The sequence below is a fragment of the Pecten maximus genome, chromosome 19, assembly GCF_902652985.1.
Source record: "Pecten maximus chromosome 19, xPecMax1.1, whole genome shotgun sequence".
NCBI classification, from domain to species: Eukaryota; Metazoa; Mollusca; class Bivalvia; order Pectinida; family Pectinidae; genus Pecten; species Pecten maximus.
In genome coordinates, this window is record NC_047033.1 from 22846445 (window position 1) to 22918533 (window position 72089).

The 72089-nt window shown below is 34.5% G+C and overlaps 1 protein-coding gene across 2 annotated transcripts; it reads right to left on the reverse strand.

Annotated features, from left to right (window-relative positions):
• Positions 1–13639: 13639 nt before the first annotated feature.
• Positions 13640–46546, reverse strand: LOC117317273 (innexin unc-9-like). Of its 2 annotated transcripts, none has more exons than XM_033872020.1 (2): positions 45896–46546; positions 13640–21592 (listed from the first exon to the last, which is right to left on the reverse strand). In XM_033872020.1, exon 2 carries the CDS (start codon positions 21589–21591, stop codon positions 20374–20376), a length of 1218 nt encoding a protein of 405 aa, XP_033727911.1. In that variant the 5' UTR covers position 21592; positions 45896–46546; the 3' UTR covers positions 13640–20373. The 2 variants fall into 2 exon arrangements, with proteins under 2 accessions (XP_033727911.1, XP_033727910.1); XM_033872019.1 differs by having other exon boundaries at positions 45247–46546.
• Positions 46547–72089: the final 25543 nt, after the last annotated feature.

Genomic DNA, 72089 nt, shown 5'->3' on the forward strand with positions numbered 1-72089 from the left:
AACAAACACTTACAAATGAAACTCTCTTTATAGAAATATATCTTAATACCAACAAATGACACTCTCTTTATAGAAATATATCTAAACACCAACAAATGACACTGTCTTTATATAAATATATCTAACAAACACCAACAAATGACACTCTATTGATAGGAATGTATCTTAATACCAACAAATGACACTCTCTTTATAGAAATATATCTAACAAACACCAACAAATGACACTCTCTTTATAGAAATATATCTAACAAATACCAACAAATAACACTCTCTTTATAGAAATATATCTAAACTCCAACAAATGACACTCTCTTTATAGAAATATATCTAACAAACACCAACAAATGACACTCTTTTTATAGAAATATATCTAACAAATACCAACAAATGACACTCTCTTTACAGAAATATATCTAACAAACACCAACAAATGACACGCTCGTTATAGAAATGTATCTTAATACCAACAAATGACACTCTCGTTATAGAAATATATCTAAACACCAACAAATTACACTCTCTCTATAGAAATATATCTAAACACCAACAAATGACACTCTCTTTATAGAACTATATCTAACAAATACCAACAAATGACATTCTCTTTACAGAAATATATCTTAACAAACACCAACAAATGACACTCTCGTTATAGAAATGTATCTTAATACCAACAAATGACACCCTCGTTATAGAAATGTGTCTAACATACACTAACAAATGACACTCTCGTTATAGAAATATATCTAACAAACACCAACAAATGACACTCTCTTTATAGAAATATATCTAACAAATACCAACAAATAACACTCTCTTTATAGAAATATATCTAAACACCAACAAATGACACTCTCTTTATTGAAATATATCTAACAAACACCAACAAATGACACTCTCTTTATAGAAATATATCTAACAAATGCCAATAAATGACACTCTCTTTACAGAAATATATCTAACAAACACCAACAAATGACACGCTCGTTATAGAAATGTATCTTAATACCAACAAATGACACTCTCGTTATAGAAATATATCTAAACACCAACAAATTACACTCTCTCTATAGAAATATATCTAAACACCAACAAATGACACTCTCTTTATAGAACTATATCTAACAAATACCAACAAATGACATTCTCTTTACAGAAATATATCTTAACAAACACCAACAAATGACACTCTCTTTATAGAAATATATCTAACAAATACCAACAAATGACACTCTCTTTATAGAAATATATCTAACAAATACCAACAAATGACACTCTCTTTATAGAAATATATCTTAATACCAACAAAATGACACTCTCTTTATAGAAATATATCTTAATACCAACAAATGACACTCTCTTTATAGAAATATATCTAACAAACACTTACAAATGAAACTGCTGAATAATCGAAACCAAAGTGTGTAGGAGAGATCATTTCCGTCCTGGTCAGGGAGTTAGATATGGGAGAGTTTACATAGTACAATTGAAAGGGAAATACTTGTTAAACTGTCAAATAAAAGGATTATTTCTGGCTGAAATATTGCTGAATTTAATAGACAAATAAAAGGTTAAAAGACAAACAACTCTTCTTCTTTTCTTTAGTTTTCATTTTTTTACAGCTTAATGAATACCTTGGGGGAAGCTTATGGTTGACATCTCATTTGTAAATCTTCTGTTTCCTTGAGAGATGTGAAGTCACATTTGATGTTTGTTGATATATCTGGTGGTTTCTTTGATACTAATTCTCATTAGGAAGATATGGCTGGTGTCCAAGATTTGTTTGGCGGTAACATCAATGAAGCAGAAGACGTTTACTCCCCCAAAACGCTCGGTCTTATTCATACAAATCTATATTCTGTTCGTATTTTGCCATTGTTTTGTCGATTTCAAGCTGGAGTCATGATACCTTTTGTATATTGATCTGTACTGACCATACTGATCTATAAAGTAGTTATATGATAACCTAAACAAATCTGGTACAAAACTATATACATGTATGTATAGTTATTCGAAGAAAACCTGCACTAATTTAACAGATACAACTTTACAAGAATATCACAATAGTTCTGTAGTAACTGATCGATATAGTGTTATATATGATAACAAATATGAAAAATATCCATTACAATATATGTTTAGCTAAGTAAGAGAGAATATAAATAGAAATCATCACTGCTAGATAGTAAATACACCTGAAATAGATATAACTTTTAAAGAACATTACAACAATTCTACAATAACTTAATTATGTATACAAACCGTACAAAGTTAATGAATATGAAAAATAATATAAAGCATAACTAATATAAAATTGTTTTACAGTGAAAAAGTACGAATTTAAGATTCGGTTATTATGCCAATCTAAATACTTATTTAAATGTTGGTAACCAGACATATATTTACACTATCAATAAAAAAAAATGATACAAGACTCAATTTGAAGAAATATCTTAAACGAATGTCAATTAAACAATCGTATTAAAGTTTGTTTTAACGATTTACACTAAATCTGAAAGCAAGCACAATTAAATCAATATGATACAAAATTTAACAAAATGTGTTTCAATTTTATATACTATTTTTTGAGTTGTCTCCCCTAACATGCCTTTATCGGAACAATGTTTGATATCTGTATATTAGAAAATGCAGGGTACATCATTTATACCGTGTTACAAATGCTTCATAGAATGTCATTTGATCAATAATTATCAATGAATCATATCGGACTCCAACCCGTCAAAATTGTCCAAACCTAACCCTCTATCAACTAGCCAAATATATATGAACCGTGTATCATCGGCATAGAAAAGTAACATTGTAATTTGGTCCTTAAATAAATCCATAATATGATACTCGATACAGAAATATTTCTCATTAATCCAACAAATGACACTCTCTTTATAGAAATATATCTAAATACCAACAAATGACACTCTCTTTATAGAAATATATCTAAACACCAACAAATGACACTCTCTATATAGAAATATATCTAAATACCAACAAATGACACTCTCTTTATAGAAATATATCTAACAAATATCAACAAATGACACTCTCTTTATAGAAATATATCTAAACACAAACAAATGACACTCTCTTTATAGAAATATATCTTAATACCAACAAATGACACTCTCTTTATAGAACTATATCTAACAAATACCAACAAATGACACTCTCTTTATAGAAATATATCTTAATACCAACAAATGACACTCTCTTTATAGAAATATATCTTAATACCAACAAATGACACTTTCGTTATAGAATATATCTAACCACCAACAAATGACACTCTCTTCATAGAAATATATCTAAACACCAACAAATGACACTCTCTTTATAGAAATATATCTAACAAACACCAACAAAAGACACTCTCTTTATAGAAATATATCTAACAAATACCAACAACTGACACTCTCTTTATAGAAATATATCTAACAAATACCAACAAATGACACTCTCTTTATAGAAATATATCTTAACACCAACAAATGACACTCTCTTTATAGAAATATATCTTACAAATACCAACAAATGACACTCTCTTTATAGAAATATATCTTAATACCAACAAATGACACTCTCGTTATAGAAATATATCTAACAAACACTTACAAATGAAACTCTCTTTATAGAAATATATCTTAATACCAACAAATGGCACTCTCTTTATAGAAATATATCTAAACACCAACAAATGACACTCTCTTTATATAAATATATCTAACAAATACCAACAAATGACACTCTCTTTATAGAAATATATCTTAATACCAACAAATGACACTCTCGTTATAGAAATATATCTAACAAACACTTGCAAATGAAACTCTCTTTATAGAAATATATCTTAATACCAACAAATGACACTCTCTTTATAGAAATATATCTAAACACCAACAAATGACACTCTCTTTATATAAATATATCTAACAAACACCAACAAATGACACTCTATTGATAGGAATGTATCTTAATACCAACAAATGACACTCTCTTTATAGAAATATATCTAACAAACACCAACAAATGACACTCTCTTTATAAAATATATCTAACAAATACCAACAAATAACACTCTCTTTATAGAAATATATCTAAACACCAACAAATGACACTCTCTTTATAGAAATATATCTAACAAACACCAACAAATGACACTCTCTTTATAGAAATATATCTAACAAATACCAACAAATGACACTCTCTTTACAGAAATATATCTAACAAACACCAACAAATGACACGCTCGTTATAGAAATGTATCTTAATACCAACAAATGACACTCTCGTTATAGAAATATATCTAAACACCAACAAATTACACTCTCTCTATAGAAATATATCTAAACACCAACAAATGACACTCTCTTTATATAAATATATCTAACAAACACCAACAAATGACACTCTATTGATAGGAATGTATCTTAATACCAACAAATGACACTCTCTTTATAGAAATATATCTAACAAACACCAACAAATGACACTCTCTTTATAGAAATATATCTTAATACCAACAAATGACACTCTCTTTATAGAAATATATCTAAACACCAACAAATGACACTCTCTTTATAGAAATATATCTAACAAACACCAACAAATGACACTCTATTGATAGGAATGTATCTTAATACCAACAAATGACACTCTCTTTATAGAAATATATCTAACAAACACCAACAAATGACACTCTCTTTATAGAAATACATCTAACAAATACCAACAAATAACACTCTCTTTATAGAAATATATCTAAACACCAACAAATGACACTCTCTTTATAGAAATATATCTAACAAACACCAACAAATGACACTCTCTTTATAGAAATATATCTAACAAATACCAACAAATGACACTCTCTTTACAGAAATATATCTAACAAACACCAACAAATGACACGCTCGTTATAGAAATGTATCTTAATACCAACAAATGACACTCTCGTTATAGAAATATATCTAAACACCAACAAATTACACTCTCTCTATAGAAATATATCTAAACACCAACAAATGACACTCTCTTTATAGAACTATATCTAACAAATACCAACAAATGACATTCTCTTTACAGAAATATATCTTAACAAACACCAACAAATGACACTCTCGTTATAGAAATGTATCTTAATACCAACAAATGACACCCTCGTTATAGAAATGTGTCTAACATACACTAACAAATGACACTCTCTTTATAGAAATATATCTAACAAATACCAACAAATAACACTCTCTTTATAGAAATATATCTAAACACCAACAAATGACACTCTCTTTATAGAAATATATCTAACAAACACCAACAAATGACACTCTCTTTATAGAAATATATCTAACAAATACCAATAAATGACACTCTCTTTACAGAAATATATCAAACAAACACCAACAAATGACACGCTCGTTATAGAAATGTATCTTAATACCAACAAATGACACTCTCGTTATAGAAATATATCTAAACACCAACAAATTACACTCTCTCTATAGAAATATATCTAAACACCAACAAATGACACTCTCTTTATAGAACTATATCTAACAAATACCAACAAATGACATTCTCTTTACAGAAATATATCTTAACAAACACCAACAAATGACACTCTCTTTATAGAAATATATCTAACAAATACCAACAAATGACACTCTCTTGATAGAAATATATCTTAATACCAACAAATGACACTCTCGTTATAGAAATATATCTAACAAACACTTACAAATGAAACTGCTGAATAATCGAAACCAAAGTGTGTAGGAGAGATCATTTCCGTCCTGGTCAGGGAGTTAGATATGGGAGAGTTTACATAGTACAATTGAAAGGGAAATACTTGTTAAACTGTCAAATAAAAGGATTATTTCAGGCTGAAATATTGCTGAATTTAATAGACAAATAAAAGGTTAAAAGACAAACAACTCTTCTTCTTTTCTTTAGTTTTCATTTTTTTACAGCTTAATGAATACCTTGAGGGAAGCTTATGGTTGACATCTCATTTGTAAATCTTCTGTTTCCTTGAGAGATGTGAAGTCACATTTGATGTTTGTTGATATATCTGGTGGTTTCTTTGATACTAATTCTCATTAGGAAGATATGGCTGGTGTCCAAGATTTGTTTGGCGGTAACATCAATGAAGCAGAAGACGTTTACTCCCCCAAAACGCTCGGTCTTATTCATACAAATCTATATTCTGTTCGTATTTTGCCATTGTTTTGTCGATTTCAAGCTGGAGTCTTGATACCTTTTGTATATTGATCTGTACTGACCATACTGATCTATAAAGTAATTATATGATAACCTAAACAAATCTGGTACAAAACTATATACATGTATGTATTCGAAGAAAACCTGCACTAATTTAACAGATACAACTTTACAAGAATATTACAATAGTTCTGTAGTAACTGATCGATATAGTGTTATATATGATAACAAATATGAAAAATATCCAATACAATATATGTTTAGCTAAGTAAGAGAGAATATAAATAGAAATCATCACTGCTAGATAGTAAATACACCTGAAATAGATATAACTTTTAAAGAACATTACAACAATTCTACAATAACTTAATTATGTATACAAACCGTACAAAGTTAATGAATATGAAAAAAATATAAGGCATAACTAATATAAAATTGTTTTACAGTGAAAAAGTACGAATTTAAGATTCGGTTATTATGCCAATCTAAATGCTTATTTAAATGTTGGTAACCAGACATATATTTACACTATCAATGAAAAATGATACAAGACTCGTATTAAAGTTTGTTTTAACGATTTACACTAAATCTGAAAGCAAGCGCAATTAAATCAATATGATACAAAATTTAACAAAATGTGCTTCAATTTTATATACTATTTTTTGAGTTGTCTCCCCTAATATCTATATATTAGAAAATGCAGGGTACATCATTTATACCGCGTTACAAATGCTTCATAGAATGTCATTTGATCAATAATTATCAATGAATCATATCGGACTCCAACCCGTCAAAATTGTCCAAACCTAACCCTCTATAAACTAGCCAAATATATATGAACCGTGTATCATCGGCATAGAAAAGTAACATTGTAATTTGGTCCTTAAATAAATCCATAATATGATACTCGATACAGAAATATTTCTCATTAATCCAACAAATGACACTCTCTTTATAGAAATATATCTAACAAACACCAACAGATAACACTCTCTTTATAGAAATATATCTAAACACCAACAAATGACATTCTCTATATAGAAATATATCTAAACACCAACAAATGACACTCTCTTTATAGCAATATATCTAACAAATACCAACAAATGACACCCTCTTTATAGAAATATATCTAAATACTAACAAATGACACTCTCGTTATAGAAATATATCTTAATACCAACAAATGACACTCTCTTTATAGGAATATATCTAACAAATACCAACAAATGACACCCTCTTTATAGAAATATATCTTAATATCAACAAATGACACTCTTTATAGAACTATATCTAAACACCACCAAATGACACTCTCTTTATAGAAATATATCTAACAAATACCAACAAATGACACTCTCGTTATAGAAATATATCTTAATACCAACAAATGACACTCTCGTTATAGAATATATCTTAATACCAACAAATGACACTCTCTTTATAGAAATATCACTTAATACCAACAATTGACACTCTCTTTATAGAAATATATCTAAACACCAACAAATGACACTCTCTTTATAGAAATATATCTAACAAATACCAACAAATGACACTCTCTTTATAGAAATATCACTTAATACCAACAATTGACACTCTCTTTATAGAAATATATCTTAACACCAACAAATGACACTCTCTTTATAGCAATATATCTAAACACCAACAAATGACACTCTCTTTATATAAATATATCTAACAAACACCAAAAAATGACACTCTCTTTATAGGAATGTATCTTAATACCAACAAATGACACTCTCTTTATAGAAATATATCTAAACACCATCAAATGACACTCTCTTTATAGAAATATATCTAACAAACACCAACAAGTGACAGTCTCGTTATATAAATGTATCTTAATACCAACAAATGACACTCTCATAATAGAAATGTATCTTAATACCAACAAATGACACTCTCTTTATAGAAATATATCTAACAAACATCAACAAATGACACTCTCTTTATAGAAATATATCTTAACAAATACCAACAAACGACACTCTCGTTATAGAAATATATCTAACAAATACCAACAAATGAAACTCTCGTTATAGAACTAAATCTAACAAACACCAACAAATGACACTCTCTTTATAGAAATATAGCTAACAAACACATCAACAAATGACACTCTCTTTATAGAAATATATCTAACACACACATCAACAAATGACACTCTCTTTATAGAAATATATCTATAAAATACCAACAAATGACACTCTCTTTATAGAAATATATCTATCAAATACCAACAAATGACACTGTCTTTATAGAAATATATCTAACAAATACCAACAAATAACACTCTCTTTATAGAAATATATCTTAACACCAACAAATGACATTCTCTTTACAGAAATATATCTTAACAAACACCAACAAATGACACTCTCTTTGTAGAAATATATCTAACAAACACCAACAAATGACACTCTCTTTATAGAAATATATCTAAACACCAACAAATGACACTCTCTTTATAGAAATATATCTAACAAATACCAACAAATGACACTCTCTTTATAGAAATATATCTAACAAATACCAACAAATGACACTCTCTTTATAGAAATATATATCAACACCAACAAATGACACTCTCTTTATAGAAATATATCTAACAAACACCAACAAATGACACTCTCTTTATAGAAATATATCTAACAAACACCAACAAATGACACTCTCTTTATAGAAATATATCTAACAAACATCAACAAATGACACTCTCTTTATAGAAATATATCTAACAAATACCAACAAATGACACTCTCTTCATAGAAATATATCTAAACACCAACAAATGACACTCTCTTTATAGAAATATATCTAACAAACACCAACAAATGAAACTCTCTTTATAGAAATATATCTAACAAATACCAATAAATGGCCCTCTCTTTATAGAAATATATCTCACAAACACCAACAAATGACACTCTCGTTATAGAAATATATCTAACAAATACCAATAAATGGCACTCTCTTTATAGAAATATATCTAACAAACACCAACAAATGACACTCTCTTTATAGAAATATATCTAACAAACACCAACAAATGAAACTCTCGTTATAGAAATATATCTAAACACCAACAAATGACACTCTCGTTATAGAAATATATCTAACAAATACCAACAAATGACGCTCTCGTTACAGAAATATATCTAACAAATACCAACAAATGACACTCTCTTTATAGAAATATATCTAACAAGTACCAACAAATGACACTCTCTTTATAGAAATATATCTAAACACAAACAAATGACACTCTCTTTATAGAAATATATCTAACAAATACCAACAAATGACACTCTCTTTATAGAAATATATCTAACACACACTTCAACAAATGACACTCTCTTTATATAAATATTTCTAAACACCAACAAATGACACTCTCTTCATAGAAATATATCTAACAAACACCAACAAATGACACTCTCTTTATAGAAATATATCTAAATACCAACAAATGACACCCTGTTTATAGAAATATATCTAACAAACACCAACATATGACACTCTCGTTATATAATATATCTAACAAATACCAACAAATGGCACTCTCTTTATAGAAATATATCTAACAAACACCAACATATGACACTCTCGTTATATAAATATATCTAACAAACACCAACAAATGACACACTCTTTATAGAAATATATCTAACAAACACCAACAAATGACACTCTCTTTATAGAAATATATCTAACAAACACCAAAAAATGACACTCTCTTTATATAAATATATCTAAACACCAACAAATCACACACTCTTTATATAAATATATCTAAACACCAACAAATCACACACTCTTTATATAAATATATCTAACAAACACCAACAAATGACACTCTATTTATAGAAATATATCTAACAAACACCAACATATGACACTCTCGTTATATAAATATATCTAACAAACACCAACAAATGACACTCTCTTTATAGAAATATATCTAACAAACACCAACAAATGACACTCTCTTTATAGAAATATATCTAACAAACACCAACAAATCACACACTCTTTATATCAATATATCTAACAAATACCAACAAATGACACTCTCTTTATATAAATATATCTAACAAACACCAACAAATGACACTCTCTTTATAGAAATATATCTAACAAACACCAACAAATGACACTCTCTTTATAGAAATATATCTTAACAAACACCAACAAATGACACTCTCTTTATAGAAATATATCTAAACACCAACAAATGACACTCTCTTTATATAAATATATCTAAACACCAACAAATCACACCCTCTTTATAGAAATATATCTAACAAACACCAACAAATGACACTCTCTTTATAGAAATATATCTAAACACCAACAAATAGCACTCTCTTTATAGAAATATATCTAAACACCAACAGATGACACTGTCTTTATAGAAATATATCTAACAAATACCAACAAATGACACTCTCTTTATAGAAATATATCTAACAAATACCAACAAATGACACTCTCTTTATAGAAATATATCTAACAAACATCAACAAATGACACTCTCTTTATAGAAATATATCTAACAAATACCAACAAATGACACTCTCGTTATAGAAATATATCTTAATACCAACAAATGACACCCTCTTTATATAAATATATCTAACAAACACCAACAAATGGCACTCTCTTTATAGAAATATATCTCAACACCAACATATGACACTGTCTTTATAGAAATATATCTAACAAATACCAACAAATGACACTCTCTTTATAGAAATATATCTAACAAATACCAACAAATGACACTCTCTTTATAGAAATATATCTAACAAACATCAACAAATGACACTCTCTTTATAGAAATATATCTAACAAATACCAACAAATGACACTCTCGTTATAGAAATATATCTTAATACCAACAAATGACACCCTCTTTATATAAATATATCTAACAAACACCAACAAATGGCACTCTCTTTATAGAAATATATCTCAACAAATACCAACATATGACACTCTCTTAATAGAAATATATCTTATTACCAACAATTAGACCCATGGTATATAAATATGTTTAAATAACACGAACAAATGAGAAACTCAGTGTGGACATCAATCTATTTAACGCCAAAAAATTACACTCTCAGTATAGAAATGAATCAAATTAACACCAACAAATGATATCCACCATAAAGAAACACATATAATTAAAAAAAAAAAAGAATAAATACAAAAACAAACTAAAAATATGAATAAAAATTATAATAACTGTGTCCCAAGACTTTTTGTTTCTAAGACCAAAGGTTACGTACAAGTTAATAGAGTGAGAGTGAGCGCCAATTTATCCATTCACTTCAATTTTGTAAAGACAACATAGCATACCGAAACAAATATCTCAATATTTGTTGATATCATCAGACGTGACTTTCATGGACGTTGGAGTTTACAGAAGTGTGAAATAGAGTGTTCGTTGAGTACCTATTTTGCTTTAAATGTATTGTATTTGTAGTGGTATAAGAGCGACAACTGTACTTCTAGTAGTAGTGCATGACCACATTCTCTTCCGCCGTGTCATCACCTCATGGTTACGAGGTAAAACCACACACAACCACAGCTATCTTTCACTGATTCATAGATGCGCGGATATTACCTTATATGGAGTAGTTCGACCAAATAATTTGAAATGTCATGTTTAGATATATCATATATATATATTAATAATGATCAATGTCCAGAATCTGTCATTTTGTATGTAAGTGTAGTACGCGATTTGTGTCTGTCACCGGAACTCGTTGCAATGTTTAGTTATACAGAGTAAAATTGATGTTACGCTGAACACGTTTCTCCCTTACAGCCAACACAAAGAAAAACTGCATTGTTTTTTTAACAGTGTTCCTCATCATATACACGTACAATTAAACTATAGTATTTGATCATGCGCAGATTTCTAATACTGTAGATTCAACACGTTAGTGCGTACAAAACGTGATAATCGTTAGCGTCCCATGTTTCATTGTGCTTCCATAAAATAGCTATCTATGTTCACCTCTGATAGCGAAGAATTGTAAAGAACATGTTCCTGTAAGGGCTGAGTTTTACACTAAGATGAATTATGTTAAACTCGTAATAAGAATAACCATGTAACCATGTTTTTGTTTCACAGAACTTAGCGATTAAATACCCACGCCCTCAACATGAAAGACCCCGAAGTTATAGAATAACTAAGAGAAAGATAGAAAGAGAAAGCGATTTTAGGAAAGAAGAATACAAATTTGATGTTAAAACTGCTTGGAAAATGTCGCACATGGAAAATAGATAAATAGAAGTATTTATTATTACATTACCAAATGAAAGAAATATATAGATGTAGATAACTGTGACTATTCTCACAATGTATATCTGATAGTTATCAATTCAATACGCTCCTAAATATGATGACTTAAGGCCAAAGAAAGATCGTGTTTCGCTTCCATTTTGGTAATTAGTAAGTAGTGTGGCTACTTTGTTGTGTAATACTCACCCAAAGGCTGTAGATACAGTTTTATTTTATTTTTCGTGTAGTCACGAAAGACAAATAACGTTATTGTTTTCCTTAGGTTAGTGCCTACATGTACTTGGTGTAGACCCGATATTTTGTATGTGATGGGAACAAATCAATCTCCGTTCGCTGTCCGGTTTACCCAGTCCAAAGAGATGCCCAGAGAGTGTTGTACTATGTATATACAATATTATACAAGCAAGTTATCCCACGATCCACTATATTCACGACACACTTTAGTCATTGAATTAGTATTAAACTTCCAGTTGCCGATATTTGTGAAATCATCATCACAATGGGATTTTATATGAAGCGTTCGGATCGATGTATTGAACGTGCTTAAATGAATTCGCCCATGTAATGTTTTGTCTCTAGTATGGTATACCATGGATTTTGCTTCCATTGCCTGTATCAGTCTGGACTTCCATTGCCTGTATCAGTCTGGACTTCCATTGCCTGTATCTGTCTGGACTTCCATTGCCTGTATCAGTCTGGACTTCCATTGCCTGTATCAGTCTGGACTTCCATTGCCTGTATCAGTCTGGACTTCCATTGCCTGTATCAGTCTGGACTTCCATTGCCTGTATCAGTCTGGACTTCCATTGCCTGTATCAGTCTGGACTTCCATTGCCTGTATCAGTCTGGACGACGTCATGGACAATAACTGTGAGGAGTTATGAACACATAGACTGTCTTCGTGTGATGGTCCATCCATATGTTTAACAGTAAAGTCTATCTTACGAGATTTCATGATTCTTGTCTCGATGTAATGCTATATTCATTCTGATACATAGCTGTTTTTAACCCAGAATTATTGCCGTATTGACTTAAGTATCTACCAAATAAAAACAAACATGATAATAAATATAAATAAATAATTTAAAACTTTATTACCCATTCAACTCCAAAATGCATCATATATACAAACAATAAATGAACAATATTTGATACACTGTAGAAAGAGATGAGAAAGGATATACGAAATCTCATACAACCACTAGGTACTCACAAACATACAAAAACCAGGATACGTACTGTACAAACCTGGACTTCCGCCTTATTCAACAACTACACACGTACATGTATGGGCACACATGTAAACACACGAGCGTGATTCACGCATACATTCTCGCCAATCGCATGCAGTGTTTTCTCCTAGTAAAACAAGAGAATGAATCGGCATCGGGTAAACTTGGAAGTATCATACAAAATCATTAGTGTTTTAATATGTGAAGGTGATTTATATTTGAGTGGAGTTTGATTAGGGATATGATATTGATGTATTTACAAGGAATTCATATGTACTACAGTGATGATGCAAAATAACATCAGCGACCTATATACATATAATTATCAATCACTAATTACACATATGATATATAAGTCGAAAATGATACATTAGACTGATTTAGAAAAAGAATACTCTGTTAAATTATACATAATAATGCGAACTTAATAACAGTCTATAGCCGACGTATTTTTAAGTAATGCAATTGTCTAACCAGTTAACAATAAAACAATAGAATATTAATAACCGAGACGATATTCTCCAACACTGGCATGTGATCTATACTGTATCATTATGTTTTGGCATCTTCAAGACATTTCCCATAATACACATGTTGTTAAAATGATAAAGATATTAGCATCATGAAGACCGATATACACTGCAGTGATACAGTTATCTCCATATTTAATTTGTTATATCGTGCAGTTAAGTTACATGTACATGGAAGTGAATTAATAAGAAATCAGTCTTGTGTAATTAAAAAATGCAAAATTGTGCTTAAATACATGGCGAGATCTTTTCAGAATCAGCATGCAATGATTCATTCAAAGTCAAGACAAGGTGGGATTTCATTAAAATGTCTCAGATGATATGTCGACATCATGAATAGTTTCAAAACATGCCAATATTTTTCGTATGTGTAACTTAAAACATCGCCGTGGCAGCCAAACACAAAACATGATTCCTTGTAAAATACTATCTTGTATGAACAATGCGCTGTCACACTTGTACTTATCAGTCTATATCTTTATTGTTTTGTCTATAACATAATTAAAAAAATACTGTATCGCTCGTACACTCACATTGCATTGTCTAACTGGGTATACGTCTTGATGCTGAATACCTGTGATTGGTGTTAGACAATATCAATGAAATTTTCGCATAATGATATGTGCCAAAATTAGTGTTCACAATGTTAATAATCTTGCGATATTTTGTGTTAATTATTCTGAAATATTGAATAAATGTATCAATCGGTAAGGACATGACACTGTCAAAAATCACCTTTTTATCATACAGCATCAAGTTTCTGTAATAAACATATATTTAGAACATATTAAATAGTAAATTTGCACTATATATAGTTAAAAAGCAGGGGGAAATATATCACAAATGTTTTTTTCCCAAACAAAACATTTATCAAGAAATCTAACTCACAACACTTTAACTGTAACATTAACGTTTTCATTTCGAGAAAAGCTAAATTTTTATCATATAGACTAAAAAGGGTCAAAGGTTATTCTGAATCTTATCATCAGTGACTGTAGCTATTGGTTGGATGTTAAACAATACAAAACCAAACCGTATCCTCAAGTTCAATTATTTATCTTGGTATACAGCTAACGACCATTTTTGAATGCCGAAAACATTTTTTTTTTATATACATATCGCTTATCTTTTTTTCATAATTTGCTCTATGTAATACAATATTTAATCTGATAACCTAGCCGGTAATCTCGAAATTTCAAGAAAATAATCTGCCATACATTGTCGTTATCATTTTGCTTCTTTCATGCAAAATACCAAAAAAGGTAAGTTTTGATTTAGTGCCAACATTGACCCTACTGTCATTTTTACATACTTATAATCAGGTTTTATTCTGTTGGGCCATGGCCATACTGGACAACCTCGTTATAGATTGTGTAACTTTCTTTTTAAAATCACAGTGGCAAAACAAATGGCGTCTATATAAGGGAAACACTCGATTACAGCAAATTTCGGTGAATGGTCTCCTTGCTACAGCTACATTCGTCGCGACGAAGTTGTCCTTTTACGTTTTGAGCCACACATTATTACTTATTGAAGCGTGAGAACAAGCCACTGTGTTTCGCATGCAATGAACCCTTTACGGTGATCTACAACCTGCAAGATAAAATTTCTACAACAGCATAACAAGTCAAAAACTTTTAATACATACACAAATCTAAAAGCTGTCTGTTTGCACGACAAGATATGAGCAACCATTGTCACATTTGTCGTTAAAATAATATATGTGAAGTTCCCAACATATATGACATATTTTGTTAGTTTGATGCTGTTTTCTGCCCAATTTTGCACGCTATCTTTTGGCCCCAATGATCTTACACTGTTGATGGGCCGTAAAGTGTAAATAGGAACTTACTTGTGTAACGAATTGGCATGAATGAAGTAATTTTCAATTAAAAAGACGGTCAAGAAAAAGAAATTAACAAAAGCTGATAAAGCTGTTTTATATTAACTATATAGAAATAATCTGTCATGCAATGAACATTTTCAACTGAGACTAATATATACATTATAACATTATAATAAACGTCAAATAAATACGTAAAACAAACCCATTGTAAAACAATGTACAAATCACATTACTCTTACCAATTACATGAAATATATCATCGGCTTTAACATTGAAACAAAAACATAAAGACGATATTGTGATTAGTTTATCGTATCACTCTGAATCACAACACTAACAATCAGAATTGATAAATAAATCCATCTGTGTTTTCAAGTAAATACTTATGTAACAATGCCTGATATACATCGTACCACCAGTTATAGAATTATTCTAACATAAAACTAACAGATAACTTAATAACTATCACAAACAACAGAAGACGTAATATAATAGAAAGCAATGTAACAAACAACATCAAACAACACCGCCTACAGAAAAGTATCCATATATAGTGTCCAGTTTTCATTGCAATACTTTAAAATCGGTGATTTTTATATGAATTTATAATGCAGTTTATCATGAAGAAGGACTGTTAATTCCGCTACATGCCATGTCGTGTACTTAACTGTTTTAGCATGCTAGCTATGTATTATAAATTCGGAACATTTCAATTTAAACCAGCTTTATGATGCACATTTACATTCAGCATACAGAATATACTAAATTAAAACCCCATCATGCCATCCTATATCAAATTTTCGTTTGCATGACCTATGACAGATCTACTTTGAAATCCGTAAGTTCCGGGGTTTACCTTGCCTTCTCTGATTAAGTCCATACTGTACACAAAAACATTTGATTGTTTCTTAACATCAGACATCTTGCATAAAAAATCTAATTTCCATTTTGAAGTTAAAATACAGAACAACATTAACGCACTTATACAAGTTTGCAAATTTTCTTGATTTCTGTATTTTGAACTGGGTATATTGTACTTCCGATTCTACAAGTACACTACGAAGAACACAAAAATATTGGCTGCTCGCTCATTATACCAGGCTACATAATCAGGAGTTGCATCCCTTTAAATGTATTTCAGTTGGCAAATGAGAAATGATAAATTTATCTGCAGCATATAAAATGATTAATGAAAAACACGTGATTCGATTAATAATGTAATTTGCATGCAGCTATATACATCTTAGAACGATTGGATCTTTATCAAAGTTGCATATTTGATATGTGAAGTTGTGAATAATTCGTAATACTAAACACCCGACTAAGGTCTCATATACTAACATTCATACTGACGTACATCGTACCATTCACAACATGGAATGATCACGGAATTGTCTACAACAACTTTGGCATACAGTTGTGTAAAATAATCCCATACAACAGTTATCTCGATTTCCATATCATTATCTAGGCCACTGGGATCTGTTGCACATGACTTAATATTTTTCAAACCATTAAATTTGATAATTATATACATATAAAGTCGAAACATTATATTTCTTTTTTTTAAAATACAAACATTACAATTTTCTTTATTTAAACTTTTGCAGAAAACAAAATACTATTTTGAATTCCATTGATCAAAATTTGTATTTACATTTAATGCTAATTGCTGAAATACACTACATATTCTCTGTGTATCTAACCAAAATAAGTTTGATGGTTTTCTTTTGATGTCAATGATAGTTGTACTCTATAATTTTATAGAACGTTCAGCTGCATGACCAATATCAAAGTGCACGTTTTTGAAATTAAATAGTTACATAGATCAGTTTTAAACACCATGGAGTTACTAAAAATGTACTGTTTGATATGCAGACACTGGCAACCCCAATCACATAATTATTAAAAGTATAAGAAAAAATTTTTTCTTCTCAAAACAAAATTGTGTTGGAGATCTTTCCAAAACATACTCTTAATTAATTTTTACATGTACAAATGTATCAAACTGCATCAGTGTCTACTATGCATTTATTGAACTTAAGGTAAAGGATCAAATAACAGCCCAAGTTTAAGCATAGAATATGTATGAATGAAAAAGTTATACAAGTGAATAAGTAAACAAAATTGGGTTGGATTGATCGAGTTACCAAAAGTTACCGATTATTCATTTTGATCATGTTCATGTGATGATAGAAATCGATTAAACATGTCAAACAGTTATCACAGAAGGTCGTAATACGAAACAGTGAAGGTTTTATAGATGTTTAACTGTTTCTTTTTTTCTTATTTTAAAGTACTTTTATTCTATTACTAAAATCATATATTGAAGTTTTACAAAAAAATAAATTTTAAAAATGAAGCAAAACGTCAATGTTATTACTTGATACATTTGAAATCAATAAAAAGGTACAGCATGCTTGTTTCAAAAACATTCTTTGGTCAAGCTGATAAGACAAATGACATGGACCAAGTCCATCGCACTTCTCAGGCATCTAATAGGACATTGTAAGTCTACTCCCGAAAAGGAAATTGTAATTCCAATTGTCTTCATATTATTTTATTAACACACGAAGACGCAAGTTCTGCTCTTCGTTGCCGTATTTTGGCTATATACGACCAAGATTTTGTATTTTTGGTCCAGCGTTTCGTCATTCTTCCTCCATTATATCACCAAACAAACACATGAAATGGTATCATTTTCACAAATACATAATGGTTCATAGGCCATTGGTATGATGTTGGTGATCGTACATCGGAATAAACCACATAATATGCCGATATATACCGGATCACGACGGAATATACCGGATCACAACGAAATAAACCGAACACTTACGGGAAGTATCCCAGGCTTATGTCAAAGGGATTATACTAAATGAAAAGCGTACTACTCTCGCGAGCTTCTGAGTTTATATACAAAATGTAAAAGGTGTATCTAGGTCTGAGTTTCTATGACGCACTCACAAAATGTGAATGGAGAAAAGCGACGATGCTTGTTAATTTTGACTTCGCCGTATTTGGAGTGATAAGAGCAATCTAGTGTGCTATTTAACTTCAAATAATTTGAATTCAGAAGTCTGAAGATCGTCACTTAATGATACCTATAATGCCCCTTTAAAAACTCAGGTCTCGATACACATATCTAAGCTCTACAAATGATTTGATGAGAATTCCGGTTAACGGAGAGTCGCCATGTTGGCATGAGAGGGATCTACGTGGTACTCCAATTCAGTAGTTCTAAATACTTCTGTTGTCCACACTATATTTGGCAGCGTATTATATACGGACGGGCGTCAATTTCCTAGGTTCCCATGTATAAAGCTTATTAGTGTATGTAAACTGGTATCGGACAATTATGGACTTTCCTAATTTGTTTTGTTTATCTTGCATTTGTTCGCGGGTGTTTTAAGATTTATGTTTAAGTGTAAGGAAGCTAACAATATATTCGATCCAATGTACTATCTAACCACACAATCGGCCTGAATCCAGATCAAAGTATTCCAAAGAAGGCAGATTGTATATCTGTTCGAAAAGTTTTGTTTTGCGCTCAACACATTGGTTGGAATCTTTTTAGGAACTAAATGAGCTCAATCGAAATTAGAATAGCCATCACGAAACAAAGGGTCTAAACCTCAGCTGTTGCGTACATATCCCTAATCCAAGAAACGCGGCCAAAACTGGGGGTATGTCCACATTTCTATTGAATATGCAGTAGTATCAAAATGGACGAAACATTTGGCATGACGCTGTTATAATTGATTCCACGACAGTAAGGATTCCATTTAAATCCCAACTTTGACAAAAGACCATATAAGAGGACGGCGTATGGCCTTAATGTTTGAATAAAGACAAGTATAGCTGTGCTGGTATCCCAATGGTTCCATTGCCAGGAACATACTGAATTCCGATATTTGTTAGTCCTGCAAGAAATGACAGCTGATTACGTGGAGCAAATAATGGAAGGTACCGATATCATCATAAATGTACTTGTTTTCCTTTCCAGTTGAATTTTATATGATAAGCGACATTGCTTATCCAATGAAAACGAAATAAATTTTCCGTTGAAACAACTGCAGATATATTGGCTTAATGTCACATTGGAGTTATGTCCCTTTAGGGACGAGTAACATCCCTTTATACTGTGCCGTAATCCCTCTCATGCACGACGTGCGACCCTCCGTTACATAGTCATACGTCCTCGCCTTCTGGCTCATGTCCGTTTAGATTGGAGCGAATTTGTATGGATTTCTTACTCCGGTACATGTCCCAAAGTCCTGCTACGATTTCTGCCACAACAATATCACTCGAATTTTTACCTATCAGCCTTAGTGTAAACACACCATCATGTCTTAGATACTCCAACACGAAACGGCCAGCCAGTTTCCGGTCTGGACCTGTACCAAGTCTGTCCATCAGTTTCAAAAATTTCCTGACATACTGTATACGTGTTGTTGGAAACATCATATGCCAAATCCAATTTGCAAAACTGTAACATGTTACAATGGCTACAAATACTAACCAAAACCACATGAAAATGTAGATTTTCTCATTAAACAGATTGATCGGTAGCACACACTGGACGGTATATTGCTGAACATTTGTAATTTGGCGGATTTGAAAGTCACACAACGTGACACGTGGAAAGCGGTGCGAAGCTGACCACTCTTTCCCGTCGATGAGTTCTTCCATCACTTGAAATCCATATACATGATAATCCGTTCCCAAGAAAGAGTTGAGCATGAATAGTTGACCGATGCAATTTGCAATATATAAGGCCTTTATAAGGAGATATATAGCAACAAGGTAATTGCCATACCTTCTGCCACATATAAGTGACAATTTGGCAGAGAGGATATGACGTAACGTCACGCAGCACCATCCGCGCGTGTCCCTTTGATTATCTAAGCACCTATCCATATGACGGACCAAATATTTGATAGTCCGTATCCGGTTGTCTGGACTTTCATATTGCGCATCTCCAGCCAAACTCACAATTCTGTCAACATTGATCCCAGAGTTTCCATTCATCAGTCGCCATATGATACACGGGCAATAAAATAGTAACGCCTGTACGAGAAGCATTACCGGAACCCACTGGTAATAGTTCAGTTCCTTCTCTTTGCGCATGTGCAGTTGTTCTATGGGCGGCACGATGTCCTTCATTGGGATATAGTATGTATTGGAAATCCAACATATATTGTTTGTATAGTCTACGTGGGTGCTCGGAAACTGAGCCGGACACCAACACCGGATAGGATCTCCAACATACTGTCGGGCACTAACCACTACTGTGAAGATGATGAAGATTCCTGTTGTGTAGAAGTGGTTGACACGATCCACGATATCGTCATCGTTACGGACCTTGACGTTAGCTACCCGACCGACCGAACCAATGATACTGTCCATCCTGTAATGACAAAAAAATGGAACGTATAAGTTTATTAGTCTTAATAACAATTTGCACAATGTATAACAAGAGGCCCAATGGGCCTGCATAGCTCATCTGGTATTCACTTGTTTAATGATTCTTCGTCTTTTATTAATCATAACAACTATATTCTAGGACTTTCAATTAATCAGAAGTCCCTTGAATGTTTCAATTCGGGCCTCTATGACACTGAATACGGTGCATGGTCATTTCCATGCAAACTATGTAGGGCGCCATCCCAGGAACCTACCAGCCACAAATCACGAATCTATGTCTTTTGGTTTGAGAGAGGAAGTCGTTTGAATACCAATCCGACGCCTGTAATACAGTACAGGACAAGGTCATTATTTCAGCAAACTTTGTTGGGCCCAATCCCAATGAACCTATCAGCCAAATATCGTAGCTATGGGACTTTGATTAACGAGAAGTCTTTTAAGTGGGAAGCTTGACGAACGGACGACGGACATCGCACCACGGCATAGGATCACCGGGCCTTTCGGTCTAGGAAAGCAAAAAACTACAGAGATTTTCAAAATAAAGATGAAACCGTAAATAAATATCAAATTCCATAAAAAGAGATGCGAAAATGCGAATAAAAATGTAGATTTCCATGGAAATAAAAAATACAAGTAGAAAATTCTTCTATTTAAATTTAGGTCGGTTTGTATCATATTATCGAAATAAGAGATGGGGTTTTGATTAACGAGTTAGCTTGTTAGTTTCACAAATTCACTGTCGCCCATAATCACTGAAAAGGTCATTTTGACCAAAACTGGTGCGTAAAAATAATGAGCAAAATGGGCAAAAGACAAAACATGTACAAATGCACATATATATTAATACACTCACGTTTAGTTTAAAATTAAAAAGAGGCTATAGTTACTCAAATGTTGTGATATATATCAACAGCTTTTCAATAGTTCAAAATCTGGTATTTTCAGAACTTGCTATTTCAATAATACGTGCGATCTGTCTGATAGAATTCAGTGATATATATTACAACTCAGGGATTGGCAGATATTATAAACCTAGTGGGTGACCGTTATCACAACCTAGAGGGTGACATATATTACAACCTAATGGGTGACAGATATCATAATCTAGTGGGTGACATATATCACAACCCAGTTGGTGACAGATATTACAACCTAGAGGATGACATATATTACAACCTAATGGGTGACAGATATCATAATCTAGTGGGTGACCGTTATCACAACCTAGAGGGTGACATATATTACAACCTAATGGGTGACAGATATCATAATCTAGTGGGTGACATATATCACAACCCAGTTGGTGACCGTTATCACAACCTAGAGGATGACATATATTACAACCTAATGGGTGACAGATAGCATAATCTAGTGGGTGACATATATCACAACCCAGTTGGTGACAGATATTACAACCTAGGGGTTGACAAAAGAGAATATTGACAATTGGAGACAAATCTCTGAACGATTGGTGAAAAGGGAATCGTTCCCGAAAAGTGAATGGAAGCGAGAAATTTTAAGATCTTAGCGTAAAATAAATCTATAATTCCGCATATGATGGCCTAACGAACACTAAGTAAAATCCTTCCATTCCACAGGCGATCTCCATCAGTATTGATTTACAGTAACATGCAGCATGATGCACATCATAAGCCTGTTAATGTGACCATGTTTGTTTTACTTTGAGATAAATATAATACAATGTTTGTTTTAGTTCAGATATAACGTACACAATATCGTGTCTGTACGTCTATAGACATATAAATTGGTTTTATTTTATATAATACGTACAAAATAATTGTGTTTTAAGTCTTTAGACATATTTGGTTTTATTTCAGATATAACGTACACTGTATCGTATCTGTAAGTCTATAGACATACTTGGTTTTATTTTAGATCATGCGTACACAATATCGTATCTGTAAGTCTATAGACATATTTGATTTATCGTCCTACGTAGGTTGGTCTTTAAACAAAAGCATGTATTGTATTAACCTTAATTGAGATTTCTTCGCGGTGCTTACATTTCCCAACAAAATATGAACATTTATATCAATATCAATAAAAATGCAATTTGCGTTTGCTGCTTTTAAGTAATACAGAAACGAGTCCTAAGATCACGCTACATGATACAAGAGTCCTTGGCTAAAAGTTACATCGACTACAGTTTGAAAACTTTACTTTTAACATGATTATAAAGGTTAACATCATGATCAAAATAAAACTTGTAATAAGACATTGGACAATTAGACATTTTAACATTTAAAATGTTACAAACTAAGTGAGATCAGGACCTTGTTTGGCTTATAACAGGATTGCTAAAGTCGTTATTTGGATGAAGCAGCACCATATAATCCAAAGTTTACATTGAACGACAAATAACACCCTATCGAAAAATGAAGGTCGATCCCGCCGAGACACGTGGGAGGATAATGGTTGATTCATGATTCATACTGCGTCAGAGGGAGGATAAGGATAACACGTGGTCTATAGTAGTCGGCTTTAGTAAACATCAACTTACCAAAGCAGACAAGTTAGTGTTTGTGGTTATGTCAAGGGGTGTGCAACGAAATCGAATCATCTGTGCTCTTCATCCATTTATGAATTTCACAAAGACACAAGTGAATACTACCTTTAATTATGAAAACTGTAAAGTATATACCGAAAACTAGTAGAACATTTTAGTTATACAGGCTGGCCTCGCAAGTAATGCTAGGGACAAGTGAGTAAAGGTTAAAAACTCACAGACGGCGTTAACACCTGTTAACGAATGCAAATACAAACTTAACCTGTTTAGAATACATTGACACACTTTGTCGTTACACCCACAGTAACCACTTCGTAAACATATATATACGAGCAAGAGAAGTATATTAGTCCTACACCCTGAAACACGCGACACAAGCTAATGTTATTGACACATATTCGAGCAGAACGTCAAGTTATGTTCCACAGTCGGATCTCCCTAGAGACGTTCAGAATAACACAAACACGACACTCGGCATGTACTCGATATATCGGCCTCACAATAATCCAGAATAGCGTGCACAGAGTCTTCTTGTAACTACGTATCATCAAGTTCAATTAATTCCAAGGACCTTTCGGCCCATAAGTGAAAATAACAACGTGGTAATGCATAGATATACAATAAAACAGTTACATGGTCGGAGAGTGTTCAACATGATATGTGTAAGCTCATGCATCTCATTAGCTTAACAAAATGATATTTAACTATTAACTTTTTCTGCCCTTTTTCTAAAAGCTAAATGGATAAATACCAGCTTTATTTAGTTCTTTTACATTATTCACACTTAATAATACGTATACGTATGACAACCCTTTTAATACTGAGATGTTATAAGTCACCAATAAAACAATACATATACAATGTATGTACATTAAAATGATTAAAAAAACAAACTTTGAAAGCATCTAAAATTTACTTTTTGGCTGTTTTCCTTCAGTATTGTTTTTGTTTTCGTTTTTGTTTTTGTTTATTTTCCTTTTTTTTCTATTTCCGCTTTATATCATTTTCTTGCTTTTGGTTAAAATATAAACTTTACTACATTTGCGAGTAAAATGAATTTCCGGCATCATTCGAACATAAACTGAAAAACTTCCAGCATGTTTTACAATATGTACACGTCTATACTGACTGTATGCCTCTGTATTACAACCTCGTCAATATGTAGTAGCACATGCAAGCAATGGCATGTTTACCTGTAGACTGATTTATGATCGACGGTTAATGTACAAACCTCCCTGAGAGTTATACTACTGGTATAGACGCGCAGGTTTTACAGTCCATCATAGGCGATGGTCCACGCCTTACGATGGACGGTCGGTAGGAAGGTCTATGTAAGATACACAGGGCACTACACGTATGACAAGCCGGGTAAATATCTTTCGACAATACCAACAAGTGTGGTGTTAAAAGGTTTCATTTGCCTTCGTAAATCGGAACGTTCAGACAAAAACCAAGAATCCTGAGCAGAAGACGTATATTAGGAAGACTTCAGACCTCTCTGGCATTTCAGTCACCAATAAAACAATACATATACGTACATTTAAATAATTCAAAACACAATTCTCTTATTATTCTTGAGGCGATGGAAATATATGTGAAAACAGCATTACATCATCTGAAAGGTTAGCTGTGGGTAGCCTGTTACGCCCGTTACGTTTAAATAAGGTCCGTTGGCTAACGAGGGTATCGGTTTCAATCGTCTGGAAGTCAAACCGTTGCGGACGACTATTATCATAATTGTTATTTTCTCAGAGAATTTCCATAATTGGCAGTTTTGCTAAAATAACCCTTAGGTCTAGACATAGAAATCTGTAGAGCAAGCTGATAAATACAGTGCATTGCCACTCGTTCACCTCTAAGCTGTGAATTCAGGGACGCCATCAGCCATTTCCGGACAGTTGCTAAATTGCCTAACACCACGCGGCATATTAGAGCACGTTTTGATTTCCCCCTCAAATCTTCGAGGTCTTGTGGTCAGTTTGATTAGATGTCTTTGTTATACCTTTCCATATTTACTGGTCATTTTGATTAGATGAATTTGTAATACTTTCCACTGGTTATTAAATGAGTGCGATGGTGATGATGATTTTGTATGATGATTATGTGGTAATGATGATTGAGTTTGTGAAAGGACGGATTAATGGATGTTTTTGACGGATCAATGTGTTCTTGTTTTATATCAAAATAAAATAAATATATATAAAAATGAAAACATTTCTTTGTACATTTCTCTTCCTCTCAATTAACTATTTCGATAATTGTTAGTTATTGGAGTTAAGTTTATGAAGGCGTTCTATAGGATTATCTTGTCTTATTATTACATTTTTAAGTGTGGCAATGTGTTTATGATACTTTTTAGATATTTTCCCCTATGCTTAATCAATATTATGTAATATCTTTATGTTAACATGCCAAGGATCGCGTCGTATTCTTATCGAAGGGTTAAAGGTATATTTCTAAGTTTCAGTATCTTATAATTACGAAATTACCATGTTGTCATTTCTGCATGTTCCATGATCATCGAGATAAATTTAACAAATGGAGAGCATGGGCCAATTCGTTCCAATCCTCTATCGATGTACAATTTACTGGCGTTTTTTGTGTGTTTATCTAGTGAATGTTTTATTCTTCTTTCCTGTAGTTACCTAGACGATAGCCTTTATACATATTTAACAGGTACACATAGAACAATCAATTGGCGAGAGAAAGCAACAGGCATCGCAATACCTTTACATCATATATGTATGTCAATCGCACCAATTAGGACTTCGATCAGACACATATTGCGGTATACATTCAGAAAAAAATACTTCACAAAACACGCAATGTTCAATAATTAATCTCCACCGCTTCCGTATATGTCTGGAGATATTGGCCATTCACTCTTTGGCGATCGTTAATATTCTTACATCGGACTCAATATGCTGGGTTTTTTTTCTACCCAGAATCAGTGTTACTGTTCTTTAAATTGTTTCCATGATGTTTGAAAGTACTGTTGTCAATTCCACACAGCGCATTTCTATACATTTTTGAAATATTCTCACCTTTAACATCTTAAAGTAAATACAAGCAAAACCAAAATAATGATTATTGGAAGGAAAAGAATTCCTGGTGATTTGAATTCTACATACGGTGCAAATAATCTTATAAAAATAACTAAAGAATTAAGGTATATCTTAATTAATTTTACCCAGACTGGTTTAACAAACTTTAATATAAAACAACTTATTGAAAATGTGTTAATGCGATGTATGAGGCTATTGCTAAATGAAGAGATCATAATTTGTCTATAGATTATCAACTTGACATATTTGATAAAGCTATCTAACCTATTGGTTTATATGGATGTGAAGTGAGGGGGTTTTGTAACTATACACGTATTGAACGTTTGCACCTAAAATTTAATCAACAGATACTTAATTCTAAAATGTCTACGCCAAATTTTATAATATATGGCTAAATTGACTAAATATAATCAGAATACGCTAAGCAACACATTATTAACAATTGTGTCATATTATAACTCGTCTTGTTTGATATATATTTAATAGTCAAGAGTTTTCAAGTATAAATTGGCTGAAGACTACTTTATTTTATAAATTTAAGGCAAATTTTTTAACCAACTTGAGAAATGAAATGTTTGTACATTGTAAGATATACTATCTAAAAAGACAACTTAAATATGATTTCAAGTTTCTGTTTCACATACATGTACATGTAATAGTAGCATAACGTACACAAATGGCAATATGGTATCGGAGAGAAGTCTCTCCCACTCTCGCATTTTCATTCATATGGGTTTTTTAATGTGATATGCCATAAAATATATGTGGGTGGCTAATCAATTATTTCGAGATAAGAAAGCATTTATTTACACATGTCCTGAGCAGTTACGGTAGAGCCGCAGGCCCCAAGTCGGTACAAGATATGTACACAGGCCCTGGATCTGTATATTAACAAGGACTGCGACGGAACAGGACATACACAGGCCCTGGATCTGTATATTAACACGTAGAATATGTATAAACAAGGTCTGTGACGGAACATATTCAGGCCCTGAATGAGTACAGTATATATTACCAAGGAATGAGACGGAACAGGACACACGCAGGCCCTGAATCAGTACAGTATATATTACCAAGGAATGAGACGGAACAAGACATACACATGCCCTGAATCAGTACAGTATATATTACCAAGGAATGAGACGGAACAAGACATACACAGGCCCTGAATCAGTACAGTATACATTACCATGAAATGAGACGGAACAGGACATACACAGGCCCTGAATGAGTACAGTATATATTACCAAGGAATGAGACGGAACAAGACATACACATGCCCTGAATCAGTACAGTATATATTACCAAGGAATGAGACGGAACAAAAAAATACACAGGCCCTGAATCAGTACAGTATACATTACCATGAAATGAGACGGAACAGGACATACACAGGCCCTGAATCAGTACAGTATATATTACCAAGGAATGAGACGGAACAAGACATACACAGGCCCTGAATCAGTACAGTATACATTACCATGAAATGAGACGGAACAGGACATACACAGGCCCTGAATGAGTACAGTATATATTACCAAGGAATGAGACGGAACAAGACATACACATGCCCTGAATCAGTACAGTATATATTACCAAGGAATGAGACGGAACAAAAAAATACACAGGCCCTGAATCAGTACAGTATACATTACCATGAAATGAGACGGAACAGGACATACACAGGCCCTGAATCAGTACAGTTTACATTACCAAGGAATGAGACGGAACAGGACATACACAGGCCCTGAATCAGTACAGTATACATTACCATGAAATGAGGCGGAACAAGACATGCACAGGCCCTGAATCAGTACAGTTTACATTAGGTCTGTGATAACGATATGTACGGGGCCTTTGTTTATGAATCAAACAGTGTATCTTTATCAATTCTAAACAAGCAACATAGAAGCTACATAGTGTTTGTGTCTGAATATGATTAAGATGTTTCTATAAGTAATACAAACAAAACAGTCTTTGTGATGCCATGCGATACCAATGATTCTTATGTACAAGTATCTCAACGGAAACATCATTTATGACCGTTTGCGATGTGAATCTTTATCTTATTTCCTATGGATATAATAAGATTCAGATAGAATCAAAATCTTTTTAAAACTACTTCTTCCGTTTCCAGTCTGAGGTTTACATCTTCTACTTTTTTTCTACAACAGATTGGAATTCGAAATGAGGTAACTGATGTATTTTTTAAAGGAAGTACGATCTACAATGCCAATGAAAACAGCACGTTATCTGTGTGTGTTTTGATACATTTGTACACTCAACAGGCACGTGAACGTATCTGGTTTGTGCAAATTCCGACCAGGCGGTAGTGTATATTATGTTCGCAACAGGTATATTTACAGATGTACAGACCACAAACATCGCTCTCAAACATTCAGATATCCACGCCTTTATACCACTCCTATATATGTACCGGTAAATACCACTCCTATATATGTACCGGTAAATACCACTCCTATATACATTGTATGTACCGGTAAATACCACTCCTATATACATTGTATGTACCGGTAAATACCATTCCTATATACATTGCATGTACCGGTAAATACCACTCCTATATATGTACCTGTAAATACCACTCCTATATATGTACCAGTAAATACCACTCCTATATATGTACCGGTAAATACCACTCCCATATATGTACCGGTAAATACCACTCCTATATATGTACCGGTAAATACCACTCCCATATATGTACCGGTAAATACCACTCCCATATATGTACCGGTAAATACCACTCCTATATATGTACCGGTAAATACCACTCCTATATATGTACCGGTAAATACCACTCCTATATATGTACCGGTAAATACCACTCCTATATATGTACCGGTATATACCACTCCTATATATGTACCGGTAAATACCACTCCTATATACATTGTATGTACCGGTAAATACCACTCCTATATACATTGTATGTACCGGTAAATACCACTCCTATATACATTGCATGTACCGGTAAATACCACTCCTATATATGTACCTGTAAATACCACTCCTATATATGTACCAGTAAATACCACTCCTATATATGTACCGGTAAATACCACTCCCATATATGTACCGGTAAATACCACTCCTATATATGTACCGGTAAATACCACTCCCATATATGTACCGGTAAATACCACTCCCATATATGTACCGGTAAATACCACTCCTATATATGTACCGGTAAATACCACTCCTATATATGTACCGGTAAATACCACTCCTATATATGTACCGGTAAATACCACTCCTATATATGTACCGGTAAATACCACTCCTATATATGTACCGGTAAATACCACTCCTATATATGTACCGGTAAATACCATTCCTATATATGTACCGGTAAATACCACTCCTATATATGTACCAGTAAATACCACTAATATATATGTACCGGTAAATACCATTCCTATATATGTACCGGTAAATACCACTCCTATATATGTACCGGTAAATACCACTTCTATATATGTACCGGTAAATACCACTCCTATATATTTACCGGTAAATACCACTCCTATATATATACCGGTAAATACCACTCCTGTATATGTACCGGTAAATACCACTCCTATATATGTACCGGTAAATACCACTCTTATATATGTACCGGTAAATACCACTCTTATATATGTACCGGTAAATACCACTCCTATATACATTGTATGTACCGGTAAATACCATTCCTATATATGTACCGGTATATACCACTCCTATATATGTACCAGTAAATACCACTCCTATATATGTACTGGTAAATACCACTCCTATATATGTACCGGTAAATACCACACCTATATATGTACCGGTAAATACCACTCCTATATACATTGTATGTACCGGTAAATACCACTCCTATATATGTACCGGTAAATACCACTCCTATATATGTACCGGTAAATACCACTCCTATATATGTACCGGTAAATACCACTCCTATATATGTACCGGTAAATACCACTCCTATATATGTACCGGTATATACCACTCCTATATATGTACCGGTAAATACCACTCCTTCACGTACATTGATCACAAACCTATACTGTAGACTAGGCTTTAGATATCCTTCTAAGTATTTATCTAAATGTACATAGCGCTTAAAAATTATATACACAACCCTCATACACATGTACTTTATCCCTGTTGTACGCACGTAAAACATAAACAAACAAACGCACGTGTATTCATCAATCCTCTCCGCCTGTACATAACATATGTTACACGTGTATCACTTACGACTGTACACGTGTATCACTCTGATATGTGTATACACCTACACGTGTATAAACCGGCTTACTAGTATCAAATACCGAATTGGACACCGAAAAGATCAAAATAATCCACACTTGGGATATCGACAGTGTAACGAATTCAAAGGCTCGCCGTTCAATCGTCACCAGTAACTAGTGTGTTCACACTCTAGTGTGGCTCAAACACGAGTGGGGACTGTCATAATATCACGAAACATGATTCAACAATAAAATATATCTTGTTGGTTACCTTATTTTCTCTATTCAACAAGATTAAGCAAACCATTGTCATTTTTTTGTAACTTTTTCTCATGATTTGATATGTATGATGTATATATAATACATGTACATCCGATGATATCTTTTGCTTGTTTGTGATAGTTAATGAAGGTCAAAAGAATGTTGTGTCCATGATGGAAGAGCTTCTTGAATTGAAAAGAAAAGAAATTTTCACAACACAAGTTACAATGACTTTGTTCCGTAATAAAATTAAAAAGAAACTTAAAGAATACTAAAACAATATGATAAGTGCATACAAATGTTATTGCATACTTTTTTTAACTTAGTTTATATGCTATTTATATATAAATATTGAACACAAACACACACAAAATAGTTTATCTTTTGATAGAGATTTACTTTCTGCTGCCATAAATAAACCGGGAAGGTACTTTGTGAAGACGTCTTCTGCCCTGCAGATTGGGCAGAACTTGCCTTTTACCTATAACATCTAGTTACGGTACATAATGTGGTTGTTTTATTATTTACCTATAACATCTAGGTACGGTACATAATGTGGTGGTTTTATATTTTTACCTATAACATCTAGTTACGGTACACAATGTGGTGGTTTTATATTTTTACCTATAACATCTAGTTACGGTACATAATGTGGTGGTTTTGTGTATTTACCTATAACATCTAGTTACGGTATATAATGTGGGTGTTTTGTGTATTTACCTTTAACATCTAGCTAAGTACACAATGTGGTGGTTTTCAATATATCTTACATCTTCATGAAGCATTTCCTGCAGAGAGCAAGCTTATATACGCCCTTCTGCACGAGTGCTTGCTGTGATGTTATCTTTGTGTGAAGTATATATGTTCACAGTCAGAGAAGCTACTGGGTAAACTCCAGATGCATCTTCAAAGTTTTAAAATTCATATCTTAATGGAATACCTCATTTTATCTGGACTTATAATAGGAATACACAGAAAAGGAAAACGTAATTCAGCTGCCATGGTGGTTCTTAGAAGACCAAATGCCACTTGTATGCAAATCAGATTAAGTTTGGTTACCATTGCAATCTCAGCAAATGATATAAAACGATTCCGCTGATCATAAATTATATGAATTGGCATGGTTTCAAACGAATGACGTCTTTTCCTAGCATTATGACATCTACCAGAGGTATACCATTACTGTTTTTATTAAAGAATTAAAATAAAACCGGTATTACTCGAAATACAGAAAAAGTACAAAAAACACTAAGCATTCAACATCATCGGCCAACCGCATTAGATAAATTTAAATTTAGAACTAAAATACAGCTGTAGGCCTATTGTGCAAGAGTTTCAAATCACAGGGTTCATCAGAGTTGATAAATGAGTGTTCCAAAGTTGTTCTTAATAACCGTAATTCATTATTACTCCCACAGCACAGGGGTATGTGATGAGACCATAGGGCCCCTCCCCTATAATTATATATACTTATTGAGGGACATATGATGAGACCATAGGGCCCCTCCCCTATAATTATATATACTTACTGAGGGACACATGATGAGACCATAGGGCCCCTCCCCTATAATTATATATACTTACTGAGGGACATATGATGAGACCATAGGGCCCCTCCCCTATAATTATATATACTTACTGAGGGACATATAATGAGACCATAGGGCCCCTCTCCTATAATTATATATACTTACTGAGGGACATATGATGAGACCATAGGGTCCCTGTCTTATAATTATATATACTTACTGAGGGACATATGATGAGACCATAGGGCCCCTCCCCTATAATTATATATACTTACTGAGGGACATATAATGAGACCATAGGGTCCCTCCCCTATAATTATATATACTTACTGTGGGACATATGATGAGACCATAGGGTCGCTCCCCTATAATTATATATACTTACTGAGGGACATATGAGACCATAGGGCCCCTCTCCTATAATTATAAATACTTACTGAGGGACATATGATGAGACCATAGGGTCCCTCCCCTATAATTATATATACTTACTGAGGGACATATGATGAGACCATAGGGTCCCTATCTTATAATTATATATACTTACTGAGGGACATATGATGAGACCATAGGCCCCCTTCCCTATAATGATATATACTTACTGAGGGACATATGATGAGACCATAGGCCCCCTTCCCTATAATGATATATACTTACTGAGGGACATATGATGAGACCATAGGGTCGCTCCCCTATAATTATATATACTTACTGAGGGACATATAATGAGACCATAGGGCCCCTCCCCTATAATTATATCTACTTAGTGAGGGACATATGATGAGACCATAGGGTCCCTCCCCTATAATTATATATACTTACTGAGGCACACATGATGAGACCATAGGGCCCCTCCCCTATAATTATATATACTTACTGAGGGACATATGAGACCATAGGGCCCCTCTCCTATAATTATAAATACTTACTGAGGGACATATAATGAGACCATAGCGCCCCTCCCCTATAATTATATATACTTACTGAGGGACATATGATTAGACCATAGGGCCCCTCCCCTATAATTATATATACTTACTGAGGGACATATAATGAGACCATAGGGCCCCTCCCCTATAATTATATACTTACTGAGGGACATATGATGAGACCATAGCGCCCCTCCCCTATAATTATATATACTTACTGAGGGACATATGATTAGACCATAGGGTCCCGGTCTTATAATTATATCTACTTATTGAGGGACATATGAGGAGACCATAGGGTCCCTCCCCTATAATTATATATACTTACTGAGGGACATATGATGAGACCATAGGGTCCCTCCCCTATAATTATATATACTTACTGGGGACATATGATAAAACCATGGAAAAGTTGCTTCTACGGCTGATTACTTTTGCTTTGTAGGCCAAGGCCAGAATATATGTAAAAGAAGTGATGATAAGAGTATATATAGATATTTGCATTAATAGATTACATATCTTGCTGCACAAGTGTCTACTAACACATTAGTATGGAAATGATAAGCCTCAGCAGAAAATATTCCAATATAAATGTTGGTAACACCTATCATCTCTCTTTGTTTCTGCCACTCCTTTTAGAAATGGTACTCTTGATAGAGTGTAGTTTATTGGCAGGTACTGACCGTAAGTCGGTGGTTTTTCTTCGGGTACTGACAGTTCAAATGACGTTAACCCCCTCACCCTCACCCTCACCCCCCCCCCCCCCCCCCCCCCCCCAAAGAAGAAGAAAAAAAAAGTAATTTATCCTCAGTTTATGTTTCCATTCATCTTCGCATTGGAATTTCCAAAACGATGAAACAATATATACGTAAGATATATTAATATCAGAGTGATTATGGGCAAGAGCAGCCTCAACGACCCGATCTGATTTTCGTTCCCGGAAATACCAACATTGCTGGGAACAAATAATGTGATGCCTGGAAAACATACAGTGTAACCGGAACACATTTGTTATCAGATTTGTTGTCTCGTGGTTATGGAGACTCTGTTCACTGGATAATATTTATATTTCCACTCAATTTAGACTCAATGAACCTACCACAGTCAACTCAAGTCATTTTTCAATGAACGATATCAAGTCCGGCGTAGGAATACATTTGTCGAGCCTGGACTATATTTTTTAATTCCTTTTCAAAAGTGATCATATTTATATGAAATAAATTCCATTAAAAATAAAATGTGTTATAATTCGTTATTAAGTTTGTTAACGAAAGAAATCATGAAAGTATTAACCATATGTAGACGAAGAGTGATGACGTACATTTCGGTAAGGTCTGTAATAGACTTGCACAAGTCCCTATTTGTCAAGGACAAAATATTATACAAAAATATCGAAAAAATATCAATATAAGGATTGAACAAAGTTATGTTGAGGTGTATAGGGGCATTAACCTCAATAGGTCTTGAGACAAATTTCATGAACTACGAAGCAGTTTATAATAAATTTGTCTCAAGACCTATTGAGGTTTATACCCCCATACACCTCAACATAACTGTATTCAACATTAAATGAATCTGAAATATGAACGTCATATTGTAGTTCTGATTGGTATATATTGATAAATATGAACGTCATATTGTAGTTCTGATTGGTATATATTGATAAATATGAACGTCATATTGTAGTTCTGATTGGTATATATTGATAAATATGAACGTCATGTTGTAGTTCTGATTGGTATATATTGATAAATATGAACGTCATGTTGTAGTTCTGATTGGTATATATTGATAAATATGAACGTCATGTTGTAGTTCTGATTGGTATATATTGATAAATATGAACGTCATGTTGTAGTTCTGATTGGTATATATTGATAAATATGAACGTCATATTGTAGTTCTGATTGGTATATATTGATAAATATGAACGTCATATTGTAGTTCTGATTGGTATATATTGATAAATATGAACGTCATATTGTAGTTCTGATTGGTATATATTGATAAATATGAACGTCATATTGTAGTTCTGATTGGTATATATTGATAAATATGAACGTCATATTGTAGTTCTGATTGGTATATATTGATAAATATGAACGTCATATTGTAGTTCTGATTGGTATATATTGATAAATATGAACGTCATGTTGTAGTTCTGATTGGTATATATTGATAAATATGAACGTCATATTGTAGTTCTGATTGGTCTTCTAGTAACAGGGAAGTTGGGAAACAGGAGGTCGTTCTTGCTCGCCTTAATTAGAATGGGTCAGAAATTTCTGACACATTCATAATTACAAGGGAGAATATCAACATGAGCGTGGCATGTGATGGACTTTAAGCACTTCATGGTAGATTGTATTGATTTTAAACATACTCCTGAAATATATTACCACATCAGTAATATGAGGAACCTGTTTAAAAATGGATATTTCCATTATTGAGGTATCTCAAAAAATAGGGTTTGTATGATAAAATCATGTTTTTATAAAGTTTAAAGGTTTTAAATACGTTACCCACTTGTTTGATGTCACCTTGTTAGGCCTACATGACCATCGATATTGATGGCATTTAAACCTTTTATCATTCAATCTTCATTCCAACTTCTATACCTAAATGTTTTGGCGTGTTTAATACCATGGAACTGCCAGATATTTCGTTTGCTCATTTTTATGTGGACGTTATTTTCGTATAATCTATGCTAAACCTATACGAAATGCTTCTATTAATAAATTGTCTATGTACATTTATAATAAAGGTTGATGAATATGTTAATGTTTTAGGTTATCTGTAGTTTATTACTGCATCTCTCAGTTACGACAAAAGCCTATCTGGTCCCTCCGTCTGTACCACATGTACCGTATAGTTTGATAGTTTAAGTTCGATTTAATTATGAAATTTTGAATTGTTTATATTATTTGTGGAATGTTTAATTCCCATCCCAAGTTGTTTACATATTTCGCATTTCTCTGCAGCTTACGTCCAATCTACTTCTGTCGAGAGGTTCATTTACGTAATGTTGTCAATTAGCTATAAATAGCCTAACCATGACGTCATTGTTTATTAAGCTACAGAGACGCAATATATAAGTGTATTGATATTTGTTTCAGTACCCAAATCTTGTTTTTTACACTGTCAGTACACTGTTTTAGCTTTTGTTTCTTTCTGGCCACTTTGTATAACTGTCTTTTATCAGAATATCAGACGTTATCACCTCGATAAAAAGAACGTATCATCCAATGAGAATGGCGCTTTGAAATCCGCCAACTTTTTTTTATTAAGATTCAAATGAAATGACGTAACTATCATACTCTTAATTCGTGTATAGCGAACCAGAAGCGTCATCTATGGTTTTAGGTTATTGTTCATAACGCAGTTATCTACAGTTAGTTAACACTTACTGGAATATCTTCACACGTCCGTACAATACTAACATCAGCTTTTCCGTTTATCAACGTCTCCTATCACTTTCGCAGATTGTTCGCCATATTCTAACAAGACAGGTGACTTGTCCTAGACACATGTAAACATGGCAGACAAGTAGTTTTGGATCCCCGCAAAGAAAAGAGGAAGAGGATTGTGACCTTTGATGCTAATCTAGGTCACAGTGTAGATTTACAAATAAGTCTAGAGCAGTGGTTTTATGATCTGCCCTGTATGTTGGATGTATGCTTTGTGTTGGCGTATTTCGGATATAGACTCTAAAACAGAATAGGTACATGTATCTAGAAATACTGCGATCATGCTTTCGATTATGATTCATGGCTAGAATGGGATGGTACTGAAAACTGTGGGTCCTGAAATTCCTGGAGCTATGAGTCGTGATATTTCTTTTGGTACATGTTATCGCAACCTCGTTACTCAAAAGGAATCCCTGAACAAAGGACTCGTATAGGTGATGATACGCGTGCGAGGGTCAAATTACAAAACGTTACATGCAGTAAGGATTATGTATGTATCCCGAAGGAACTACGGTATATTTCTCGGGGTAGATGGTATCACAACCCGTAGTTTCTCCAAAAAAACATCCTGTTCCTGATGACTACATACGAGTCTTTATATTATGGAATATATCGTACCGCAACTTGTGTTTATTTTTCGTTTAATAAGATGTACTATACACTTAATATTTATGAATTCTCCACCTGGTAATTTCCTACTGAACCGGTGGTGTCAATCCATCTAAATAAAAAAAACAAATCATAGAAAATCGATAGATTCAAATGTGTCAAAGTTTGATACAAATATTGCACATTTTCATAATGATATTGCTAACAATGATATTCTTCCAATCAATTTATTGTCCTTTCGGAGCATGCGATGTGGCTTGGCCAACAAAATATGACTGGTGACGGCTTGTGAGTACGTTCAACACAGATTTATCGCGTCAATACTTTCATTTGAATGACAAAACAAACAGAAAAGACATATTTGTCTACAAATCAATCTGTAATTTCACAAACAGGACAATTGAGCAGTCTTGTTCTTATCACGTATCTTTAACAAAGACGTTTGGCGTAGAGGCCATGTGTTGACGTTTATGGGGATACAACTGTTTACATCAATGCAAACTAAAGCTGAATCGTCAATTGTGATAAAACATCTTCAATCAAAAGGAATCATATCGGGCTAGAGCTAGATCGTTCATACGTGAATACATGTTAAATCTATATTAACAAAAGGAGTATCGTCAATACCTCACTATACTACGGATAGTGCGACTTGAAATGCGTCTTTAGTGAGTGTTTTACCCATTGATGGAAATGATAGGCATTCTGGTGTTATTCACTTTATACAAAATACCAATATGGCAGCGAACAACTTACAAGTAATAGTGATGCTAATTTAAATAAATATCCAAAATGATAAAAATGAGGACATTTATCTTCTTTAACTGAGCACAGCAATGTAAACCATACATCTAACACAGAATTGATAAATTGAGAGCAAACATTAACAAATCTAAATGTAGACACCACTAAAAATAAAAAATGAAACCAAGAATCTTGGGAGGACACGCATCTGCTGATTCATCGATAAGGACAGTCGTTTAGAAATCTTGATTAATTTCAAGACTAATATCGTGATTTGCTATAATCCATAGAGTAGAATAAGAGTTAAATTTGCAGCACAAGAAATAGTAGTAATCTATTGAACGTCAAAATTAACATAATGGCAAAGAAACTTACAAAGCCGGGGAGAAACCTCAGTTCGTAACTCTCCAGGTTATACCATACGTATGGCAGTCCGACACAGTTCCACTTGGTGCCAGTTTAACGTAATATCGGTGATACAAGACAGATTGGTATCTAGGACATTGTCTTTGTCTGTTTGTTGGGAGAGTAACCACTTCTGAATATATCCAAGCCTTTGACATTTACTCACTCCATCGTAAAACAATGAGTCAGTAGAGGATTTGTCATATATCATATTGATCTACGTCAAGTTAAAAGACACTTGATCCTTGTTAGAATCGAATCTATCCATTAACTATCACGAATTATTCTCAAACACTGTTTGGTCACAACAACGTCATCATCCGACCAGATAATATATAGAAAAGCACAGAAACATGTTCACCACGCAACGCTACATATCATCCCCGAACAAATAATCAAATAGATACTTTAAATACCTTTAGAAAAATGCAAAAATAATAAACTTCAGGCTTGAAAACTATCAATTCATTACGAAAACAATTATTCTACCGAAAGCATTGACGAAAACAATAGTTTATTTAAGTGTAAGCGATTCGTGGTACATTTGGTCCCCGGCGTGCAGTGGTACCCAATACCGCTGATTAGGTCCTAGGGGTGTATAGCCAGAGAGACTATTACGTAGACATTGGCATTCGTTCAAGTCAATGATAATCGTGTCCGTATCGATCGCATCATCCATGTATTTACGGACATATTATTTGGAGAAATCTCGACAAAAACCCAAAATACACACATTATTGTATCATTGTAGCATTATGGTCAATAAACAAATATTTCAATTCATAAAAGTCCAATATCATGGAAACCAAGGGAAATAAAGTTGTGTTATGTCCATCTGTCTGTTTTCCTTTTCGCTTGTCTGGGAATTAACAGACTTGCATAGTATCGTTTTATCAATAACATAGCATGGCCAATCACGAGTCACATCTATGACCACCCAGTCGTCAAGGTCTTAACAGGGTGTTAACGTTACAGTTTATGCCATCTTGTTTGGTAATTTTGATCTAATTTGTGCGGACCCTGGTCTTTAGTTCACTTATTTTTCTAAATTATCATAGATCGTACTCTTGGCATCACTGTGGTTGACTTTAATATTCATAATGAACACTGATTTAATCTATCACTAAACTTATGTTTGATCTATCACTAAACTTATGTTTTAATATATCACTAAACTTATGTTTTAACCTATCAACAAAATTATGTTTTAATCTATCACTAAACTTATACCTTAATCTATCACCAAATTTATGTTTTAACCTTTCAACAAACTTATGTTTTAATCTATCACTAAACTTATACCTTAATCTATAACCAAAGTTATGTTTTAATCAATCTCTAATTTTATGTTTTAATCTATCATTTAACTTATGTTTAATCTATCACTAAACAAACCCCAGTAATCCATAGACCAACACATTGTGTATGCTTTTGGTTGTTTTTAGACATAAATATATATTGTATGTCGTTCTAAATCAGAAGTCAAATTCTGTTTTAATATATTAAATTCGGTTATATGAAATGATTTTTTTTTTCTTTCAAACAGACATATTTCTACTGTTGGAGCTTAACCCTACACCGGATTGTGCCTATCGTTAAAATATTCGAGTACGGCACAATATCGGTGTAATGTGCCATATTAGGGAAACAGGTAAACTTCTTCCATTGAATTTATATCATTTTGAGACAAAAACATAGTAAGGCCTCTGTGTTAATAGGTACGGAAATAAATCGCTTAAACTTCGATATCACTTTCTTACAACCAAAAGCTTGACAGAGCATTTCGGCATGGACTGCGTACCAGTTGCATTGTACCGTAATATCGGCGCTTTTTGCTGTTGCTTGAAATGTTATGCTGACAAAACTGTTATCAAATAAGTATTTTATATCTTTGATATTTAATTTGTTGAAAGGTAAAAAAATCACTTATATAAAAACGTTGGTTTGTCAACGGAAATATACACATCGCCTTCCTTTATGATATATAAAAGAGGAAGTATCAAAACCAGCAAGTGTATTATAATTACTGTATATCATCTTTTGGTGTATATCTATGATATATCAACATACATGTATGTATACAAGCAACAAAAAAACAAAATCATGTAAAAGTTGTCTTGAATAATTTAACTTTTGTATATCGATATATAACGCGGATTGCCTCTAAGCTCATGTTACGTCACTACCACGTGTTGACTTGGTCTACAAACACGTGTTTCCGGTTAGTACCAGCTTAAGCCGATTATGATCATAGTGACACCCTGTCGTACCATTATACTTATAATCCAATCCACCGCTAACTTTACCCATCAATATTCCAAAGCACATAACCGGAATATGCTATGCATATGTTCTCATTGTTAGAGAAATGGAAACGAGAAGAATACAAATGTATTGTTTTTCTCTGAGAATGTCGTTTTCGATGTGTTTTCCAAAGCTTGGGAAACGCAAAGGATAATAACTTGTGTTGATGTCTTGTTGTACCAAAGCATTGTGTCATCTACATGTGATGGCTTTAAGCAATGCTGCAATTTCATCTGTTTAGTAAATTAGTCTAAGGAATATATATTGTAATAGCTTAAAAAGTATTTATCTTAACAAGTTTGGAGTATACTTTTAGTAGTTTCAAAGTTATGCGATTTTGTTTTATTGCAATTTGATTATCTTTGTTGTAGTTTTATGGTAGAGTTCACGTTTGGTATATTTTCATTATTGTTTTTATAGTTATAGAGTAGATGTTTGATGTATTTTCATTGCGGTTTTTAAAGTTATAGAGTACATCTTTAATGTATTTTCATTACGATTTTTATAGTTATAGATTATGTGTTTGATGTATTTTCATTACGGTTTTTATAGTTATAGATTATGTGTTTGATGTATTTTCATTATACATGTTTGATGTATTTTCATTATACATGTTTGATGTATTTTCATTACGGTTTTTATAGTTATAGATTATGTGTTTGATGTATTTTCATTATACATGTTTGATGTATTTTCATTATACATGTTTGATGTATTTTCATTACGGTTTTTGTAGTTTTAGATTATGTGTTTGATGTATTTTCATTATACATGTTTGATGTATTTTCATTACGGTTTTTATAGTTATAGATTATGTGTTTGATGTATTTTCATTATCGTTTTTTATAGTTATAAAGTAAGTGTTTCATTTAGTTTCATTAGGGTTTTTAAAGTTATAGAGTAGATGTTTGATGTATTTTCATTATTGTTTCTAATGTTATGAAGTACATGCACGTGTTTGATGTATTTTCATTATTGTTTTCGTAGTTATAAAGTTTATGTTTTATTTATATTCAATACGGTTTTTTGGTGATAGATTACGTTTGATGTATTTTCATTTTCGTTTTTATAGTTATAGAGTAAATATTTTATTTATTTTCATTACGGTTTTTTTAGTTATAAATTACGTGTTTGATGAATTTTATTATTGTTTTTATAGTTATAGAGTACATGTACATGTTTAGTTTATTTTCATTACGGTTTTATAATGTTATAGAAAACATGTTTGATGCATTTTCATTACGGTTTTTATAGTTATTGAGTTCAATGTATATGTTTGACTTGTTTTCATTATTATATATACAAATATAGAAATATAAATAAATATAAAATATTTCATTTTTTATTTATTCATTTATTTATTCATTTATTTTTAGTTTTTTGTAGTTTTCAAGAACATGTTTTGAAGTATTTTAAATGAATGATATTTTTTTATTTATACTTGAAGGAATATCTCTTGAGCAAAGTTATTTTTGTTTTGGAAAATGTTTCACTTAATTTTCATAGTTCGTGATTTCAAAATCACGTTTGCTTATTTAATTGGGCGATGCCACGTCAGGAAGATTGAAACTTATTGATGACAATTTAAACTTTCAAGAAAACTCTGGAAAAAAAAAAATTCTGGATATTAAAAATGTCTCCTGAAAACTCTTTTTCAGTCAATGTCTCCTTATTCTCTTCATGACAAAATTATGTTCTACTTTCAAGCTTCCGGTCACAATTGCTCTTTAAACTACTTTTCTTTAATGAATTCCTGTATGTAAAGTTTATAAAAGAACCAGTAGTGACTCAAACTCATCAATGCAGCTTTACGAAGATTTCATATTTTGACATATTACACTTAATCAATATCAATAATTTTACTTAATCATTTGTGTTGGCGGGATTTTTACTTCCAACTGCCCCCACCTTCCCAACCCCACCCTAAAAGAGTCCATCTATTATACGTTCCGTATCGACATGTATAAGAAAGGTTAAGCCCCTCATTGCGTATAGATTAAAGAAATGTATCCTCCCTGTGTATAACCGAATGCGAGCGTCCTCCCAGTGAGGACTAGCATGTATGTGTATAGGTCTCGGCATTTTGTTCTTCCCAGCAATTAACATGTTATGACAAAAACCAGTCCATGTAAACATGTCGAGATAATTAACACTGGCTGTGTGTGACATTCCGACGGTTCGCCGGGGCGTCATTACACGTGTCTTACAGTCAGGCTATGTAGCTTTATATACCACTTGTTGCATGGACCCGTCATCTTGATCAACTAGTTCTCAATCCGCGGCTTATCTTGTTTACAAATCAAGTGTAAATGATACGCCGTCGTAAAAGTGTTTTTATCTAATCTATGAATGAGAGAGTGTAAACTGGTAAAGAATATCACCAAACCAGAATCAACAATACATTAACATGATACAGCGTTATTGGATTATCTCCCTTTGATTTACCTCCCCTTGACATATTAACCCTGCACCATGTTGTGTTGATATACGCGGTACATGCGCCTTTAACAAAGAAAAAAAGATAGCGTTCAGCATGTAAAGGATCGTACAAAAAGACACAAGATATTAAACTCGATAATGATTCAGTGACAGACGATAAGACCAGGAATCGATATTATTAGTGGCGTGCCTCGCCTATATCAAGGGTAGGATATAAATATCACATCCAACACGATATGCTTTATCTACAAACCCATGTAACACTGTAACATCGCAACCCAGCATGAAATGTGGTATAAATGGGCGATGACGCCACAAAATTCATATCCATGTTATCTTAACAAGTCCGGAAAAGCCTTAATTTAAAAAATACAAATTTTGAATTACTGCTAATAAAAAAAAATCGCACTTCCGTCTCGTCTTCATCAGCTTGAATGCCAACTATTGGCACTTACTTATACGGTGAGTATAAATATTTATGAATTTATTGCAAATAAAATATTCCTGGAACAGGATTGCTGACAAGTCTGGCTGTGGTAGTCTACGTACACAGGTGATTTGTTATCGGGTGTATAGATATATGAACCAGACAATGCATGCTTCCCACTGCAAAGAACCGTCAGAACAAAGCAGTGCAGGTCATGCGTGTGTTTCCGCGGTGTAACAGTGGTTAAGGGCCAGTGATATCCATCACGTTTTATTTTGTTCAGACGAGGTATTTCATTAAATACCTGAAATCAACACAACCATTTAGATATTTAAACCTTTAGAGCATAATCCAACAGTTATTATATCATTTTTGAACGAAAAGTCAAAATACATCTTTTATCATAGCATTTAAAGGTAAATTTGTTTATGGAAGTTAATTGTATGATTTTATTTTCTTTCGATAAATAGAGTCGTTAGATCGTAAAAAAGGCATGAAATATATTATAAATCAGAAAAGGAGTAGGCTTTTGTAAGAGGGTTCAAAACAAAAATTGATTTAGCTTGTTAGCTAAAAGGTAAATATAGCACAATAACAGCAAATGAAGTTTAAACAGAAAATTAATCTTAAAATATATGTCTATAATGGAATAATGATAATTGTTCTTACCAGAATTCCATTCGGAACTTCTTCGGTTTTTATCCCGGCAAACACATAAAGGGGAAATCCAGGAATGTGAAAGTGCACTCTACGTAAAGTTCCATACATATGGGTTGAGTATAAGGGTATTAGACACACTCCCAGATCCCGAGTAACATGAATCCACAAACACAAGCATGGCATGGAATTAAACAAATGCACATTAGCAGATACAGGCCAAGCACACCTCGCGTGTAAAGTCTTCACCAAAGAGAGCAATGACTTTGTCATCACTGAACAGGACAGTCAGCTTATTCTGATCAACTAAGGTAAGCTTGATTGTAAGTGAGGCCCGGGGTTAAGGTTTCAACAAAAACACACATGCAATTACACCAGTATCTGTTTTCTATAATTATACCTGTTAAAAGGAGACTCGATTTCCACGTGCGGTAAAGCTGACGTGTTAATTATATATGTAAAACTGTTATATCAAATTAACTCATTCTTGGCAAACAGCACGCGAATAACATTGATGATTAAGATGAGTTATGGTATAGAAATCTGTAGTTATATTATATATATATATTACGATTTACGTGTGTTTGGGTCAGTGATGATACACACAGTGCTTCCATAGGACCAGACACAAATCACACTGCACTCAACCAGAATTCGTTACCTTTCTGTAAAGTTTCAGAATCAAAGATGAATAAATCCGAATAAATCTCCATTTGTGATATGGCGTATCGGTAGATTGGCTTGTACCTCAAGCACACACCAGTTGAGTTGAATTCGTATAGCCCTGTTCTGCATAGCCGTACGTGTGTATCTGACACAGACTTACGGACGTGTAATGTATGGCAGATTGCATCACAGTAAGCGGCCATATACACTTACATTAGTCAATTCTTAATAGTCCGTATCGAACGCACCTTTTCTCGTTGAAAGCTGTAATATTCCAATCGAACACGCCTTATGGTCATGATGAGTAGGCCATATCGAACGCACGCCTCATTCATTAGTACTTAACACACAACGCAGTGACTACAAACTTTCTTACGAAATACATCATTTCTCTTACTCACGGTTCATTTCGAACACGTTTTTCTGAGAGGTTTAATGTGTAATAGTCCCAGTGAACAAACAACGAACAAAACTCTCCTCCTGACTAGTAGACACCCTGATTACGTCACAGTGGCTATTTTCTAGTCCTGGTTTCCATTAACAATGATGTATATAATCTGTACACAGTATTCCGTGTCAAAACACTACTACCAACGCTTGTCTAAGCGAACCGTTCGTTTAGTGGGGATTACACCACAGTGGTCGTGCTCACAGTACTACTCCACACACAGCGGTAGTACTCTGGGTCTCTGTAATGTTACATCCTAACTGTCTGCTGCACAGCGTTCCAAGCGTGGCACTAAACGCTTGTTGTTCCATTTACTTCTGTTTATCTCTTCCACTATGCAGTATGTTGCATGTTCTTCTAATCTTATAACACGCACAAGGCAATTATGTTAAAATCTTTGTTTAGATCAACTGCAAAATATGCCAATGTCATGCAGTTTACATGGTGTACTCGTGTCAATGTTGTGTCTGGGTGTCTCTCTTAATCGCATAGGGTTCAGTTCGAAATCATCAAAACATGTGTGTGCTGTCGTAAGACAATCGATTGGAATATAAACAAAATATTATGTAGCACACACGTTTGTCGATAAAAACGCTCAACTTGGTTGGAGATGGGATATGTGTAAAATATGACTCTTCATCGTTGGAGATTTAGGGAGTGTTTTCACGCCATGTGATCCCCGTTAGTTGGAAACAAAATTAAACCTACGTGTAAATATAACGTTTTTATCGGTGAAATACCAGAAACTTATACATATGTGTTTAAACATCACTTTATCACTAGTGATGATGTAAGTTATTTCAACTTTTTCGGTTCAGATGCCAATTTAGCAACCGTATGAAATAAGATAAATGAGCACGATAAACTCTGCCCGGTACTAAAACAATATCCTTAGTTGTACATAGATGTAGGCGTGGTTGAAATGCTCAGATATCATGTAAAATGCAGAATTGACCGGAAGTGCAAATTGCATGATAAAATCAGAGTCCACGTTTGCACTTCAGTATCCCTTTATTCCATACATGCTAGAACAAATTGAGCTGATCCAATCTGAACCTATGTCTGATCCTATCTGATCCTAGGTCTGCCTCAATCTGGTCCTAAATCTGATCCAATTCGATCTTAGTTTTGATCCAATCTGATCCTATGTCTGATCCTATCTGATCCTAGGTCTGATTCAATCTGGTCCTAAATCTGATCCAATCCTTTCCTAGTTTTGATCCAATCTGATCCTATGTCTGATCCTATCTGATCCTAGGTCTGATTCAATCTGGTCCTAAATCTGATCCAATTCGATCTTAGTTTTGATCCAATCTGATCCTATGTCTGATCCTATCTGATCCTAGGTCTGATTCAATCTGGTCCTAAATCTGATCCAATTCGATCTTAGTTTTGATCCAATCTGATCCTATGTCTGATCCTATCTGATCCTAGGTCTGATTCAATCTGGTCCTAAATCTGATCCAATTCGATCTTAGTTTTGATCCAATCTGATCCTATGTCTGATCCTATCTGATCCTAGGTCTGATTCAATCTGGTCCTAAATCTGATCCAATTCGATCTTAGTTTTGATCCAATCTGATCCTATGTCTGATCCTTTCTGATCCTAGGTCTGATTCAATCTTGTCCTAAATCTGATCCAATTCGATCTAAGTTTTGAAATCCTAAATATGTTCCTTTCTTATCCTAGATCTGATCCAATCAGATACTAGGTCTTAATTATCCTAGATCTGATCGTGCAACTTAACGCAGACAGGTCTAGGTAACATTTCTTGGTAACTTTTCTCCAGTTAAAAAGTTCTTGTAATTCAAGAGGGTGTATAGAAACACGTGTCTTCTTCAAAAGCTGTGCAGCAACTGGCATGAATTATCACTGGGAAATTAACCAGTTATGTAATACAAAACTCCACGGAAGTACCACCTATTATTTTGTTGTCTAGACAACAGATATCCTCATGTCCGACGGACTTGACCCCAGACTGACCAGGTAGTACTATATCACAGACGCTGGTAGCTTATTAACTAGTTGGTCCAAGTTAAAGGGTTCTTAAGTATAGAAGCAAAAGTGCTTTGCGTTATATAGATTTAGATTGTTTCAATATTTTTTCATGAAAAGCTTAAATAAATGAAATTTGGAATGACCAAATACTACATATAAAAAAATAACTGCATAAAATGAGATGTTATTACACGACATGTATAAGAGCTTATTATACCTTTCCTTATTTTACACTATATGAACAGTGAGAAATGCTATTTGAACCACATCCTCCAAAAATGCTATTAACCAGGTCAATAGTCATAAGTGCTTTTTCCCGGAATGAGCGCATTCTGCATATTTTCGCGTTTTTGTTTTTGTTTTTATTTGCTTCGTTTATTCTGATTGGAAAATGCATACGCATATGCATACGCATTTTCGCCACCAAGACGAAGCAGACGCAGTAATCGTTAAAAGGAATGCTACAGGAACATTTCGGAAAATGGCTTCATCTACAAGTTTCGATAATCTGGATGAAGAAATGCTGGAGAGGTTTTTTTTTCTGAAAAAGACAGCGCTAACACACAACGAGTAATAAAAACGCCAGTTAGCATGCTGAACGACTATCTTCGGGGAAAATAATTAGTATTAGTGGAGGATAGAACACTGCTTCGAGAGAAAAAAATAGAATGATTTAAATGCGGGTTTAATAAAACAGTTATTGTATGGGTATTTCTGGAAATAGCACTTTCATTTTCCCCCTTGACATTAACTATTTCCTTCGGTTTCGCCTCGGAAAAAAGTTCATGTCTCAGGGGACAATAAAAGTGCTATTTCCCTATCACCCATACAATAACTGTATAATATAGTGCGTTAGCAATAGAAAACATACCTGTTTACACTGTATACAAAACCCTGACCTGTATAGTTAAGATATTTACACTATTATTTAACATACGTTGACCAGTGATTGTAAATGATTACAATGTATGGAATATGTCATCAGTGTAAGTGTTTGATATTGTTATGACGATATATATAACAGAGGGATTTCTGTCACTTCGTGCTCGAGATTTACCCATCGATGGAACGGGAGACACTTACCTTTCGGAACGTTTCGTCGAGTTTGAATTACGTTTTTGTTTTTGGTATTCTGCTTTAACTTATCTAACGTTAAATTTCGTATAGATAATACTGTTAATGACACTTTGCATACAGCAACAAAGTTACTACATTTGAGTACTTAAAAGACACATACACGTGACAGTTCATCACACTCGGAACAGCTCGCCTCCGTTAAACCACGTGGTGAAATGTCATAAGACCGAGCCTCAGCGAAATCATTGCTCTTATATGATATCTATACGATGTCAATTATATTAAAGAAATGCGATCCGACATTTGATAAGACATTCGACAAAGAACTGTCCCTTTATTATCAAATACCACTACAAATTGTACAGAGCCACGTGTTTATATAAAAAATATTACAGAGGTATCGTCAAGAGGAACTCCCAAGCACGTATGATTCGCGATGATAATGGCTCCCTTGTATGCGACGGTATGCTGTGACGTCACAATATCAACTAACGACAGAACCACTGTATGGTGGTTGTGTTCGTTGAAACGTACCCACGACCGCGCCACGTAGAAAAAATATTAGCAATACACGACAAAACGTTTTATTACAAATCTACGAGTTCTGACGGAATTATTACAATTATTTGTTTTTGTTATGATTTAGCAGATATACTTTATTAGATAGAAAACAATTTACAGTTGTTCGTTGGCATAACTTGCTGTATTTGGTTCATAATCTTTAAACATACCGGTACAATGTACAGCATGTATACATTTTATCTTGCCGTGGCTGTAATCAGCGCTCTACATTTCAATATAGTACATGTACATGTAGCAATACAGAACAACTTGTTAGCAGCATAACTACACATAACTGTGTCGATGTGAATATTCCTACTTCTGCAACGGACGTGCGTGCACGTCATCCCCAGTCTACATGCAGCGTAGAAGATAGTTTTGTCTTTCTGTGTGTGACCTTAAGGATTACCTCTATGATGCAGCGGCTGCATGACTGTTACTACGCCTACCCGAGGATCTAAGGATTTTAGCCCAGTGGTTGTATATATAATTTACTTACGTACATGTAGTTTCAGTTCTGCCTACATATGGGATTACCACGTGTCCGCGATTACGTAAAAATTGGTTTGGCCATGCTGCATGACAGCTCATACTTGTCACGCCACTTCCGTGTTCTGCCGTCCGTCATTAAACAATTGTTACCGCTATTTCCCAAATTTCAAATCTAGGTTCCCCTTGGTCCCTAGTTGAGCTAAAACACAATTAATGGACCGGCGGCCATCTTGGATTTGACAAGAAAAAACTGTTATCGGTATTTCTTGCGTTTAAGTCTGATCGAAAAAAAAAAAAAAAAAAAATACGGACAGGCGGCAATCTTGGATTTTGACCATTGAAATTTGTTATTGATATATTTTAGAAAGATCTATTTGAGACTTTTTTAGACTTCATATCTGTTTTTAACAACTTCTTCCTTGAATTGTTGAATTATACTATAAGTTTTACATGTATGTCCAAACGTATGTTTCTGTTTTTAAAATGTCATGGCTTAATTAGCAAACTAAAAAAATCACATTTCATGATAAGTCTCTTAAATATATAAAACATTTCCATGGAGCAAATGTTTACAAAAGTGATGTTTGACAGTGATACAACTGCATGTATGGTGTACTGATATACATGTATCTAATGCTGGTCAGAAGTTAATGTAATTTCTGTTTAAAAAAAAAACAAACCTGCAGATGCCTGTGTGCGCGTATATCGTTATAATTGGATGATGACGTAATAGTTGGTGAACTTCGGTAGTGCACGCGGAAACACGTGTGTAAACACAGGGAGTGGTCTATCCACTACACAAATATGGTCACGTGTTTTCGTCAGTGACAGAAGATTAAGATTTTTCATCTAATGTATCCAATATAACCTCGATATAATGTATCTCGATTAGGAACAACACAAACACATTCTTATATCCCTAGTCTACATTTGAGTAAACCCCAACATCTCGTTTCATGTAAAATTTCGATATAATGTTCGTGTTTTATATTAAGTACATGTACGTGTAGATACCCAATAGCGAGTATCTCGTTTATATAATACTTCAGCTCGATAATGTTTTATATCTAGTACAAACTTGATATAACGTCCCTTGTTAATTTATAGATAAAACATAGGTTTGCCTTGTACATAGTGTTAGATACAGTCTTTGTCACTCAGCTGACAGAGGAGTTGTGGATCATCACACCGGAGATCTGGGCTCGATTCCTGTCGGGATACTCGGCGAGAAGTGTTTTTGTCCTGTTCTTCTACATAGTAAATCGCTAAAGGTCACATTACCATATGGTGTTAGGACAACCTACCCGGTCAAATCATACAGGCAAGATGCAAAACAGTCTACCGCGTTTACCAATCTCAACTTGAGCACCAAGGAGCTTACAGAACAGAACTTTACTTAACACTCAGATCGATACATACGATAAAATAAGAAATGCAAGAATATACACAAACAGATATCGAACCAGGCTTGGTCACGAGACAGTCACGAGACAAAACCATTGTATTATACCTTGGTTGGACGAGTAGTGAACACAAACCTCGGGAGATATTACCAACGGAAGTATTACGAAAACAAATATTATAGATTACAAATATTATAGATTGCAAATATTATAGATTATAAATATATTTCAAATGTTACAATGGCTTCTGTCGAGCTATAGTGGTAGTTCGCATGACCCTGAGGAAAGGGCACGAAAGCCAAACCCCCCTATACAGAAGGAGCTTATGGTCGCCTCGTCCCATTTGAAGCAGATACAGTTATACCATAGACATACTGAATGTAGTTTTATTTCGGGATTTGTTGATATTGAGACAAAAATAGCACAACAAAACTATATGATGTCATATTTACTACAATATTTGGCATAAACTAATGAAGTATACACAACTGTATTATAATATTATCATTTTCCTGTTGATAGTCTTTAAGATGGGATGTAAGTTACTGTACACCTAATGAAAAGTCACTGTCAACTGCGTTTGTACCGTGTAAAATATAACAGATATTCGATCACTAAACTCGACTTTAGTTGCACGATGCTACAAATTTAAAGCGATGCTACACACCTCTAGTAATCCGAACAGAGCGTGGGTCGTTGTTACTCGACCTAACCACAATGCCTTTTAAAGAGCCACACTAGTCGTAAACCACAGACATACGGACCTACCCTTGGTATTCAGAAACAATTTAACTACACGTAGCAACAAAATATTTGAAATATTGCCTTTATATTGTTTATTAGACCTAGCCCACACCTATAGCTGGTGGCTGGGGATGAAGGTATACCGGTACCCTGTGGAATTTTAAAACGTTCCCTTTATTCCTCAAACAGTAATTAGATTTTGGCGCACTTACTAGTCCTAAATATCAGGTTGTGTATTTGATTTTTTTCTGGCGGGAATTGCAGAACCGGAAATGTTAAACACTTTGATGTATTTCACAATACATCATGTGGGCAAACAAAAAGATTAAAATAGGCGAGTATTTCACGTGCGTGACATAATCGTTAATATGTATCAATAAAAAAATGTATGAACGTCAATGATATTTTCAAATAAACTGATAACGAGTGCAAAAAATATTAACTGAAAAAAAAAAAAAAAATAGCAAGCGACAAAACCACGGCAAATGATATCAAATATACAAAGAATGCAAGGAAATCGAGGATGCCAAATAAAACACTTCTGTCTCATTTCAAACAAGCGACCCCCACAGGAGTCAAGCCGCAAAAGAAGATGAAGTCCGCGCATTATTTTGGCAGTCGTATGCCTGTAGCTCACAGCCAGTGAAGCTTCCGCCAAGTCGCTGACGGCAAATAGTCCCGTCTGTATTATGTACGACAACGCCAATATTACTCCGGAATGCAAATTATATTTGAATAGTTAGCTTAATATTGAAAGGTGGCAATTTTCCCTAACGGATTACTTACCACTTCCTATCATAAAATTCCGGTGGATATCTTTTGATCAGGATCTATTTGTAAACAAAATATGCTTGGATACATTTTCGTTAAAAGCCCTAAACCATTCAGATGGAATTGTATTCGGACAATTCTCTCCAAGCTAACCCAGTTTGCTCTTCACGGATTTGTTATCAAAACGTAGGCTTCATTTGTGGTGGAAGTTTCGTTGTCCCGTTATCGCTGCGCTGATGTGTTGGCTAGTGTAACCAAACGGATAGGGGAAAAAGACAATTTGGAAAATCCGATGTCGTTTAGCGTTGATCTCTCGCTTACGGGGCTATGCAAATAGGGCCACGGTATAACGCCGGAGTTCCCGTGGCATTACGCTGGAATTACGAAAACCTATCTTTATTGTCTTCCCGTCATAAAACACTTAATTTATTCAGTACTTACAGCTATCGATAAAGGTTAAACAGATTGCCTCGGACCGACAATATAATTGCAATGCTGTAGAGGAAAATTACAGGCAAAGCAAGCGTTTCCGAGATATGACGGCTATCGCGTCTGATCTTTGTTCAATGCGCCAAAGCATGATGGATTCTGACCCTGCACCATATGGTTATACATGTATAAGATGACGACAGAGCGTAAAGGGAATAATACAGGAATATAGTTTTCTTTGACTTCACTATTTCAAAACCGCCTCAGAAGAACTCTTGCATTGCAATGGTTTCCATATGTCGTTTGAAGAAAGCGTGTCAAAAACGTGGATGTTCGATTTATGTATAATGGAGGCAGAGTTTACGATAACTAGTCATTCTGAATCAGACAATTAAAAACTCGCCCAATGTTTGATCATATCAATATCCGAACTGTTTATCATTCTCTCAAGTAATAGAAGTAATAGAATGTCTCAGTACAACATAGTCGACGTTCCTACAGCATTAACAATTTATCTAAACCTCAGACAATGTCGATGTAAGAATACAAATGTTCTTTTCGACAAAGAGCTATATGGTTTCTATGTGTTGCGAGCGCAACACAGAGTCAGGAAAGTCGTTTTTTTTATTGAAACAGTTCAACAATATTGAATACTTTTATCTTCAAATGATAATTTTCTTGAAATAGTGACCGTTATAATTCTTTTCTTTTTCATGTAAATCCGACATTTCTTTTAGAATTCTATTTGATGACTTATTTCTTAGATGTGTAAAGGTAGTAAACGACCTTTATGCATTTGACTACAGAATTGGAATCATAAGAACTTAAATATTTTGAAAATGGTCGCGTTCATTTCTTTTTAAATGGGATTGATTTCAGAGACCCAATAATAAAATATAATTTTATATTTTTATTTTTTGTTTTAATAGCTTTGAACATTTTGAACAAACATTTCCATGACTTAAACCATATTGATATGTACATATAGATATGCCTGATTATATGTGATTATCTCCCCTGTCTCAATACCACGTGATACAGATCCATTTAATCCATTTTGTTGCATCATAGACCTAGATAACTACAAAATCTGATCTATGAATATTTTCATATTTATTGTGTTAATCAATAATTCCGAATAATACATGCATATTTAGCTTTGAATATCAACATACTTAGCGGAAGTTATATGTTAAGATCGGTGGGTTTTTTTTATCTGCAAATGACCTTGCCCTTTCCCATACAGCGTTTTACAACCCTTTAGAAAAAGAGACGATGATCATAGTAATGGAAGGTAGTTCGTAATTCTGAACATCAATAACAATCACAACAAACCGCACAAAACGTAACAGTCAATACTTTAGCGTTTTAATCTATTGCCATGGAAACTTGTCAACCTGGCAATATATTTCAGATGAACACAATTTCCATGAAAGATAAATTCTATATATAATGATGAAAATATTTGTCTTCTCGATCTATAGCTCACGTTAAGTCCATTATCTGTACGTAACTATGGCAACAGCCAAGCTCTGAATAAATCGGGAGTCTTGACTGACTTTCAGGTTTGTCAGAATGTATATGTTATATCCAAAATGACAGACATAACAAGAAATATCTTTAAAAAGATAAACGGCATAGTTTTAATGTTGGTGGTTATAATGTAAAACTGCTGGTGAAATAATTTGACGAACTAATGTGTTTCAGCACGGATAACAAAATTATATCAGTTTGAATCATTTTTGGTGATAATAAGACTGCATTTGAATCGGGAATATAATTTCATTAATTTGTCATTTGAAAAGACACACCCACTTATTCAGCTTGCTTTCAATCTTAACTTTGTTTCGTTTTAAACTGTATATTGACCAATCGCATACTTCATCTTGACCAGTAACGCCACCTGTCGCGTCATATCCGGGACAAAAAGAATATTATACGGATATGCCGAAAAAGTAGGAGAAAATAGAGGAACTATTTCAAAGGAGGTTCGCTCTAGTTATGATAACGAAAACTGATACGGACTACTAAAATCAAAACTGATCCTTCATAATCTACAAATCACAATCAACATTGACAGTGACATTGTTCTTCAATAAAAAATATATGCAGGAAAAAATAATTTCTACTTTGTAATGTTTAAGTGAGACCCAGAATTCAGGGGTATAACAACTTAAGATCGCCCGGTGCATAACATCTGTATGAGGTTCATACTATTGTAGTCAACTGTGCCTTAGATGACCTAGAGCCAGACGAATATACTGCACCCCTAATTGTTAACAGTTTAGACTCGTCCCTCGGTTTTGAACAGAACTGAATTTGTGATTTGATTACAACGGGACGCCTGTCAATCATCTTATCAGGGGATTTATTGATTTTTCTTGTTGTGTAGATTTTCGGACGAGTGTATTCTATTATTTACTTGACAAATATGGCGGGAGTCAATTTCTCCGGGTTGGGAAGTCACTTCTGATATTAAACAGGGATGATGGAGGGGATTACCGTGAAACGGCCACTCGTCCAAGACGTCTTATTGTGGAATGCGTATGCTCCAAGCCACGGTTACCAAGTCAGTACAACTTACAGTAAGTGGGGCGGGATATGGACTGTTTCGCGTCCAAGACGTCTTATTGTGGAATGCGTATGCTCCAAGCCACGGTAGTGTCCTAGGCTCGGTTATAACCGGAACAAGGACGTTAAGCCCCATCAATCAATCAATCAATCTCCAAGCCACGGTTACCAAGTCAGTACAACTTACAGTAAGTGGGGCGGGATATGGACTGCTTCGCGTCCAAGACGTCTTATTGTGGAATGCGTATGCTCCAAGCCACGGTAGTGTCCTAGGCTCGGTTATAACCGGAACAAGGACGTTAAGCCCCATCAATCAATCAATCAATCTCCAAGCCACGGTTACCAAGTCAGTACAACTTACAGTAAGTGGGGCGGGATATGGACTGTTTCGCGTCCAAGACGTCTTATTGTGGAATGCGTATGCTCCAAGCCACGGTAGTGTCCTAGGCTCGGTTATAACCGGAACAAGGACGTTAAGCCCCATCAATCAATCAATCAATCTCCAAGCCACGGTTACCAAGTCAGTACAACTTACAGTAAGTGGGGCGGGATATGGACAGTTTCGCGTCCAAGATGTTTGTCTCCAAACACAAATAGAAATTTTTTTTTTAGAAAAACTGGAAACTTGAAATGAAAAAATCGGACCGAAAGTGCAAACAAGTGCGTGTTCATATTTTCTGACATCAGGGCGTCTCTAAGCGGTTCTTATGAAGATGTTGTCCACGAATGATGAGGCAACTGACCTGTATCGAACTAGGACATGCTTATAAGGACCCGAGGATAGATTAAAGTCTATTTGGACATACATGTCAAGTTATGTGTACCTAAGAGTACATATCACCTTTTCAGAGTTTTTAGGATCAGAGACCTATTTATAGACATGACAGTCTCCGAAATGATTAACATAGACGGGTGTTACCGAATGTTAACCTGGCCTCTTAAACATCTGAGAAGGTTGCACATGCACTAGGATAGGTCGAAATACACACAAACTAGCAAATCCTTGGTCCCTGAGGACCTAATACCACTCCATTCAGGTTCTACAGTAAACAGACTGGTATGTCCTTATTGTTAACGTTACTGATGGTAGTCAAGTAGAACAAGCATTTTATGTAACGTTACATGTAACATTCCGAAATTTCAAAACTGAACAAAGTCCTGTTTTCATTAAACTCTTTGTAATATGAATTTTTTTTATACACAAGGTTTGGTTTGAAATAAACTTGATACATATATAACTATATAACTGTCCGACACCACTCTGTAATTCTGCGGTATTGTACCATTGGCCACATCAGCGACGGGCTACTAGTACTTGCTACCACTGAATCCGAGGACCGCCAACATATTACGTATCACAATCTCGCGCCGCCCTGTATCTCCGTGTCACTTTTTCTAATGGTTTCCACAGAGTGAAGCGAACGCTTGCTTCGTTAAAACTCTCTTTAGACGTCAAGTTGCGCGTGCGCGAATGTTATGAGATATGTTTAGGAAGCGTGAGACCTCCCCGCCGAGCTGCTTGCGGAGTCGCCACCTGATAGCGTGAGTAGAGTCAATATGATGTCGGGTAAAATAAACTCCAAACATCTGAGATGGGGAGATAACTCTTTATCGATGTTTGTGTTAGCTGTACTTAAAACCACTTGATCTGCATTTATTTATAAATAGACAACACGTGTATGCATAGGGAAGATGGCGGAGGGGTTGAGGAAGGGGTATAAAGTCTCAAGTGTAGAAAATATCATATCCTACCTACTCAAACATGTATATAAATATGTTACCTGTGTGTCTGAGGCGTAATAGAGGCGAAGTATGGCCAGGATTTCTTTAACAATGATAGGACGGCTTTGGTACTTGTGTTTCTATAGTACGAATAAGAAACAGAATCGGATAATTCCTTAGATCGCTAAAACTAAAACCAAAAAACAAAAGCGAATTTCGATATTGCTGTTGTTGGAATCAGGGCAAAAATCTATGTAAGTATTCTTCACTGGTCGCCTCTTTCTGAAGGAAATACAGCAGGCATATCCTTACCAGAACAGGTACCATGAATAAATTGGTGGATCTACATTTCCACACCTTATGAGATACGCATGCTTAGGTCATCACCTCAACATCATACATGGACACGGATGTTGGATGTCTTTTTCGGCATAACCGTATTATATTCTTTTTGCCCCGGATATGACGCGAAAGGTGGCGTTACTGTTCAAGATGAAGCATGTGATTGGTCAATATAGCGGTAAATGCAAAATGCAGATATGCAGTTAAAGACGAAACCAACTTAAGATTGAATGCAAGCTGAATAAGTGGGTGTATCTATTAAAATGACACATCAATAAAATTATATTCCTGATTCAAATGCAGTCTTATAATCACCAAAAATGATTAAAACTTATATAATTTTGTTATCAGTGCTGAAACGCATTTATTAATAAGTTCGTTAATTTATTTCACCTGCAGTTTTACATTATAACCACCAGCATGAAAAGTATGCCGTTTATCTTTTTTAAAGATATTTCTTGTTTTTACCTTTAACATAGAATATTCCTTTTCTATTCAATTACGATACATTATTGAAGACATTTCTACCTTTTCTTTATTTGTCAGAAGTTGTATATCTACCACCTGTGTATTTTACGTTAGTCAGATCAACACAGCCTTCTAGGGAGACACCAAATGTTACACATCCACGTGGAATCGATCGGGGGCCTATATCGTCCATAAACTCATTGTATAAGTCGATTATAATTCTGTACTATGAAGTTTATTCAACTTCTTTAGATTTGTGTTTCCTAAGGTGTGTATTCAATACCAGTCGTAAAACGTACACGGTTGTAGCTATATCTTAAAATATATGTAAATTATTAAGATATAATTCATATAAGTTAGTCAAAAATCTTAAAAGTTTGTAGAATACGTATTGTATTTTGTATTGTATTGTACTGTATTAAATTGTATTGTTTTACTGCCCGTGAACAATTAAGATTATTTGGGGTCAAATAACACCAGATCAGAAGGACGTTCACAGAAAGAAACGAAATAACGCTAGTCAAAACTCTCCAGAAAAAAAAAACTTTTCCGAAATGATAACAGTTGCCAATGTTGTTGTACATATGTAATTTTGTGCGAGCGGTTTCCGTGGCGCCAATATCGATGAATCTATAACAAGCAAGGCTATGTGAAGCTCAGACAATTTCACGTAAAATCGGAAACGAGGAAATCAACCGGATGTAGAGAATGGAATTCGGAAGGATATCAACACGGAACACCTCGTGAAGACATTAATTTGTTCGGTTTTGTGCTATCAATTAAAAAGTGTTGATACTATCATAAGTTCACTAAAGGAAGCAAAATCATGAGTGCTGGCATGGTCCCATAGTATCAGTCATAGGGACTTGTCACAAGCCCTACAGCACATGTTTTATATACATGTCTATTTGATAAACATGTATGATGCACATGATGCCAAGCCCCTGTGTGTTTAGTTCACATACGACAATATCAGTAATTCTATAAATGTACCAAGCCCCTGTGTATTAAATCTACACCTGCCATTATTTTCTATAACTTATGTCATGCTGCATGACATAACAACGTGTCATGACGTCGTGTTTGTCTTAATATCGAACATAATTGATAATTCGATTTCCCACCAATGCTAGCTATCAGAGACACGTTTTATACGTGAATCTAACAGTAAACTATCAAAGTTTGTGTACATTAGAGGCGCGTGTGGAAGGACAATTAACCTGACTGAAAAAGATAAGACGATTGTGTATATTTGTATCGTATTGATTAAAAAGTCACAAAATCAAATGAAATACGAGGCCATGAAGACAAAAAGGCACGTGCTGTATACGAAACATCTGTTACGAATGATACCTAAGTCAGGGTTAGAATGATTTTGAGACAATTAATTTTTGATATAATTATGATGCAAAGATCTTTTCTTAGAAATGTTCAGAATTAATCATCACAAAAAACGAGTATATTTTCGATATATAGTTTAAAAAAAATGTGATATTTTGTTTACGAAGTAGACATATTGATGTCGATGGCAAAGATGTTACATGCTTAATGAAGTTGTCATGTATACAGATGTATATCCACACCAGCCTTAACTACAAGTCAATATTGACATTGAATATGTTAAGTACGCCTTAATATCCAACACATTTAAGTTTAGAAAAACGAAAAACGAATATAAGAAATAGATAAAATGGACTTGGACAATAACTATGAATGTATTTAACCCCCCCCCCCCCCCCCCCCCCCCCCCCCCCCCCCCCACGACTATTGTAATATGTAATATGGCTTCCAATGTTTAAACAATATCATGGTAAGGTATATTTGTATATGATGTCATCGTTGTAATATATTATGTATCGTATTAACAACATTATTATAAAAATATAAACAACAACGGAAACACCGAGAATTCTTTAACAATAAAATGTAATGTCTTTCCAATCCATCTACCTGTTTAAGGTGTTACCCTTGACTCCCAAATCTTACCTGCATCAGCTGTACTACAACCCCGATCCATGTCCCATTCCTTACACTCTCGGTATCCAACGTGAATCACATGATCCATCTTAGACTGACGTCACACACGGTATGACGTCATCACTTTTACCCATAGGTCATTTTGTCAAATGATGTTACATATATATGTATATATATATTTAATTGTAGGAACGACTGCAGTACTCCTCACTCTATATTCATCGAAGTTTCAGTTTCATTTCAAAGATTTATGAAATTGAAACATATTCAGCGAAACGAGTCTGACTGGTATAGTGCGGATTTGGTGTGCTAGTACAGTACTTATGCTATTTCGTGTAATATCAAGTAATTGTTCTATCAATCCATGGATTCCGTCCAAATAATCCAATCAGTGGAGTAAATTGACATCAAACGTGTATTTCGTGTAATATATGAGATACTGTGAATGATTAAATCCGTTAAATTCGTGTAAATCATGAAAAGTTTTCCGTTAATCCGAATACCATGCCTACTTAAGTGGTTGTAATACCTTTGAGTGTGGAGGGTGATTTAGAGTTACCGATCGGACGTAACTCTTTCGCCTCTGAACTAGTCTACCTATCATACTGGTGGTAGATCCTTCAGTCAACACCAGTGTTAATTCCCACTGTGTACGGTTATTGTATAGAGTATTGTACTGACCCTTCCCACTGTATGCTACAGCTGCTGCACAGCTATGGAGGACTGGCGCGAAAATTTCTTCAATTTTTCATGTAAGCCAAATGCATGCTATGATTATCTAATTTTTCATTGATACATATTTTCCGGAAATCTCGAATAATTTCTTCGATGTTCCTTTTGTGGCTAAGTGTAAACAGTAAGTATATGATCATTTTCAGCAGCAATCTAACGTCGTTTTCTGCGATAGATTGTGTACAGCAAAGTATATAAACAAATATATCAATATCCACAATTCACATATTCCAAAATTAGTTCGCAAGATACTTATACGAGTCTTTCGAGTGGAATTAAGATATTAACTACATACTCCTGTAATTGTACACAAAATCGATATGGTAGTCCAGTTTTCCTCGTTTATTTGACTGATTACAATAAACAATGAGAAGACACACATATCTAAGCATACTAATTGCCTCAGGGAAATAGACTTAAACTGGACAACTTGTGAGAGGAGTATGACATGGAAGGTGTGTATTGTGTGTGATAATGTGTATTTCGAGGGTGTGTCCAATAAAATTGCAAGATTGCTTTGTTTGAATCCCACCCGGTTTCAGGGTCTCACACACGTTTGTAAATTATTCTTTGTTTGAATCCCGCCCGGTTTCAGGGTCTCACACACGTTTGTAAATTATTAATGCGGTCTATTTGTAGTTCACCGTGATCAAATTATCACGTGATAGTACCTAGTATAATGGTCACCTGTTACAAGGATAATGGTCAATCAATCGAATGTGTTACATCACAACGGCGTAAATATGAGGCTAATCATTGTAGTATACCCGTAACTGGACAGCGAGCAGTGGCCGAAACAGCAACATACAACCATGCAACATGCTCACCATATTCTTTGGGAGAAATTCCGCTATTGCCCGATGTACACCGGACTTTGCCGTATACACATAATCATCACTCGGTTATTTCCGCCGTTTTAGTTATCCACACGAACAACAAATCTAGTGCAAAATCCTAACTTATGGAAGCAGAAATAATGAAGCCATTTATCACCGGAAGTTGATATTTATCATACTTTATGATACTTAATCAGTTCGGGATGCTATTGTACCACGGCTGGTAAAGGAAATACGAAGGCATTGATTCTAAAGATTGTATACTCAGATCGTATTTGATAGCTTTTCGATTTCTTTAATTGTCTACTGCTTTGTTGGACCATAAATAAGACCTTTATATCGTTAAATCATGAATTAACAAAAAAAAAAAAAAAAAAAACATGAACAAATTTAATATGGCCAAGAGCGTTCTGCATGATATGATATCGATAATATTCAAATGATTATCTAACACTTAGTAACACTTCGCTATATTGCCACAATTTTTGAAATAATTCGTTTGGATGTAATGTAACTGGATGCTCGATACATCGATGGAAATGTACAAAGAAGGAAAAGGGTAAAAATGAGTCAAATACAAAAGTGAATGGCATATATAAATTTACCAGTAGCGCTTTAAAAAGATGGCTCGAACGGCCTTATAAGTGCATTACCTTGTTCATGCAACAATATATCTGTGTCTATCTTAAGTGACTCATACATTCCTCGTCACTATCGTACAAACCCAAATAGTGTTCAGCTACTATTTTCTATCATTTTGCAATCAACAAGTTCTGATAGGTTTGTCTATTTTCCTAACCAAAATATTATCGTATGTATGCAATATATACATTATACATTAAATGATTATGTACTTCGCTTTATATATGTAAAGGCGTATCATTTCAAGAATATGTAGCATAAATCTTCGTGAATATTTACCCAATACATTGAACACTGTATTCCATTGTGGACGAAAACAACTATTTCTAACATATATATTATTATACAATTATAGCGTTTTGATAAGGTTGATATCCGGTTTAATTAACCTGAAAAAAAAATCAACCGAGGATGTGACAGTATTTTCGCTAATCAGATAGTGTGTTAAATAAGAATGTCAAGTAACTCCATTTATTATATACATTATCGGTTCTAAAACTGTATGTCCATCCTGTCCGGTATACATGTATACTACCTCATGTGACATGTGCTATGTGTCTGAGATTTAATAAAATCTTGGATAGAATTTACATTGATATTTTATATGTAAAGTTTTTCGGCATAGCCGTAAAATATTCTTTTGGCCCCGGATATGAGGCGACAGGTGGCGTTACTGGTCAAGATGAAGTATATGATTGGTTAATGTAGCGGTAAATGCAAAATGGAGATATGCAGTTAAAAATGAAACAAAGTTAAGATTGATGCAAGCTGAATCAATAAAATTATATTCCTGGTTCAAATGCAGTCTTATTATCACCAAAAATGATTCAAGCTGATATGACTTTGTTGTCCATGCTGAAACGCATTTAATTTAGTTTGTTAATTTATTTCACCACTAGGCAGTTTTTACATTATAACCATCAGCATTTAAACTATGCCGTTTATGTTTTTTTTAAAGATATTTCTTGTTTAACGATGTGACGGCCTGGTTCCGACGTACCTGTCTCAGACTTAACACCAGCGGACAGGTCCCGTACAAAACGTATACACGTATCTGTATAATGTCTGCATCCATTGATTTCCTGTCTGAAACAGTTTCTGGGTCATTTCTGACAAAATCGAGTGTGTATGGCAGGCCGGATGACAGGAAGATAATACGCTCTGTACTTTTAATATGATAGAAAATCAGTAAAGTTCATATCGCTCTGGTCACACATAACTCCATACTTCTATTAAAGTTACATGGAATTGGAGGATAGTTTAATTTCCGCTAATCTTTACCTTTTATTACATTTCTAAATAAACTGCGAAGTTAAAATGATTTTGGTTTGGTACGAATCCCCAACCCACCGCCCATATATATACATGTATTCCAGGAGACGGACATTCGCACCAGGGCGCTATGCACGGAACGCTTGCTCACATCAATTTTATTTTTTCCCTTCGTTTTGTTCGATTTCTGAGAGAAGAAAGTCTGTTTGTCGATTGTGTTTATTTATTAGATGACAGGCGGTAAACGCGCTAATCTGCCAGCACACTCACTAAATAAACAAATATCTGTGTTGGTTATTGCAAGTGACGGCATGGGAACGACTGCAATCAAATACGAGAAACACAAAATCTTAAGTAGCCCCATGAAATACGAGCCATCTCGCTTAATTGTTCATTTTCATTATTCATGAGAATTCCGTGAACTATAGGAACAAAAAAAGAAACTCTTCAATCACCTCCAGCACGAAATGACAAATTTGTATCGTTTTAAATTGAATTTGCCGATAACTCGTGAACAGGAGAGTTTTAATAGGGAAATACTATGATCATCCCGTTGTGTTCCTGCTAGGACAACCAGTAATGGAAGAGCACATAACGGAATCAGGGCGATTGTAAAACAGTCCTTGATTGGATTTCCTCTCCAGTTACAACTACCAAAACTTCCAGATTTAATATGCAATTGTTCTCTGAAACAAACGTTGGCTATATATTGTCACTTATGAATTGAATTCAAACTACATCCAGGGACTTCTCTTCAAACTTGAACAGAAGACAAATTATTTCGAACATAATTTTATTATTGCTGCAAAATGATTTATGGTGACAACCGTCGTGTGCTTTGAGGACAACGACTTATCAACCATACCGTGTGAAAGTTTATTGATTTGAAATAATCCTCGAGGTTCCATGACCTAGTTTGTGTCTTCACTCTGAGAAATAAAACATGGCGTCGCCAAAAATATTAATACCTGTCATCTGTATGACCCCGGTTGTTTGTGAGTCCCTTGACATCCGTCCTGTACATGTATGACCCCGGTTGTTTGTGTCTACCTTGACATCCGTCCTGTACATGTATGACCCCGGTTGTTTCTGAGTCCCTTGACATCCGTCCTGTACATGTATGACCCTGGTTGTTGGTGTCTCCCTTGACATCCGTCCTGTACATGTATGACCCCGGTTGTTTCTGAGTCCGTCGACAACCGCCCTGTAGTTTGTGTCTTCACTCTGAGAAATAAAACATGGCGTCGCCAAAAATATTAATACCTGTCATCTGTATGACCCCGGTTGTTTGTGAGTCCCTTGACATCCGTCCTGTACATGTATGACCCCGGTTGTTTGTGTCTACCTTGACATCCGTCCTGTACATGTATGACCCCGGTTGTTTCTGAGTCCCTTGACATCCGTCCTGTACATGTATGACCCTGGTTGTTGGTGTCTCCCTTGACATCCGTCCTGTACATTGTATGACCCTTGTTGTTGGTGTCTCCCTTGACAACCGCCCTGTACATTGTATGACCCTGGTTGTTGGTGTCTCCCTTGACACCCGCCCTGTACATTTTATGACCCCGGTTGTTGGTGTCTCCAATTACAACCAACCTGTACATTGTATGACCCCGGTTGTTGGTGTCTCCAATTACAACTGTAACAGGCCAGGTTTTAAGTGTAAATACTGTACATAGTTGTATGGTCGCCTTCTAGCTTCCGGCTAGGGGGAATTTCCCTTTAGCTCATCGGTAGAGCGGCGGACCAGTAAGCTGAGGGTCGCGGGTTCGATCCCGGCTGGCTGCACACTACTACTCCTGGAACTTTTACACAACCATCCTGTACATGTATGACCCTAGTTGTTGGTGTCTCCATTGTCAACCGCCCTGTACATTTATGACCCTAGTTGTTGGTATCTGCCTTGACACCCGTCCTGTACATGTACTGTATGACCCTGGTTGTTGGTATCTGCCTTGACACCCGTCCTGTACATGTACTGTATGACCCTGGTTGTTGGTATCTGCCTTGACACCCGTCCTATACATGTACTGTATGACCCTGGTTGTTGGTGTCTCCCTTGCCACCCGTCCTGTACATGTATGACCCTGGTTGTTGGTGTCTCCCTTGACACCCACCCCGGAATTTTGAATTGTACCTATCCGACTGGTTAAACTTTTTATGTCATTTTCATCTCTAAGATAGATTTAGCATTCAAGGCTAGCCTATGGAACAGAACGACCATAAAACACCATTGGAATGGATTTTCATTGTCCTGATGTTCCCCATAACGTCAGTAACATCGCCGAGACGACCTCGTTGTAATGGGTACGTCTAGCTTTATATTAACACGGACACTCGGCTGACACCTGATAAATGTAATGTGATACATGGCAGAGAGAACGATTCGATTCTAATCGCCAGATTCCTACAACAACGGGCGCTACCGATGTCAATGAAAATGGTTTCAGCTGATACAATCTCAGACCAGCCTTTAGGCTCCTCCTGAATGACACAGATGTGTATCGGCATATAACACCCGTAGTTATCTTCCATACAAGACCAGATTACTGAAAGAATTTCATCACAATAAATGCATATTATCTAGTATAACATTAACCTCGAAAAGGAATTCCATGTTAATGTTTGAATACAACTTGAAACTAATTAAAGGTATGTGGATTCTAATATTTGTATATAAAGACCATCCGGTTATCCATGCATATAAGTGTCGATTTGTGGGTACAATTTTATTAGTCTGAACTTTTAATGTTTGTAAAGGCTACGTCTAGGGTTCGATTTTCTTGTTGTTTTTTTCTTATTTCTTTGATTTAGTCTGATTATCGGGGTTTTAATTTGTGTAATCCATATTATCGGGATTTTAGTATATATTGTCCAAAATATCTCAGGATTTTAGTGTTTAGACTGTCGGGTCTATACGGATCTTAGTATGTTTTGATACATTAATAATGTATCTTAATTCATTTTCTTTAACTTTAGACTATCGGGTTTCGAATGCGACCATTCTTCTTCTTAAATGTCAAATACCGACTGATTTCGATGCAGGGATGACCAACTGTTACATGTATCTTAACTCAAGTTTGCTATCACTTTCCCCGTTTTTGTTCTTCTAATTTGTTAATTTTATTTATTTGCTTTTATTTATTTTTATTTATTTATTTATTTTTGATAGTTAAGAAATCAATGATACATATAAGTAGCAGTGTGTCACTCTGGGTTTTTGATAATCACCGGATATTACCGAGAAACAGCATGCATGGTAAACAAGCAACGATACAAACATTCCTAGGACTTCCAAGCACCTGATATCCCTCTTAAATGCCAACAAGGAACACTTAACAAACGCACACGTGCCTCAGCTAATGAAAACAAGGGAGACAACACGACTGTTGTCTGTACCATCTGATAAACTACTTCCTCTTAACACACACACAACACAGTCGCCGTTGTCCAATATGAATGGTTTCTTGAATATTTCGGTTTCATGTACGTCAAACGCTAAAACCTTCCCTCAACATATCAACATCTTTAAAAACTTGAACTCGGAAGACGAAAAGTGTCTTAGTTAAGTATATGCACTAAAAAGTTCAAAGTATTCGAACATGATCAACATTGATAGTTATACATGAGATTACGAATATTGACGTCTAATTTGGACCTTACATGGAACACAATACGGTAAATAAGTTGTATCACAGCTGTTTGTCATTCTGATGCTCGCCAATGTATGAGGGACATCAAACAGCTGTTTGTTCTTCTATGACTCGTCAGTGATGTGAGGGACATCATACAGCTGTTTGTCCTTCTAGGACTCGTCAGTGATGTGAGGGACATCATACAGCTGTTTCGTCCTTCTAGGACTCGTCAGTGATGTGATGGACATCATACAGCTGTTTGTCCTTCTAGGACTCGTCAGTGATGTGAGGGACATCATGCAGCTGTTTGTCCTTCTAGGACTCGTCAGTGATGTGAGGGATATCATACAGCTGTTTCGTCCTTCTAGGACTCGTCAGTGATGTGAGGGACATCATACAGCTGTTTGTCCTTCTAGGACGCGTCAGTGATGTTAGGGACATCATACAGATGTTGGTAGTTCTAGGGTTCGCCAGTGAGGTGAGGGACATCATACAGCTGTTTGTCCTTCTATGACTCGTCAGTGATGTGAGGGACATCATACAGCTGTTTGTCCTTCTAGGACTCGTCAGTGATGTGAGGGACATCATACAGCTGTTTGTCCTTATAGGACTCGTCAGTGATGTGAGGGACATTATACAGCTGTTTGTCCTTCCAGGACTTGACAATGGCGTTATAGACATCATACAACTGTTTGTCCCTCTAGGATTTGACAATGGCACTATGGACATCATACAACTGTTTGTCCTTCCAGGACTTGACAATGACGTTAGGGACATCATGCAACTGTTTGTCCCTCTAGGACTTGACAATGACGTTATGGACATCATACAACTGTTTGTCCCTCTAGGACTTGACAATGACGTGAGGGACATCATACAGCTGTTTGTCCCTCTAGAACTTGACAATGACGTTAGGGACATCATACAACTGTTTGACCCTCTAGAACTTGACAATGGCGTTAGGGACATCATACAACTGTTTGTCCCTCTAGGACTTGACAATGACGTTAGGGACATCATACAACTGTTTGTCCCTCTAGGACTTGACAATGACGTTAGGGACATCATACAACTGTTTGTCCCTCTAGGACTTGACAATGATGTATGTCCATATGTAGATGACCTTTAAATAACCATGTACAATGTAAGATATTATATGTGTGGTTGGTCATATGAATGAGATCTTCATCTATAAATAGTACAATTGACCCCTAGCCCCGTATTAATCAATACACGCCAGTTTCAAATAACCCTTCCTTTGATATGATTAAGATTTTTTTCCCAGATAGAAGTGCGATGGTAGATGAGTAAAGTAAGATATTGTCTACCTAACTCTAAGGTCAGCAGGTACACATTTTATTTATGGGAGTCATAGTAGCGAACAGCTGGCACAGCATATGAAGCGTGCGAGATAAGGAAGTGTATACCTTAGGGACAATGATTATGGTAGTCAGTAAATGGTTTACTCAAACTGATATTCTTAACAATACCGTGTAGTATAGTATACAGTGTATTATGACGTATAGTATAGAGTGTAGTATAGTATAGAGTGTAGTATAGTATAGAGTGTAGTATAGTATACAGTGTAGTATAGTATACAGTGTAGTATAGTATAGAGTGTAGTATAGTATAGAGTGTAGTATAGTATACAGTGTAGTATAGTATACAGTGTATTATAGTATACAGTGTATTATAGTATACAGTGTATTATGACGTATAGTATAGAGTGTAGTATAGTATAGAGTGTAGTATAGTATAGAGTGTAGTATAGTATACCGTGTAGTATAGTATACAGTGTATTATAGTATACAGTGTATTATGACGTATAGTATAGAGTGTAGTATAGTATAGAGTGTAGTATAGTATAGAGTGTATTATAGTATACAGTGTATTATGACGTATAGTATAGAGTGTAGTATAGTATAGAGTGTAGTATAGTATACAGTGTAGTATGTATGAGTGTAGTAGTAAGTATAGATATAGTAAGTTAGTATATATATAATTGTTTATAGTAAGTGTATTAGTATATAGTATAGTAGTATTAGTATAGAGTTGTAGTATAGTATACAGTGTAGTATAGTATAAGTGTAGTTGTAAGTGTATAGTATACGTGTAGTATAGTATACAGTAGTAAGTATATGAGTATAGTATAGAGTGTAGTATAGTATACAGTGTAGTAATTGAGTATAGTATAGTGTAGTATAGTATTAGAGTATGTAGTATAGTATACAGTGTAGTATAGTATAGAGTGTAGTATAGTATAGAGTGTAGTATAGTATACAGTGTATTATGACGTATAGTATAGAGTGTAGTATAGTATAGAGTGTAGTATAGTATACAGTGTAGTAAAGTATACAGTGTAGTATAGTATACAGTGTAGTATAGTATACAGTGTAGTATAGTATAGAGTGTAGTATAGTATACAGTGTAGTATAGTATACAGTGTATTATAGTATACAGTGTATTATGACGTATAGTATAGAGTGTAGTATAGTATACAGTGTAGTATAGTATACAGTGTATTATAGTATACAGTGTATTATGACGTATAGTATAGAGTGTAGTATAGTATACCGTGTAGTATAGTATAGAGTGTAGTATAGTATACAGTGTAGTATAGTATACAGTGTAGTATAGTATACCGTGTAGTATAGTATAGAGTGTAGTATAGTATAGAGTGTAGTATAGTATACAGTGTAGTATAGTATAGAGTGTAGTATAGTATACCGTGTAGTATAGTATAGAGTGTAGTATAGTATAGAGTGTAGTATAGTATACAGTGTATTATAGTATACAGTGTATTATGACGTATAGTATACCGTGTAGTATAGTATAGAGTGTAGTATAGTATAGAGTGTAGTATAGTATAGAGTGTAGTATAGTATACAGTGTAGTATAGTATAGAGTGTAGTATAGTATACAGTGTAGTATAGTATAGAGTGTAGTATAGTATAGAGTGTAGTATAGTATAGAGTGTAGTATAGTATAGAGTGTAGTATAGTATACAGTGTAGTATAGTATACAGTGTATTATAGTATACAGTGTAGTATAGTATACCGTGTAGTATAGTATACCGTGTAGTATAGTATACAGTGTATTATGACGTACAGTTATCTCCTGTCAGCAGGTATTGATAGTTATATATAGGACAAGGGTCCAACAACTGGGTATTGACAGTTATATATAGGGCAATGGTCCAACAACTGGGTATTGGCAGTTATATATAGGGCAAGGGTCCAACAACTGGGTATTGGCAGTTATATATAGGACAAGGGTCCAACAACTGGTTATTGACAGTTATATATAGGACAAGGGTCCAACAACTGGGTATTGGCAGTTATATATAGGGCAAGGGTCCAACAACTGGGTATTGGCAGTTATATATAGGGCAAGGGTCCAACAACTGGTTATTGACAGTTATATATAGGGACAAGGGTCTAACAACTGGATATTTATATTGTTTTTATATAAAATTCATTTGATTCACACTGACCTAAACATGCAAGTATCGATGCTCACTATGGTCCGAAAGTTTTGCAAACAAAGGAACTTGTAAATGGGAAGATTGTGAGCTCGCTCTCTCACGAGACATCCAAACAGAGGGCTCAGTTGTCTGTTCACACCATCAACCTGTTTTTACGATTAAAATCTTCATCAAAGGAAATGTCCTGTAAACTTTGTCTAAAACTAACACCATAATTTACTCGAACCCAAAATAACCGATAGAGAAACATATTGTTATGTACGCATATATCAACCCTGCCAATCACTCAAATGGCTACGCACCACGTCAGAGGGAAAAAAACTATGACACGATGAAACAGGACTAGCCATTGTTTAAAATAAAAATAATATTTAAAAATTCTAACAAACCATAATGCACAGAAACTGATGTTCTTTGTGAAGCTACGACTGTTTGCGGAGATAATCTACTGTCTGTTAGTGTGGTAAACAGATTTTATGACACATGCCGTGAAATGGACGAGCAGTAAGAATATAGGGCAACTAACAGAGGGGCTATTATCATTGGCGAGATGATTGATACAGGTAGACGTACCAACAACAGAT